The following is a 72,089-nucleotide window of genomic DNA, read 5'->3' on the forward strand; positions in this document are numbered from 1 at the left end:
AGTAGTATATAAATAATTAAATTTTGTTTATTCACATCGCTCCTCGGCCTTTTGGCTAAGATCAAGTGAAATTTTGTTTATTCTTTAAATGCTTCATATAATATTGATCAAATTATGACACTATGTGCGAGACTATCTGGGCACATGTCAGGGACAGGAAATAAATAGGGCTCATAAGACAGACGTAGGAGGAGCGAGCTTGTGACTCCATTGGGCCATCCACCGCAGGACACAGGAGTGAGACAGGTCCACACTTACTGGCTTTTGCAAGGCTTTAGGGTCCCCCCAATTACGCCCAAGGCCCAGTTTTCCCTAACAGCTGCACGCAGACCTGGCACCTACCATGGGCCCCTCCCAGAATGCTTCCAGACCACACTGGCTGCTGGATTGATTCGCGGTACACACGCTGTAGCTCACACTGTGATAATTTCTGTAGGCATCTGAAGGCAAACATACAGCAACTGTGCATTTTGTAAAGGAATCCACATAGATTCCCGCTCTGTAATCCCTTTGAAGATCAGAGAAATCTGAAGGAGAGATAAAGACACCGAAATTAGCAAACGCAGGAGATTTAGTTTAGTTCTGGGCCAAACCTTTTATGGCCAACTTCCTACTGAGCTACCTGGTGAAGCAAGCCTACCACTATTGTGAGTGAGTATAGTTTGAAAATCTTTCTAAAATATTTCCCGATTTTATAGCATCTGATAAAGTCAGGGAGTTTTTTGATGTCTTTTCTTTCAAATTGAATGGGTGCTGCCTTGGCAACTTTGATATTTCATTTGAAGGAAGTATAATAAACTGTTTTCTTTGTATTGATTGAAGAAATATAGTGCTTATTTTTTTTGCTTGGTTTTCTAGTAGTTATTCAATAGGTTAAAGGGCAACACCATCTGTTTCCTAACAGGACATTTGGTGTAAGATTTGCAAGTCCTACAGGCCCTTTAAGCAGGGATAAATATGCAGTCTTGGTTTCAGATGGGTAGTTTTTTACTACCAAAGGATGATTATGTTGTGTGCCTTGAGACATTGGCTATAATATATTTCCTGTCCCTTTATTGCATTTTGGAATCATAAACAATGACTGTTTGGCTCAAAGCCATTTATTCAGCCCAAAAAGACATTATTTGCACAACAAAAATCAATAAAAATGTTACTAGGTCTGGCTGGATACTTTGCTTAACTGTGATATTTGTCTATCACTGATGGCATGCCATCTCTCGAAGGAGACTCGGGCCAAAACACAGCTATTGATCCAGTCAGCGGTGATGGATGCTGGCATTTGGAGAGGGCTGCTGTAGAGAATCTCGATTAAAAAAATATTTCTAGGTTTTGCCCGCAGCAGAGTCGAGATCACCGAATGAGGAGTTTTCTCTGTTCTGCTGGGTTTCTCCCTTTTGTGGTGGCGAAGCACTCTGGACCAAAGTCATTATTGAAGGAATTAAGTCAATCTACGTTTAGCCAAAGGCGCTGGCATCACATCGAGCCCAGCTGATTTAGACACACTCCTCTGTCCTTTTCATCACCTGCGAGCCGGGGAAGCATTTTTTCCCCATGTCCAAAGTGCAGGGCAAACTGCTCCCTCCACTGATTCCTTACGCAGCATCACTGTGCTTCTGAAACCAGCGCTTCGGCTGAGGCTGAGGGCGCTAAAAGGGAGCCAGTGTGAGGGATGCAGAAAACACACCAGGTATACCGTGGACAATTTACTGCACCGAGCTGCAGGAACACCGTGATGTATTGTCCACCAAGCCCATACATTTGAAATATAAAATTGTTTTTCATTTTTCACTTGGTGTCTCCCTACCCACAGCATAAATCTGATCCATGGAGCTGTGGTGGAAGGTGACAGAAGATTGGAAATACTTTTATTTTACTTCATTTCATTTCACTTTATTTATTCATATATTTATGCCACACCTTTTCCGAAACGACGTGATGGAAAGAGGCATTCGAGCAGAGGCCCAGCGGTCACTCATGGGCGACAGGCGCCCGGGCTCTGGGAGCAGGCTGTGTGCAGGTTCTGGGGTGGCTGTGCACTGGCCCCCAAGTGTATCCGATTCTCCACCTGGCGGGGTGGAGGGGGTGCTGCTTTAAGTTGTCCCCCGCCCAGACCCTGCTGTACAAGCCTCTGTAGTGGGTCTCTGTGTCCGTCTCGGATTTACTGTTCACCGGGCTGCTATGCATTGGTTTTAAACCAAAGGCTAATCATAAAACAGTACAAGTTCCCATTACTGTATTTATGGCTACTTTCTATAGCCCTAAAGTGCTCTGCTTGGGGTGGAAAGGATTAGAATTAGCAATGCAAATTCCATTCATGTTGCCAGTCTTGGGTGTTTTCAGGTAAGAACTTGGTGTGGCAGCTCACACCTGTGCGCTGGGATGGGTGTGGCAGTGGATTGCACCTAGCTCTTCCTGTAAGCGATTCTGCAGCAAAGATCTTGTCTGATACATGTGAGATATACACTAATGATGAATGAATGGTTTTAGACTCTCACACCATGTGAGTTTGTAAACTTACAGCACAGCTGCATCTGTAAGATAAAAAGCATCATATCAAAATAGGGGCATGTTTCAGAGACTGAACAAGCCTTATGTGTTGTAATTAGATTTTCTGATTGCACAAGTATATATATTCTTATATGTATATAAAGATTTAAAGTATATACATGTGTATATACACACAAAGGCTGTGCATACACGTGGATGATGTGCTTGTGTGCACACACATGTGACTGTGAGTGTGTCACCTTTCCTGGGCCAGGAAATTGTCAATGCATCTACCACAGCATACAGAATTCTCGAAAGCACATTTCCCACTGTGCCAGTTCTGATCCCTGCAGAGTAGCCCCGTGGACAGAGCCGGCCTTCTGGACCATACTGCCCCGCTCTGAGCACCGGGAGAGAACCTGGGCTGGTGGCAGGTGGCAGCCCCTGGAGCTGTGTGCTCCCATTTAGCAGAAGGATAAGCGCAATAGAAGCTGGTTGTTTGTGCCGTGGCCCGTCAGCCCAGGCCCGCACAGACTTTGACTTCCCTGTTGGGCCTCTTGAAACTTTGACGGGGCTTTGTGAATGCCTTGCCGGCAAGGTGAATGATAGACTGGCTCGTATGTTTTCTTGGTCACTGTCACTTTGTCCGTGCAATGCCTTCACTGCGAAAATGCCTGACCACTCAACTTGGCCCGCTTCAAGTCGTGCTGCTAGCGTCTGGAAGATCTATTTCATTTCTGATCCGATCACTGGCCATCTCCTCTCAGTTACTCATCAGACAGGGTGGTGGAGGTTGGGGTCTCCAGGAATAATGGGCTGTTGATGTTTTTAATCACCTGGCAAAACGGCCTAATTAGAGAACCTTAACAAACATTTGCGGAATGGCTGCTGTAGGCCTTCAGTTTAAGTGTAATACTAATCTGGTTAGGTTAATTGCAGTTAAATTGTCTTTCAATGACTAATCCAGCGGACCGTGGATGTGGATGGTAAAGCATCTTCATTTGAATGATAAAAGACCACCCCACGGGGCTGGAATTATTCTGGGGAGCCCTGGGCCTAGGAGAAGTCTGTTTTGTGAGTCAGTCCCAGTCCATGGGGTGACAACTTTTGCTTCCTCACGGTACCATGTTTCACAGCCGAGACAATCTGTTCTGGGTCAGTATTAGGGAAACGTTACTCTTTGGTGTTGGAACCATGGGGGTGAACAATTCACTTAGCATGCAGTTCATTGGCAAGCACGGGACTGTCCCAGGGTACATACCCATGTGACGCCTGCAGAGTCAGTGTGACTGTCACGTGGTGTAGAGATCGGATAAATACTTTTCTCAAATCGATCCTATTGACTGTCATTAAAGCTAGGAGCTCAAAACAATGAAGTGGTTTCTAATGTCCAGGCTCCAGGTGGAGCCTGCTCTGTCTCTTCCTCTTTCCAGTTAAGAGCATCATTAAATGTATGAGCAAACAGCACATTGAGTGGCCAAGTGTTTTATTAATTCATCATCAGAATTATCTCAGTGCATTAATATTAATGGCTTCAAATTGGATTTCATGTACGAGGCAAAATAAATATGCAGATAGTAAAGAGCTGCAGAGCCAGAGCCTCCAGCTCTGCCCGAGAGGGCTGCAGGTGCTGCCTTGTCCACCTTTCTTTGCGGGCTGGAGCCCGAGACCAGCATGAGCGCAGGAGCTTGTGGCAGGTGGCCCCTGCTCGGAGACTCTGACTGCATACCTGAGAGAGGCAGGGAACACGAGGGGGAATGGCACAGGGTGTTCCCCGGTCAGCTTCCTTCCTGGACGCAGGTGTGAGGGGAAACCGGGCCACAGTGAGTCGTACCAAGGCAAGGAAGGGCGGGAGGCCATGATCTTTTTCTTCAGAAAGGTCTGATATAATCCAAGTTAGGTGAACCATGCCCCGAGTCGTGTTTCTGCTCTATATATGTATATATTTCTAGCCAGGCACAGCAGTCTGCTAGGGCTGCCGCCACGAAGCTCCCCACGGGGTGGTGTAAACCTCAGATACTCAGCCGCTCGTGTTTCTGGAGGCCAGAGTCTGAGACGGAGCTGAAAGGACCTGGCTTCCGCGGCGGTTGGGCTGGGATCTCACCGGCCTCTTCTGGCTTCCAGTCTCCGCCACCAGCCCAGCATCCCGTCACACGGCTCAGTCGTGTGGGCCCTCCTTGTGCGTCTGTCTTCTTCGGAGGACACTGGCCACCCTAGCGACCTGAGCTTACCCTGTCTGCAGCTGCAGAGGTCCTCTTCCCAAGCAAGGCGCCGAGGCCGAGGGCCTCCATGTGCCAGTGAGGGGACACACGCGCACTGATGAGAGCAGGGTCACCGAGAAAGGTGCGCTGAGTCCGCCCACCTGTAGGCTCCAGGGCCACGGGGGACAGCAGGGCACTGTGAGGGGCTGGGGCTCAGGGCCTCCAGGTGGCCTTCATGATGGGGCGGCCTGCATCTGCGCTCTCACCAGGAGGACAGGGAGCAAGGATTCCCCAGCCCTCAGCTGCCTCCTTCTAGCTCCGGATGTGACACTGCTGCCCTGAGCAGTCACTGAGCGAGGGTGCGTGGGCTGGGGAGGCCCCACCCAGGGCTCCTTCGAGGGGCGCCCAGTGGAAGGGTTCCCAGCAGGACACCTGGTGTCTGGAAGGATCTAGGCCTTGAGGGACAAAGTCCAGCGAGGCACTGCACAGGGTCAGCCACGAATCTCTCACAGTTCCGCCTGAGAAGGGTCCCAGCGAGCTGGTGCCGATGCCACCAGCATTGCTCCGAACCCTTGTCCTTCTGGGAGGACCTGGCCCTGCTCAGGTGTGGGGGCTCCTTGGTGGCCCACCCCAGGCCCACAGCTTTGAGGGACGATCTTCAGGATGCAAGGCTGACAGCTGACCTCCTACAAGCCACATGGACTCTGGGCAACACACCAGCCCTGAGGCCGCCCGGCCCCCTCCAGATCCCAGCACCAGCAAGGCCCCCTGACGCCGGAACCCAACCTGGCCAGGCCAGCGGCTCCTCTGCAGTACCCCAGCCCTGCGACCTCAGATCGCTGGAATAAGCTTCTGTCATTTAAATTCTTCTTTACCCCTCAGAACACTGAGAAACCTGCATTAAGAGATTATGTTACTACATTGCAATGTGCTCTCTTAGAACATTTTGGAATAGACACGCAGAATCCAACATGATGGATAATTTCTATTTCTTAAACTGTATTTCAGACCGGCAGTTAATGATTTCTGAGATTAGACAGGAAATGAACAAAATCTTGTAATTAATTTAACCACAAGAGAGAGTTGATTTTTAAGGGAGAATAGAGTCAATGAAAATCGGAATGTTTCTATGTAGAATTTCTTTCTCAGGAAATTCAAATTCACACTGTAGTGAGGGAAGACTACTTTTTTAGGAAGATCTTCTCTAATCAATTTTCCTATACAAATACTACTGGGACCTGAAATTTGGTAGCACTGCTATTTTGTTCAGGAAGTTTGATCTGAAGTTCTCCATGTCTGTGTTTTCAGCTGTTTAACTGTTGTCTGCAGACCCAGGCATGGTCAGTAAGACTCCATCAAACAAAGCAGAGTGTTCTATCAATCGCATTCCAGCAGGAAGGAAAGAGGCATTGGGGCCATGGACTAGCCGGGGTTTCTGGGGCCATGGTGGAGACCCGTGTCCTTCTGAGTCCCCAGGGAAGGCTTCTGAAGAGTCTGAGAGACCTGGGGCAGGGGTGGCCACTTGCCCAGGATGAGGGCCTGAGGCGAGCTCCGAGCCGGACTGCTGCTGGGTCCCGGGGCTCTGAGCACACCTGGAGGTGCTGTGGCACCCACCAACTACGGGTGAAGTGGCCGCGTCTGTCTAGGGCTCTGTCCTCCGAATGCAGACCGAGTGTGGAGACACTCCTTAGACCTCCGGCATCCTGCAGCTGCTGCCCTTGACCTGTCCCACACTTAGACATGCTATTCCAGTGTTAAAGTGCTTGAGAAATATCAGTGTATTCTAATTGTAGCCAAGCTGAAAATACACGAGTGGATGTGCATGTGTGGGAGAAAAACCACGGTTTGACAGGAGAGCACAGTCCTCTCCTGGGTCCACAAAACTGAGGGAGAAAAAGTGGCAGAGCCAGGAAGATGGAGGTAGGGTAGCTCCAAAGAGCAGGCGACGAAATGGGCTTGAGACCACTGGCCTGCTTTTCTTCCTTCCTTATCTTATTTACTTTTAGGATTGTCTCAAATTTCTTAGTAGATTGTTGTATTGTTTTTGAGATAAACATTTTAAGAGGAATCTCAGTCTTGCCAAAAAGGCCCTGTGTTAGGTGACGTCTTTCTTGAAACTCTGTGTACATATCCTTACGCATCCACACGCGAGTAGAATTTCACAGAAATTAAAGCAGATATACTGTCAAGCATTTTACTGTTGTAAAATAATTTAACAATGCAAGCTTTCATATCAGCACCTAAAACAGAACTGTGTAGTGCTTCATAGTGTAAATGTACCAGAGGTTTTTTCTTTTGGTAGAAGGAGATTTCTCATTTAATGAAAAATTCACATATTTCCTGGTTTTTCTAGTATAAATAATGTTGCAGTGAACATACCTGCACACAGTGGAAATCTGTTGCAAAGATTTACTTCAAAGTAAGGACCAAAATGTATAATAGATGATATGAATTGGGAAGAAACTGTCCAAAAGGAAAGGGAGACTGTGAAAGGGGTGGAAGGGAAAGAAAAAAATTGATGAAAGAAGGAAAAAATGGAAACAAAGCTTTCTAAATAAGAGGGGAGGGGAGGAGGGGTTGAAGGGAGAGAGCGGGATTGGGAGAAAAAGAGGAATCAAGCTATATCAGGTGCAAGTAAAACCCCCTTTGATGAAGGTGAGTGCTATGTGCATATTTATTTTGCACCAAAAAATTAACTAAAAAAAAAACCCAAAAAACCAAAAATAAAACTAGTAACAGTTTACACTTCTATAAATTATATACAAACTTTCCTCTAATATGGTGATCCCAAAACAGTTTCTCATTTTCATTTTCACTTTGTTAATTCTTTGTGCATTTGCACGCACTTTAAATTTCTGTAATTATAAGTATTACTCTCTGGTATATCGTATTAGGTTTTTTTTTTCCTTCTAAATACTTTGTAGATCCTCTTCGTGTGTCATGGATGTCAGATAGATTGTAAAGATATTTTTCAGTTTGCTAAATAGCGTTCACCTTTGTTCATGGCTATGCTGTCTTTTTTTAATGCATTCAGCACTACTAAGGTATATGTATGGGAGGCATGTAGGTTCAAAAAGCAAAACAACAAAACACTCGTCTCTCTCCAGATACGTGTGCATGTGTGTGTATATGTGCATCTATTTTAAACTTTTGGTTCCTCCTCATAAATGACTCGGTAAAGATGCACCCATCAGAGTTGGAGAGCCCGTTCCCACTGCTGTGACTGCTGTGTCTGTCTCTCTCAGCGAGGGTCCCAAGCCTCCCTCTGGCCGCGTCTGTGCTGACAGCTGAGCATGTGGATGCACGCAGCATCGAGTGACAAATCTGTTTTTCTTTTTTTCTTATTTTGTCATGGAGGTGGCATTGTTTTAATATAAATTAACAGATTTTTTATTTACATCTCCAAGTTTTGAGCTTCCCTTTAAGTGCAGGCTGATATTTCTTTAATTTTTCTTGAAGAATTTGACTTCCAGTGGCTGTAGCACCATCTGCATATTCTTAAAGGTAATTCAGATCACTCTTTGTAATTATTTCATGCACTTTCACACACACACACACACACACACACACACACACATTCAACCATGCCCAGGCTCCTGACTTCAAGCAGCTGGGAGGCAACAGTTGTGTGTTGTTTAAGCTGTGGAGCTCTGGAGTCTGGAAGCGGCATACAACTCACTTCCTCCTACACAGAATGTGGGTGGAGCAAATCAGGTTTAGCCTACTCACTCTTTTTTGTTCTTGGATATTTTTAGACTTCTTTTCATTGCCTTATTTTATGCTGACAATCCTCCTAAAGCTCTAACATGTTCAGTTAACTTAGGTAAACACATTTTAAATTGTTTCGTTGAAGCACACTTTTTCTCTGAATACCTACATTCAATAACTTTCCTCACAGATAACATACTTCTCTCATTTCTCCACACAAAGCATTCCTGTTAAAACCATCTGCAATCACATAATTACATGTTTCCAACAGCATTATCTTGGGACTCAAAGATGTTTATATTTAAGGTCAGTTTTACTGATTTCTTTGTTCTTCCCAGTGTGCTAAAGATCACATTTTTTTTTTTTTTTTTTTAGTTCTTGCTTAGTTTTGTCTTTCTACTAGTAATCTTTGCTATTGAATATGTTTGACAACTTTTGTTTTGTGTTCAAGCTTGTTTTGGCAAGTGGTTCTCAGTGTAAAGTAGTTTTCATTCTGAACTATTACTTTCTCTGGTGTCAGGCCCCCTGTTTGGGATTAAAGCTTCTCTTGCATTGTGTCTGTTTTCCTGAGTGTGTACTTTTGGAGCTGCTGGCTCCACTGCTTCTGTGCCACTCTCCTACAGCCTCCCTGCGCCCAACTCATTAGGGACCCTGCTTAAACCTCGGGGGAGCTTGGCTGTGAGTCCACACCTGGGGCAGGGGTGACAAGTCCTCGGCCACTGCTGGTGCTGTCTGGCGGCTCCTGCTCCCCTATCACCTGTGGCAGAGGCCCTGGTCCTGAGCTCTGTTAGCCCAGCTCCAGGCTCTGACCTCAGGTCTGTGCTGCCAGGGAGGGCAATATGCCCTGGTGGCCCCGAGCTCCAGAACATAGCTGACATCAGACGGGTCTTTCCCTGTGTATTTCTGCTCCGCCTCACTTCCAAGCGTTTCTGAAATCACTGTCATCCTTGTAGGAATTTGTCCATATTTGGGAGTATGATTTCTCAATCTGGTTTTCTGCCAAGTTGCCCGATCTAAGAATGTTTGATATTTTTCTTTTTTGGTGTGAGGGTGTTCTGCTGGCCCCTCTTTTTGTCCAATAACCTCCAGAATTTGTTCTTGCACAGTGGATCTCCCTGGCCATTTTTATGACGCGCAGAGCCAGGGCAGGGGATTCTCATCGCTGCAAGCCCTGCACGATCCCTTTCTTCTTTGGGAAGCAGCCCCACAGTTGTGATGTGATGTGTCAGGAGAAAGACTGTTACGTCACAGCCCATGGCTTTCCAGACGTGAAACCGAAGGAAATGTAATCACCCCAGCCTTTTGGTTAAGATAAAGTGTGAACAAAGTGCACCTGACCGAATCTCTCTGTTAGTCACCGTGGTAACCTTTCCAGCTCAGTTGAGAAAAATGGCTGCCACAAAGCCCATCTTCCAGTTTGCAAGACTTCGAATACTATTAGCAGTTTTAATTACACATATAAACAAATTAATTGGTTTTGTCTCCTATTTAGTATTTATAATTCATTAGGAAACATTTTCACCGATCTGTTCACTAGCAGTTATATAAAGATTAGTCTCTCTTGTGTGAAAAGAGGTGATCACAGTACTTCAGGAGAGCTTCGGCCCTGCCTCCTCTCCACTCCTGTGGGAACACACTTGGGCTGGCACACAGGCAAGGAGTGGGCCCACGATGGCTCAGGTGTCTTTCCTTTGTTTCCTGCCAAGCCAGCCATGGCACTGAAGGCAGCAGTGAGTGGGTGGACAGCCTTGATGCCCAGCCAGGTACTCAGGGAAGCTGAGGTCCTAAGGGTGGCTGCCACCTGGGAAGGGAGCAGAGCCCAGGCTTTTTGAGTCCATGTTGTCAGCCTGGGGAGAAAGCCCCACACGGGTCAGCTGCTTGCAGGATCCACAGGCTGAGCTCTCTGAGGTAGGCTGCATCCTGCGTGGCCTAGAGATGCTCGGCCACAGCCTGGGGTGGGGTGGAGGCTTTAGGCATTCCTCGTTAACTTCGCAGGACAGGGCCCTAGGGACACCTTGCTCCAGAAAATCAAATCTGCACTGACATTGTTGACATCAGTGATTGGCTTAGAAAGAATAGGACTGGATGTAATAAAAATGTTGCAAGAGTTCCTAATTCCAGTTCTCCAATAAGCTCCGCACCCACACGTACTCAGGGTTCAGAGTCCTCGCCAGAGTGGCCAAGGCAGCTGGGCACCCAGAAACCACAAGACTTCCAAACACTCATGGGAAAGAAGACTCCTGAAGGATGATGAAATAAAAGTGAGAATGTCTCACATATAAAACTGAATCAGAGAAATACCTAATTCAGGAAAAATTAAAAGTTGAGTTGAGTCTAACCATTGAAATGTTAAGTAACTAAAGTTGGGGCTGGGGATGTAGCTCAGTGGTAGAGCACTTTTCCAGCAGGCTCAAGGCCCGGAGTAACTAAGAAAACAAAACAAAACAAACAAAAACCATAAAATGAGTTATGGCTACTTGCAAAGCTGGAAAAAAACCTTAATTTGTACTTACAAAAAGGAAATAAAAGTATTAGATGATTTCCATCGGTGTCTGAATGTTTGCAAATATGGCCAATCCCTAAAAGCTATTATAAGTGCTAAGAAAACAGACCAGGAAAGTAAGTATCTTTGTCTTTTTTTTTTTTTTGGTACCGGGAATTGAACTCGGGTCCTTGCGCTTGCTCAGCAGGCAGCGAAACTACTGAGCTAAATCCCCGGCAAAATAAGTATCTTTGAAATATTTCAGTCAACATTGACATGTATGAATATAATGTGAATGTATGTACATACATGTATGGAACCTGTTATTTATTGTATGTGTATTGTAAAACAATCAATTTTAGCCATAGATTTTTCATTGAAAATTATAATTATGTATATTGAAATTTTTCAGAATGAAATTTCTTGGATGAAGTAGAATTGCAATTCTAATTTTATGTTTTCCAAAAAAAAAAAAAAAAATTCAAGGCCCACCATATTTCTGTGTGCTGGTTTCCCAATTTGGGGGAAGAATCATGAGTGCTGGCTGCTGGATTAGAAAGACTAACTCTCCGCCCAGAAAAAGTAACTAAAACATAAAAATAAACAAGCATGTGTACACATGGATGAAAGGATGGATGAATGGCTGAAAGGAAGCTTCCAAGCTCAGGACTGTAGATGTGTACACTGCAGGCCAGGACGCTTAGGAGAGGGTGGACGGCCCCCTCAGTTTGTCCTCATAAATCAGCACAAGTGCCTGCTCAAAGCCAGAGAACTGAAGATCTGAAGCTGGAAGTCAGGGATCGAGATACCGAGGCCAGCTTGGGAGGCTGTCAGAGTAGCACTCCTTGCCCGTCCAGCTTCAGTGGCTTCAGGGATGCACAGGTGTAGACACCTCACTCCAGCTCTCCCTGCATCTTGCATGGCCTTCTCCCTCTGCTAGTAGGGACATCACCAAGGGATCTGAGGTTACTCCAAATCCAGAGTGACCTCGTCTTGACCTGATTGCATCTGCAAAGAACTTATTTCCATACAAGGTGACATTCTGAGGTCTTACAAAAAATTACAAGGGAAGAAACAGAAGACAGGGATAGTGAGGATAAATGAAGGGGAGACAGGCCCAAAGGGAAAGGGACAACAGATGACTTTTTCATTTTAGATATAAAAATGTTTTATTCAGTTTGAGTCACTGTAAAACTGATGAAAAATACGTAACTTTTTGGATAAATATTAACAAGTGACTCCAAATATTTTCAAAAGTATGAATCATCAAAAAAGTTTATTATGAGTCTCAAAAGATAATCCATTTTGGAGTTGAGACTCTATAATCAGTTTTGGATAGTATGTAGTGTTTTATTCATTACATTTTCCTTACTTCTTTGTGCTTTTATTATATAACAACAAATTCTTAGTAAAGATACTACTTCTTTGATTTCTGCTACATATTATTTTTAGTATTCTTTCAAATTATTCTGTCCTATTAAATATTTTCATAGTCCAGAGATCTCAGACTCTTCTCAAAATGGTCCTCCAAATGCTGTGACTGTCACCCTGAATGGAATCTGTGTCTATCCCAGTTGACAAGTAACCTCTGTGGTGCTGAGTTAGAAGATCTGTGCGACTCAGAACAGCAGGGCAGGAACAACTAGTGTTTCTGGTTTTCAGTCAGTTGCCCTGATAACATTCCTGCCTCGTGAGCTCACTGGTTAGGCATCTGGTGCCATCATGGTTTAGATCTAAAATGTCCCCCAAAAGTCTCATGTGCTTGGAGGTGGGTCTGGTTGGAAGGAACAGGTCACAGGGGATGTGATCTGGAAGGGAGCATTCTTCCTGCCTCCTTCCTTCTCTCTCTGCTTCTTGGATGCCATGGGGTGAGCAGCTCTCCTCCACCAGGCCCTTCCACCATGCCATTTCTGCTTTGGAGCCAGTTGACCATGGACTGAAACCTCTGAAATCACAAGGCAAAATATCCTCTCCTTCTTTAAGTTGTGGGCGTCGGGTATTCTGACCCAGCAATAGGAAAGTGACTGATACACTCCTCTTCTGTAAAGTCAGGCTGATAAACTCACCTGCAGCAATGTTGTTGCTACTTTGAAGCAGAAAGGCTATGGAAACCTGGAGCTCTCCTGAGAGTGCAGTGTAGACACAGTTTCTGGGCTCCTTGTCAGGAGGGTTCTCCATAGTCCCCAGCAGAGCAGGCCCTACCCCGCCTCCTCCTCTGTGACTGTCCATGGCTGAGTGTGGTCTTCAGACCCTGTGTGTAAAGATTGCACATGTCTTTCCAGAGATGAGCAATAGTAACCATGCTCAGGCATTGTGAGTGCAGGGCTGCTTGGGTCCTGCACCCACTCAGGGAAAGGCTGCTCAGCGCTGGGCCTACTTGTGGGTGACCCTTTCACAGATGTGTATCTCTAAGAGGGGTAAGGCTTCAACCCTTCTGTGTGAGGTTTCTGCAGCTGAGGCCTTCGCTCTGCAGTCCAGGCTTTGCCTCGGTGAGAGGAGGGGTCTCTGAGTGCTCTGAACCATCTGAGCCACTGGTATTCTGCAGGGCATCAGAGAGCTCGAGGATGGCCACCCTCCCAGGCCTGTGTCCGATCACGCTGAGCACAGGCCCTTTGAGCTACATGGCAACAAACCCAGGATCCTTTCATCAGCCAATAAGAAGACCCAGATTAGCCAGGTAAGGTACACCTGCCTGTAATCCCAGCAGTCTGGGAGGCTGTGGCAGGAAAATGGCAAGTGCAAGCCCAGCCTGGGTCACTTAGAGAGTGAGGCTTAGAGAGACCTTGTCTCAAGAGTAAAAAAAAAAAAAAAAAGGACTAGGAGTGTTCCTCAGTGTGTAAACCCCTGGGTTCAATTTCTAGTACCACACACACACACACAAACCACAACCCCCCCAAAACAGATCTAGTCAACCAGCAAGGCTAACACATAAAAGCCAAATGTTACTCATTCCACTGAATTCAAAATGAAGTGCTCTCTCCATCGCAGTGCAAACACACAGCATTGTGTGATTGAAGTTATAGTGGCTTCCACATGGGACCCTGGGTTGCTTACTAAAACCCCAGAGGGGTTTTAACACTCCATACCATCAGTCCTCTTGGGGATTTTTTGGTTTTTTTGTTTTTGAACAGAACTAGACTCAGCAAGAGCCCAAATCACAAAGCGCCCAGAACTACAGCAAGGTCCACGAGCAGCCATGCACACTTCAGCACATGCCCACGTGAAGCATGCGCATCAGCATGCACAGATCAGAGCATGCGCAAGTCAGCACACGCCCACATCAGGCCGGCGCGTTAACATAGGACCACGTCGGGCATGCGCATACTGCACGCATGCATCAGAGCATGCGTACTTCCATCTGAGATTCTGCCAGGTTGAACAAGACTCGGCCTTTGTGAGGCGTGCTCAGGTACTGTTTACACGCGTGAAGACAGATGCTGCTCTAAGAAAACATTGTGTGCTCGATCATTTTGTTCAGCAGAGGATCATTTTAAAACATTAGCTTTCTGAGTGAGAGGGAAGAGCTTGAGCTCAGATCCTGAAGTTAGTCTAAACGGAAACCGAGGACAGAGGAGGAAATCTGCCTGGTGTCTCCTGCACCCAGAGGGGGACGGGTGCTGGCTCAGCGTCTCCAGGGTTGCCTGAGGTTTGTTTAGTTAAGGGCTCAGCTGAAGAGTCGAAAAGGAGGAGAATCCTGACCCCTCCCCTCAGGCCCCCATTCCTTCCTGGGTCATCTGTGCTCTATCAGGAGGAGGCGGCGAGGGCGCTGGGACGATGGGGAATTGCAGTTGAGTTATTTACTTTCCCAGTTGAGTTAATTAAAACTCTCAAGCCTGAACCTATTCAAGCTAAATAATGTAATTAAAAAGACAGTTCTTCACCTGTTCATTGTTGCTTTCACAGTAACAAATGTTCTCCCTAAAATTACAAAATGGTTTCCATTTTTAATCTCCTGGCTCATGATTTTCTGCTCCCAACTTTCTGATCAGCTCCTTTCTAGTTGAAGGTGAATTGAGCATACAGCTTCCTAAGAGGGAGGGGTTGTCCCATTTAATGTGGACTGCAGAACAAAATAGGTGATACCGGCAGAAAATCAGTGAGCTGAAGGTCTCCAGCCTGCTGGTTTCACTCCATTTCCTAGAAAACAGAACAGCTTTACAATTGGAACACCAACTATGGTTTGTTATCTCATTTTTAAAGTACATTGTTAAGATTAATGAGTTAATAAGTATTATGTGCACAGATTATGTATATGCATATAAAACCCTATGTAATAACTTGTAAATAATTCTTTGGTTCAAACTGTTGTCCACGCCAAGCACTTTTGAGTGTGAATGGTTAATTTCTTGTATGACCCACAGTTTGGTCCAGAGTGCAAATCTGTAACCATTCAACATCAGGGTTTGGATATTTCTCTATATTTTATATTTTAAAACAAGTTCACATGAAGTTCATAGAAAAGGTAAATTTGTCATTTCGAGCTGCAACCTTAAGTAGAAAGACAATGGGAAAAGAAATAGCTGTAAGGTTACTGTAATGTTTTAAAGGGACTGCAATAAATTGCCAGGACGTTTTTATGGAGTTTTTTAACCTCTGGCCTTTGGAGGGGGGGAAAATCAATAAGATATTAAGAAAATCATGAATTAATGTTTCATAGAGTGCAGGCATCAGTAAGAGTGCTGGGGTGTAGGTAGATGTTCAGACCAGCAGCCTGGTGCTGCTCACGTGGAGGTGGAACCTCAGTGACATTCTGTGAGGGGCCACTCAGTCATTCTGCTCATGTCAGTGGGAGACTTTATAGCATTACAGGGTGTGCAAAAAATTTAGGGTGTTATCTGGGATGTTAACAGATCCTCAGAGGAAGTGACAGACAGGCCTTTTACTTGAAGTGAAATCACTTTTGGGAGGTATTTCCTGAGGACGTCTCATTCACTCACGTGGTATCTGGCACCCTGGGCTGTGGGATTGCATGTGGAATAAATGAAGTCTTCGGACCTCGGGTAAGTTGAGCAGAAATGGCCTCTTTGTTGGTCCCCATCCCCTTTCTTGGTGACCTCCTCCCTTCTTTCCTTCACGGGGCTGCTCAGAGAAGTCAGATCAGAGCCTCTGTCTCTAATACTCCTCCACACTGCATTCCTTCCTCCTCTAGCCTGTACCTTTCACGCTTAGGACACTCCCCAGAGATCTGGTGGGCAGTGGAGCTCCAGGAGTGGGGGTGAGGACCCTGCCCTGTGGACCATCGTGTCTGCACCAGGAGAGGGGCCAGTGTCCTGCTCAGTAGGTAGAGCCGAGTGCTTCCCCACCAACTCTTCGTCCTCCAGTGGTCCCAGGAATGCACAAGCCATACTGATCCTCAGTTTGCAGCTGAGAAGATGAAGGTCCTAGTGTCCGGCCTAGAGGCAGAGCTGGATTTGACGCTGTGTACTTTGGCTCTCAGATCCCAATGGACAGGGTGGAGGTGTTGGTTCTCTGCGGAGGCAGGCTCCTAGAATGCGTTTTCTCCTCTCACAATCACCTTTTGGTGGCTGCCGTGATTCCTGGTGCAGAGTTGAGGCTTCCAGGCTCAGCCAGTCCCCGAGGGCTGCAGAGGCCACCTAGAGTCCAGGAGGGCAGAGATTGTTGCTCACTTCTATCCTCCCAGGAAGGATGGCCCATTAGGGTTCAGTCCCTCACGGAGGAGCTGGGAATCTCCAAACGCGGACTGGACCCGAATGTACTACTGTGGGCCACTGTCCTCACTCAAGTCTTGGTCTGGTTCGCAGCCCTAATTGAAGCTACCTGAGGACAGGGAGCTGTTCATCAGCAGGCAGCTGAGGTGGGCTTCTTCCTCATGAGTTGAAGGGGAAGGGTGGTCAGGGGCCATTTGATCTCCCAGCCCTTGAGCACAGAAAGAACCACCTAGTTCTTAGTGTCACAGCATTGCGGGCCCCAGGGATGTGAAGGGTCAGCGCAAGCTTAGACCCTGAGAGCCTGTGTGGCCATCCCTTGGCTGGCCCTGGTGGGGAAGGGGTCAGGTGGAGATGAGCACCTGGTGAGGGAGCATGGTTCTCAAACAACCAGCACCTCTCAGGCCCTTTGTGTCCTTGGTCTCCTGCACGTCACCCACCCAGAACATAGCTTTTGCTTAATCTGAAACATTCAGTGCAGGAAGAGCCATCAGTCTGCTAGGAGTGGGACCCAGCTGATGTCACTGCTCAGCTGGCAGCAGAAAGGGGAGAGGAGAGAAACTCAGCTCAGGAGAGGATGAAACGCTGCCCTGTGAGAGGCAGGGCTGGGGAGGTCCAGCCCAACTGGACACAGCCAGAGTCACAGAAGCAGAGTCGCTACAGAGAGAGCCTGGTGGCAGGAGAAAGTGCCCAGGTCCTGTGTGCCTGGGTAGCGCCGCCTGCTCAGGAATCCATGCTGCAAAGGGCCGGTTGTCCTGGATAGATCCATCCAGCGGAGGCGGGCAGAGGTCACAGGGCCTTTCTGCCTGCACAGTGGCCGGTTGTTCAGTACAACTGCCATCAATTCAGGGTGAACCATTTTAGGGAAAAAGGGCTTTGTGAGACCAAGTGATGAGAAGGATGTGGGAACTAAGAAGCCGTAAGAGCCACAGCTGGGGACATTTGGTGGTGCCACTTCTTTATTGCAGAGGAGGTGGCACCAGTGTCTGTGAAGGGGAACCGGTGTGAGCAGCACTCACAGTACGAGCGGTGCTGTAAGGCCAACCGACGAGTTTTCACCCAACAGTGCCCTTGGCTCCAGTAACCTCTGGGCACCCAGGCGATGCTGAGACACTGGGGTCCTGGTGGCTGGGGAGGAATCTCAGCTGTGGCCCCAGTTGTCTGTCCACAAACAACATGCAGTTAGGTCCAGACAGCACAGCGGAGGGTCCCTTTGGTCCCTGTCTGTCTTGGCACTGTTTGCTGCAGGAGGCCCGTAGCCTTCCCCTCTCCTAATGTCACTTGGCCTCAGGTATAGTGAAAAGGCACACACTGCACACAACTCTGCTGTGAAGTACATCACAGCCGTGAGGGGCACAGCTTTCCCTGGAGTCCTGGCCTGATGTGAGCGTGGGGCTGATGTCATATCAGAGCTGACATTGGTGAGCGCTCACACCAAGCTGATGTGGGCACTGGAGTTGTGCACGGACAGCCTCACTTAATACCAGCAGCCACATGTAGAGGAGGGCACCATGGTGACCACCATCATGAGAAAATGTGGAGAATTAGAGGAGATAGAGAAGCAGACAGGAGGAGGAGGACCGGATCAGAAGGTGGTCATACAAAGCCCAGAGACCTGCAGACAGACCCACAGGCCCGGTCACAGATGTCCAGCCTCCTGCTGCTTCCACCTGCTCTGTGTCTCAATGCAGAGAGGAGGGAGCGACGCGTGGGGGACCGACAGCATAGCCATGACAGTGATTGAGCTGTGGTGATCCTATCAGCAGAAAGCCATCCTCAGGGCTGGAGGCTGGGGCAGGGCTCAGATCCTGGCACCATTCTGCACCACTTGACACCAGACAGGCAGCATCCTTTCGTGCGCTGAGAAGGGCCAGTGAGCCACATGAGAGACGCAGGCAGCCACTGAGCAGCTCTGCTGTGAACCACAGCCTCTGTGGATCCTCCCTTCAGCAGGTTCCATGGCAGGGGGAGGACTGAGGTGATCAGCCCACGGTGACAGGAACCATCCCTGGCCTCCAAATGCTCCACGGCCTTCTCTGCCTACTACTGGGCTCCTGTATGGGTGTGGGCTCGGGCAGGCCAGGGCACCGGTGCTCTGCTTGTGTGAAAGATCCTCATGGGCAGCCACGTTACAGCTTATGCACAAAATGGACAGTTGTCCAAAATGTCAGATGTTTTAACAAGATGGCCAGAAAGAATGCGTTCCCAGGGGGTCCGGCCAGGCCTTCTGTGGTGGCTGCACTTGGACTTGTGGAACACAGAGTGCACAGGGCAGTCTCAGGGGCGTCTCGCATTGCCCCCGCCTTTACAGAAAGAGGCAGAGCTGCTTTGAGCCTCCAACTTGAGGGGCCGCACTGGGAGTGAGCCGCCTGAGGCTCTGGGGGAGAGCGAGCACGCAGTGTTAAAAATTCATAACAAGCGCTGCTTTCGATTTCAAGAGCTACGGGAGCAAAAGGCTTTTCTGCAGGGCCCAGGGAGACAGAGTTCAAATATCGTGAGTTGCAGGAACAGATCAGAGCCTGCTCTTCCCAGTCAAAGCCTACAAGGCAATTCTTTACAGTGTCTCAGCCCAGACAGCCGGAGGATGACTGAGCCTAAGACGCCAATTTGCAGAGTTTTGTTCAGCCTGTAAAATGAATTGTTTGGCTGTGGAGTCAGAGGCAGGTGGAAGGCAGAAAACAATAAGGACCCCACAGCTCTCCAAAACGTCTCCCATGTTCCTGCCCACGTGGCTCCCCCTGGCCCGTTCTCCAGGGGCTCCTCGTACAGTGAACAGCAGCAGCCCACCTGCATTAAGCGGGGAGGTGGAGAGAGCACGCCCCCGGGATTCCTTGGGCTGGAAGTGGTCTTCCCAGAGAACCCGGACCCCTTCGGCTGGCTGAGGAGGGACAGAGCCCCCGCTGTTACCAGCAGAACGTGATAGACACAGCTGGACAGCTGCGGTGAGCAAACCAGGCTCAGGGGGTCCTTGGCGTCTCTGCAGGGCACACGGTTGCAGGCTGGAAACACCCAGAGATGTCGGCAGCGTCAGTTTGGGTACTCTTGCAGAAAAGCAACCTGATTCAAAGTGGAAGAAATGAAGGTCTTATCCCATTCTCCATTGCAGATGCTGGGGTTTTTGATTGCAGAATCCTGGTATGTGGGAGTCTGAGTGACAAGAATACACCACAGCATTGTTAAGGGGAAAAGAGGAAAGCAAGCCATGAGGGCCCGGACGGCTGTGTCTAGGGAGGCTCGTGTGGGAGTCCGGAGGAAGCTGAGGCTGACCCCAGCATGACTGCCCTGTGACGTCCTCCTCTCCTTCCTTCCCCAGCTAGTGTGTTTCATGACTGTGTGGAGGTAGAAGGCCTCGGGGGTGGTGCCCTTCTCAGAAGTCAGTTCCGAGGTGTGCGTACTCAGAGCCTGTGAGTCGGATGCACAGTCTTGATTTGCGTGCACAACACAACGAGAGTGTGCAGTACAGACTTCCACATCACAAGAAGTGAACGCAAGGACGTCCTGAGCCATGCCACCCATGGGAATGAGCTCTCTTGCCCAGGCCAGAAGGAGAAACGCAGTGGTTCCCTACGGGTGCCTAATTGGGTCTTGAAGGGAAAAGGGGTGTTTCATACATATGGCGGCCTTCTGTTCTGCTTTGGATTTTAAATGTCTCCTGTGTGTTAAAGGCCTAGTCAGCGGCCCCAGTGCCTATGGGCGAGGCGGAAGCTGTAGGAGGGTCCCAGTGGGAGGAAGTTAAGTCGTGGGAGGCATGTCCCTGAAGGGGAGATTGGGACCTGCCCCTTCCTGTCTTGCTTCCCATCCTTCATGAGCTGAGCAGTTTTCTTCCACCCTGCACTCCTGCCGTGATGTACTGTACACCGCAGGCCCGAAGCGGCAGGACCCAGTGACCATGCATGAAAGCCTCTGGAACTGTGAGTCACTGTAAATCTTTCCTCCATGGAGTTTTTCAAGTGTTTTGTTATAGTGAAGGAAAGCTAGCGAACATACCTCCCTGGATATTTCAGGGAGTAAAGCAAGAGCCCCGTTTTGGTGGAGGTGAGTGGAGTTGCAAGGGGCCCACTGCATGTGTCAGGTTCCACCAAAGCTCAGGTGCACAGTTGGCACAGGAGGAGAAATGTCTGCTTGGACTTGGAGTCCTGCCTGGCAGAGTGTCTGCACCACTGTGTTTTCTTCCCTACCCCTTCTCCCTTCTCAGTGGTTTTCAGGGGCCATGTATGTAAGTAGGGGGTCTGATTGTCACTGTTGCCAGAAGGTATTGCTCACCCGTGAGAATCAGAGGCTGACACAGGAAGAGGCTAGGATGCGGAGGATCAGAGGTGACTCCATGTGAATCTGAGCACCCTGCCCGCTCTGGGGTTGCCTGCCTTTTTCCGAGTCTGCAGTGTGCCAGTGAGAGTCCCCACCCCCAATCCACGGTGGGCCTGCAGGTTTCTCGGGGCTGTGTCAGCCAGGGAGGGAAATGCACCAAACTTCTTTAGTCTGCGTTCAGGACCTTGAGCTCCCAGGTCACAGGCCTGTGCTGTGCTGAGGTCAAAGGTCCCGGCCCAAGAGACTCACTGTTGGGTTGGTTTGTGATGGGGAGACATTGTATTCTACAGCATGACAAAAGAGAGGGAACTCACTGGCCCGAGGACCCTGGTGACAGGATGACTAAGGGATCCACAGCCCAGGGGAGAGGCAGAGAGGGTACAGCCAGAGAGGTGCTGAGGGCTGGACTTGTCCCTGTGTGCAGCCACACTGCCCTGCCTCCTGCATCCCCGTGGGAGGTAACAGCGTGGGACCCACAGGCCTGCTCAGATGGGCCAGCATGAGGAAAGGGAAGTGACCTCATCTGGGGGATGCCTGGGGCAGTGTTGCAGGTGCCCACGACTGTCTCAGCTCTGCTGTTGGTGAGACCAGAGAAAGGTTAGGACGGCCTTTGTTTGCACATGATTTAATCACCTCAGAAACCAAATGCAATTATTAGACAAACTATTAGAACCAGTTAGAGACCAGAAAGGTAGTGAGATACAGAGATCAACAGCACCTCTTTGAACCAGCCGTGGGTGTCCAGAAAATACAGGAGATTCCTAATACTGCAAAGACTCCAAAATATCTGGTGGATTAGTTGTACCAGAATCACACAACACCTTACGGGTAAGCAGTTAAGTTCTAACACAGAGCATAGAAATGGATGGGACTCTGTGCTCCTCGTCAGGACAGCTTAACACCTAACGATGTCCGTTTCTCCTGAGTGTGTAAAGTCAGTGAGCCCTAGTCAACATTCCCGATGAATGTAAACTGAACGGGGGGCGTTACCAGTTCCCACCTCCAGGGAGCCCTGAGTCAGGCATGCAGAGCCCAGGTCAGCCGGGCCCAAGTGACGATGGTGAGAACACCTTGAGAAGAGCCCGTGCGCGGCACACATGTATTAGAGAGAGTGATTGGGCAGCGTGGCCACGCCAGCTCTGCGTTCTCATTCACCTGGATGATGCTGAGTAATTGTCAAGAATCACAGCTGACGGAGATTCAATTACTGTTGAGCACATAGACTTCAGGGTGCTGAAATAGTGGGTTCCCTTTTATTCGTGGGGGTCTATATTTTATTTTCTTAGAAAATCATTAGAAAGAGGCAATTGAGTAAAAATTAAGTTTTCTTTTAAAGGGCTAAGTAAACATACACTCCGAGGTTTGATTTCAGGTTTCCTTGTATTCTGAACAGTGGCCGAAGTAATAATCCCAGTGCTGGTGCCAGCGGCCACTTGTCCCCAGCCCTGGGGGTTTTCCTTCCCTGTGCCAGGACTTCAGAAAGCTCCTCAGACCTCTCCAGCTTATGGGAGTCACACAGAGTATATTTCATAGGGATTGAGCTCCTCTGAGGGTGGAGCAAGTAGTGACATCTAAGAAACAAATGCAAAAGTTGAAGGCTAGACAAGAAAATGACATACAAGAGGCAGCTGACAGGAAAACCTCCTGTTCCTCCAGCAGCATCCAGGACATGGAACGCTTCCACGCTGGCCTCTCCAGGCCTCCATCTTGGCCGCGGGCAGTGTGTGTGGGGGGTGCTGGTGGTGCTGAGTATTATGGTTATATTGCTGTGAGGCTGTCGGCTCACATAAAGGCAAGCCGGTTATGGTCAACTACAGAGACAAGGATAACATAGACGAAACCAGGCGGGACAGCGGTCGGGAAAGGGGACAGGCTTGGAGAGCTGTGTTCAGCAGACATAGCTTCATGGAGCTCAGAGTGAGGGCTGCTTGATGTGTGAGGAGGGAGAGCAGTGCGGCCCATAAGAGCCTCTTGCCACGTATCTTTTCTGTGGCAGCCCTGTATTAACATTTCCGCCGTGAAGGTGTGATGATCACATTTATAGTTTCGCATCTCTCAGAGAGCAGTGGGTGTCTGTGAACTGTGCATGACTACTTCCTGTTGAAGGGTAAGAGAGGTGTTGAAAGCAGTGTCTTCGAGCGTGGAAGCAAAAATGAAAGTGTCAGCTTCTTGAATAATACTTCTTCCTCCATCAGAATTCATAAGAAGCAAAACAAGGGGGAAAATTTAGCAAGAGAAATGTCATCCTCGATAAAATAGAGCTATTTCTACAGTGACCTATAGGCCAGGAAGAAAATATGTCAAATCTCTAAGAAGGTGTTACATGCCCCAAAATTACACAGATCTGACAGAGCCGAAGCTGCTTCTTGATTGCAGTGAGATCTAGGGTTGTCAGTGGACCAAAGAAGAACAGAGCCAGTTCATCACCAAGTGATACCACGAGAGAGCAAGCCACAGAGACAGGAGCTCTGCACAGGGCTGTCCTGCAGCCAGGCTCCTCACGAAGGTGCTGTGAGGCTGGAAGAGGACAGTGTGGAGGGCGCATGACTCCCAGACCCTGCAGGGAACCTCTGGAAGTTGAAGGGAATGATGTTCTGCAGATCAAATAATTGTCAGATTTGGCAAGATCTGTTGAAACCTTACATCCCGTTAGAAGCTGAATGTTCTTGCGCATAAATTCCCTTGTCTCTTTACCCTCTTCTTGGCCAAGAGCCAGTATCATAAAAATGAGCAAAAGAAACAAAAAAAGGAACCGAACTTAAAGATGAAGGAAATGAGAGAAAGACGTTAACATAAGCCAAAAAGTAAATGAATAGCGTACACAAGAGAGTCAGAATAGTTAATTCACCACAATCTCAAAAGAAGACATCAGCTACTCCCAGATGAACTCTGATAATAAGTACAAATGTTCAAAGGGAGGACTCCATAATTACAGAAATAGTAAGTGAATGATTTGGCAGCGTTTTGAGAAAGATATTTATAGAAATTAAGGACATGAATCAAGGTGAAAAAACTAGAACAAATCTAAGTCAAAACTTAAGGACATGGTAAATAGGCTCTAGGAGAACAGATCATTTTAAGTGTGTGGTGCAGATGTGTTGGAAGTTTTGCTGCCCGACACACAGACCTCTTTCTGTGTCTGGAAAACACTTCATTTTATGCTAGAATGCTCACCCAAATTCAGGAGCAAGACAGTGGTTTTTTTTCTTCCAATCAGCACCTACAGAAGATTGAATGTAAAAGAAATTTTTTAGAAAAGTCAAAGGCAGGTCTGTGGAGAGAGTCCAGACTGAAAGGGATGGAGGAGTGAGGAGGAAGAGGGAGAGGAAGAGGAGAAAATGAAATCCAGAATACATATACGGACCATAGTCCAGTAATCTCACAAAAGTACAGTTGGTGTCCAGAAGAGGAAAGAATGAGCAGAAGGAATATTTGAAGAGATGAGTAAACAGTTTCCCAAACTAATATAACAAGATATAACCCACTGATTCTAGAAGCTTAGTGAACTCAGCAGCAAACAAAACACAATCCAACAAATGCAAACACACCCCTACATGCATCACAGTCAGATTCCTAAAAAGGCAGTGTATCCTGAAGGATGCTAAAGAAAACAGAAGTATTGTCTACAAAGAAGCAAAAATTAGACTTAATTTGACATGTGAACAGAAGTTCTGAAAGACAGAAGACAGTATATATTAAAGAGTGGAGGGAAGGAAGCGGGACACTTCTGACAGGAAATTCTCCAGCTGTGCAGCAAGGACACTGCATAGCATTGTTACATGTGCTGAGCAAGTATGAGAATAAACACAGTGACATCAGTGTACAAAGCCAAGACAAATTCCCAACCTGTGTAGCACAAAAACAGGAGGTGGTAGAGGACTTACATCATCCTAAGATAAAGCTCAGAAAATATTAGTAATCGTAGTCATTTAAAGTAAACTGTAGTAAACAATGTTCAAAACCAACTAAAGTGTTAAATATATAAAATCAGTAAAAATAGGGCAGTATCTTAGCTTCACTCTTCTTGTTGCTGAGACAAAATACTTGACCTAAAGTTAAAGGAGAAAGGTTTATTTTGGCACAGTGTTTGTAGAGGTTCCAGTCCAAAATCCACTGGCTCCAAGGCAGCATGGCATGAGAGAGGGGTATAACAGGAGAAGCAGTTCATGGCATGCAGAAGGCAGCAAAGCAGTGAAGTCGTGAAGCAGTAGCAAGTTATGGTAGCAGCCCTCTTTCTGTCCCTTATATTCTATCCAAGCTACACACTCTCAGGGTGGGTAGCAGTCACACCTAGGGTGGGCCTTCCCATTATACACACCCAGGCCCGTGCCAAACCAATCAGTGGACTAAGTAATCACACACCCCTAATTATACCATCACTCACCTCTGAAAAGGCCCACCTATGACCACATGAGGCCTTGGGGGGTGGGCATCTAGACACAAGCCTAACTGGCAGACAAAGAATTAAAGAGTGAATTAACGAGTAAATAACAAACTAAAACCAAATATCTAGACCATCGATTTAGTTTAAATATATATATGATTATGCTAAATGGGTCCATTTACATTGCAAAGACTGTCATGCTGAATAAAAATATAAGATACAACTATAAGCTATGAGAGGTATATTTTCAATATCATGACAACATTACAGATGCTAAAAATATTAGATAAAGGTATAAAAGGTTTAAAAAAAACTTTAGATCAATATGTTTGAAATTTACATTCACTGAAATTGATAAAGCCATAAAATACATATCAAAACTGGCACATGCTTACAGGCAACTTCTGATAAATCCTCTGTCTGTTTAGAGTACTGAATACATAATGAAGAACATGTCCACCAAAAACACTGGCCTCCAAAAATTGAGAAAATAGAAGTAGTTTGCATTTTATGAGGCTAGCAAAAACCTGAAATAAAAATAGGGACATTATAGACAAAGAACATTATAGACCAGCACTTTTATAAACAAGGAACAAATACCCTGAATAAAATACTAGTATTCATAATCAGTGATATACAAAATGGGTACTGCATCTTGGCCAACATTGCAAGAACATATGTTTACTACGTATTTGAAAAACTGGCCAGCGTGTTTCATCATATTAATAAAGGAGAAAAATATATGTAGTTATTAGTTGTATACAAAGCAAGCACCTGATGAATTCATTGTCTACCCATAAGAAAAGCTTGCACTATCTTATTTTGATAAGGATTAAAAAACAATCTGTAGGTGACATTGAGCTCAAGGGTGACATGTGGGATACTTCCTAACACTGAGAATCAATCATCGAAAAGTTGGCTCTCACCACTGCTGTCCGACCAAGTCCTACAGACAGAGCAAATCTAATAAGGCAAGAAAAAAGTTGTAAAAACTGGAAAGAGAAATACTGTTTTTATTCAACAACTTTGTGTTTGTAGAAAATCCAACATAATATGCAAATTACCAACATTAATAAGTGAATTTAATAAAGTCACAGTTCATAGTTTATATAAAAAACAATTGTTATATATTCAAGTAACATTTGGAAAATACAGTTTTTGTGAAATATCAGAAAGCTGTAACCTTTTATTTTTGTAAAGGTCTAGAATAAATGGTTTATACTTTGCAGGTCACATATAGTGTGTGCTACATAGTCTTCATTTTCTGTTTTGCTTAACAAACTTAAAAATGTAAAAGTAACCCTTAACTCACTAGCCACACAGGCCTCTGGCTCAGTTTAGCCTATAGGTCTTAGTTTGTTGTCTTTTGATCATAGTGTTAAAGAATATTAACTATCCAGGAATTAACATGAGAAGTTACATATAACTTCTACACTGAAAACTAAAAAACATAATTGAGGGAAAGAATACAAATAACTGAAGGGAATACTATGATTCAACAGGAGAGTCTTTTCAAATAATTACCCTTTGAGAAGTTGGTATCTATGAAAAAAGCTAAGGACTTAACATTTATCAACAGATATCACTGAAAAAGTGAGGGAAATGACCCACTGAGGGGAAGGAGTTATTTGCAGTGCAGATACTCAACAAAAGACTGTTACCCAGGATACATGAGGACTCCTACAAATCAGTGAAAGGTACACATCATGCTAAAAATGTTTAAGAGTCCACTTAAGTGGACTCTGTATTTTAAAAAGGTTATCAGAAGGGCCCAAGATATATAAAAATGAGCCCAGCATCACTAATCACCAAGGATATGCAAATTAAAATCAGCATAAGATGTCACTGTCAACACACCTTGATAAATAACATGAGAAACAATCCAAGTGCTTTCCTGGATAAATAGAAAACAGTGTCAGTTTGTACTACCATTTTGAGCTTTGGCAGAACCTGATAAAATATTTCTACCCTAGAACCAGCAACAGTGTCCTACAGCAAGGGCATCAGTTCTCAGGGAAATCAACATACTGTGTATGTCTGAGAAAAATATAAAAATGCTTATAGAAACTTCATTCTTGAGTTGGGTGTGTGGGCACATGCCTGTAATCCCAGCACGGGGGCTGGGGATGGAGGATTCCAAGCTCATGCGAAGTTTAGCAACTTAGGGAGATGCTGTCTCAAAAAAAATCAAGAGGCTGGGAACATAGTTCGGTGTAGAGGGCATGGGTTCGATCCCCAGCACCACCCACATGCATGCATGCACACGCAGGCAGGAAGGGAGGGAAAGAGGGATGGAAATTGTCACATCATGTAATGCTGCACGTGGAAATGAGTAGAGTACCATTGGACAGTTTCATGTCATACTCACCAGTCTTAGGCTGCACAGTAACATCCAGATGCAACAAAGCACAGGCTGAGTGAGTCTATATAAGGGTTCTATATAAATAGCAAGCGTCTGTGGAGATAAAAATCAAAACAGCGGATACCTTTGGTTTTCACTCTTCTGGATCTAGGCGGGGTTACGTAGGCAAGGCATAGATGAAAATCCATCCGTGTGCTCAGGGCACACTTGATCTCGGCATGCTGCACGTCAGTGTGTATTCATGCTGTGTTCCGGATTCAGAAATGAAAAAGAGGATCCACGGAGGCTGATTAGAGGAGGAGTCAGCTCAAAGACACTGGGAGACGATTCACTGAAATACCAGTATGCTGCAGTGGCAGCACTATACCCTGAAACACCAAATTAACCTGAAAGGTGACCACACCAAGTTTCTGGATCATTGAAAAGGGGACGTGTGATGGTTGATGGGTTGTGTCATCTTGAGTAAGAGAAGTGCAACTAAATTGGCTCAGCAGTTCCACACTCTAGGGTGCGAAAGAGCCACCCTAGGGCAGCTTTGTCACTGGATGGTGTGAAGGGGAAGTGAGGGAGGACCGACCTGCTTCTGTTCTTCTGTTTCTTCAGAGGAGCTCCACATTGACCTCACCTTGGCTTCCGGGGCAGAGTCTTCAGCTTCTGGTGTAGACTCTGCAGCCTTCATTGCCGACCCATCGGCCTCCTGATGTGAACTCCCCTGGGACACTGCAGTCAGCTCCAGACCTTCGACTGGATCCTTCAGTCTCAGTGTGCAGATGGACCCCCTGGACTCTTCACACCTGACTCTGGGCAGCTATTGTAAGCCAGTCTTGTAAATCCTTTTATATTTGTATAGCTTGTGTTTTATCTGTTTCTCTAGTAAACACTGACTGATACAGGATGCAATGCCAGCATGGCTGGTGCACGCCACCCCTGCCCCTGCTCCTCTGGGGAGCAACCATCATAAGAGCATCCCAGATAGCTTGGGACTGATCTAGTGGTGCACAGGTTCAATTCCCGGGACCAGCTGTATACTTTGGCCCTTGTCACCATCACCCACCAGCACTGGGGGGGTGCTGCATCCCTGTGGCAGGGGAAACCCTCCCTACCCCAGGCAGCAAGAGGATAAACATGGCGAAGGGCACCTCCTGAGTCTGGTAGTAGGGATCCACTGCTGATCACATCCCTGGAGATGAGAGTCAGTGAGACTGATCAGTAGGTCCATAGTGAGCTTTTTCCTGTAATTTCCACAAAGACTGGAAAAATCTGAGCAAGAAATCCTGAACAATGACCATGAGGGGAAAGAGTCCATAAAGCATGCCTGAGGACCATCTCAGGTTCTGCTTGCTCGCTGGAAAGGGCAATTCTGGAGAGAAAGTCAGTTCCGGATTTGAGTGCAAAGGAAAAGACAGATCAGACTGAAGCAGAAAACTACTGGTGACAAATCACAAGTGTGCCCAGTACAAACGAAAGCAGGAAGCATAGGGCATTGGTGCTTACTGCCAGGAAAGGTATTTCACATCCTCCTCACAAGTTACTTGAGGTGTTCACTTTGCAGGACAGAGACAGAAGATGGCAATCAGCCATGCCCAAAGGGCAGCCTGCATTCGGGAGGCTGGCTCAAAGAAAGTGACACCCTTCCCACAGAGAGAAGGGAATTGGTGTGGTTTCCTGCAAACATACTGCAACGAAGGCAAGAAGAAACTATGTGGACACTCAGGCTTTATTGCATAGTGCTCACATGGGAATTGCATATACATTCTCTTGTTGGTGTGTTTGACCTGGGATCCAGCCAGATTTTCTGTGTGTGTTACTTTTCTTTCTTTTTGCATTTATGAAGGTTACTTATCTACTCCCTATTCCTTTTCCTCAATTGCAGTTGCTATATATTCTTATTTTTATGTGAATCTCCAACTTTTAAAATTCTTCTTTTCAAGGTTTTTTAAAATATAGTTTTCTCTTTCAGAGTCTTTTCTATCATCTCTTGTATTAACCTTCTGTCCTCTCTATTCTTTTTGCTTTTATTCTACTTAGTCTCTTGTTTTCCTCCGTTTCTTCTCAACTTTACTGGTGCACAAATACATCAACAGGTTCTGACAACCTTGAAGTTTTCCTTAGTCTCTATTTACACCTCCCTCCTTCGGTATCCCATTTCTGCCTCCACATATGTTCTTAAAACCCTCAAAATGAACTTGTTAAAGACTCCAACAGAGTAAAGACTCCAGCAGAGTCTGACCCCCCATCTAATGGTTTTTACTTGTTATTTTTCCTATAAACCTCTCCTCCTGCTGACCTATCATCCTGCATCTCTTCCCTTCCCTTCTTTGTCTACATCAGAGACTAACTACTAAAAATAATATAGTATAGGTTGTAAATGGTAGTGATAAAGGATGAAAGTGTAATTGTAAGGTTTAACACGTGTAAGTGACACATGATGAGATCTGTTGATGCTATTATGACCAGTGGTAATTCTCTCCTCACGACACAGTGACGGGGTCCAAAGCATTTAAATTAAATAGCTGTAAGAGCGAACGCTGTCTCTGGACAAATAAAGCCAGGAACACCGCACTATAAGGCAGAATATACCTAAAAAGATCTTCATATCAACTCTAGTCTCTCCTCACACTATTTGGCTGCAAGCCCCAGCACCAGTCACTCACACACACACACACACACACACACACACACACACACACACACACAGAGGAAAAAAAGGTACCAGGGGCTCAAAGTCTCCCAACATTCCCAAGACAGAAACGGGGGGCACTGGTGGGGAGAAAAGCAAGTAGTGGTGGGTGGTGGAGCTTTATAAATTGATATTTACCTCTAATGAGGTAAAGAAACTTGGTGCATTCTAAGAGGACATGAGCCAAAGGTTCATGGAACTGTCATGCAGACTGACCAGTGTGGATATAGAAGAAACAAATAAAACATTGGAAGAGCTGACTAATATTGTTTAAAAGATGAATGACAGATTTATCAAAGATATTCTCCACAAAAAAGATGTCAAACAGAAATACCAGAATAAAAAATTGTGTAGAATTCATAATTTACAGGAATGACCAATGTAAAGACACAGTTTCTGAAATAAAGGACAAAATGGTAAATTGAGACAGATTGCTCAGGGAAGCTTTAAAAATGAGAAGAGGACAAGAAAGAGCCATCCAACAGCTACTAGATGGTACCGAGACCAATTTTATCATAAGTGGAGTTAGAAACTAGAAGACAGCATACATAGAGTAAAAGATCTGTTCACAGAAAAGAAATTCTAATAGAAAACTTTCTAGGTATGAGGAAAGATTTCAACATATAGGCAAGCAAGTCTTACAGAATACCAACTATGATTAAAAAAGTAGCTCGCCATGACACATCTTGTTCAAAATACCACAGGCCCAACAAGAAGACAAATCTTAAAAGCTGCGAGAGAAAAGCAAGAAGTCACGTATAAAGGTAAACCTGTCGTGAGGAGCAGACTTATCAACATGAACATTAAAGATTAGAATAGCCTAGGGTGAAGTGTTTTAAGCCTCCAAAGCAAATAACTTCCAACTCGGATTAATGTACCCTGCAAAACTTTCTTTAAAATAAATGGAGAAATAAGGACACACCATGAAAAAGAAAAACTTAAATGATACATGAAAGCCCAATCAGCCCTACAAAAAATACTCAAGAATATCCTAGACACAGTCAACAAAGCCAACAAAGCCAAAAATTCAGCTGGAATGAATACATTAAGCAAGGGAAATAGATAAAATAAGTCATCTACAGAAAATTCAATGACAAGAATAAATCAATATCTTTCAGTAATATCTATCAATGTTAATGGCCTCAACTCCCCATTTAAAGATACAGATTAGTAGATGGGGTCAAAAAAGAGAATCTGAAAATCTGTTTCATTCAAGAAACTCATCTAATCAAAAAATATTAACAGATTAAAAACAAAAGGATGAAAAACAGTATTTCATGTACCGGGTCCCTGAAAGCAAATAGGGATAGAAATTTTACTCTCAAAGTAAATGTCAAGTTAAACTGATCAGAAGAGGCTAAGAAGGTCACTACATAGTACTACCTAAGTGAACAATCCAACAGGAAGAGGTAACACTTGTAAATACATATGCACCAAATGGGGAACACCTAAAACAATCCATCATAAAACAAATACTGCTGGACATGAAAGATCAAATAAATACCAAGACAATTACAGTGGGTGATGTTAATAGCCTACTTACACAAGAGATAGATCAACTAAAAAATCAACAAAGAGATATCAGAGGTGACCTGTACCTTTGAACAAATGAATTTAATAAATATCTACAGAATGTTCTACCCCCACTACAAGTGAATATATATTCTTCTCAGCAGCACATGGACCTTTCTCCAAAATAAACCACAAACTAGTCCACAAAGCCTGCTTAAATAAATACAAAAGAATTGAAATCACACCATGTTTACTATCAAACCATTGTACATTGAAATGAGAAATCAATCACAAAGAAGCCATGGAAAAATTTTAAAAACCTGGAAACTTAATAGCACACTCCTGAACACCCAGTGGGTCACAGAAGAAATCAAGAAAGCAATTGAACAACTTCTGGAATCAAATGACAGTGCCAGTACAACACTCCAGCATCTATGGGACATAATGAAAGCAGTCTTTAGAGGGAAGCTTATTGCAGGCAGTACTCACATTAGAAAAACAGAGCAACTCGGTCTAATGATGAACCTCAATATACTAAAAAAAAAATTAAATCCAAACCTGGTTTAAGGAGGGAAATCATATGGATCAGGGTGGATATTAAAGAAATTGAGACTAAAAACACCCAAAGACTCAATGCATTGAAGAGCTTGTTCTTTGAAAAAGTAAATAGGTAATGCTTATCCAAACTTAATGAAAGAGAGAAAGATCAAGGGTTCAGATCAGTGCGATTATAAATGAAAAAGGCAACACTGCAAAGGACACCATTAAACTTCAGAAGTTAGCAACTACTGGGGAAAATTGTACTCCAACAAATTAGAACGTTATGAAGAAATGAAAACTTGTTATATGAATTGAAGACATAAAAATTCTGAGCAATTCAATAATAAGCAATAAAATTGAGACAGTAATTAAAAACAAAAAGAAACACTTGTCAACTAAAAAAAGCCCAGGACCTGATGGAATTCACTGCTGAATTCTGCAAAACCTTTAAGTAGGTTATAACTCTATTGATTCTCAAATTCTTCAATAAAATTGAAAGTGGCATGTTTCCAGACTCTTTCCTGGAAGCTAGCATCACTGTGATCTCCAAGCCAAACAATGACCCAATTAAAAATAAAAACTACAGGCCAATCTCCTCATTGAACATGGATGCAAAAATCCTCAATATGATATTGGCAAATAGAGTGCAATAAATCATCCAAAGAGATCTACACCCTGATCAAGTAGGTTTCATCATGGGGTTGCAAGAATGCTTCAACATATGCAAATCAATAAAGGTAATACATCACATAAACAGAAACTGGGACAACGCCCATACGATCATATCAATTGATGCAGAAAAAGCATTTAACAAAATCCAACCATTCATGATGAAAACCTCTGAAGAAAATAGGTATAGAAGGGCCTTATCTCACTCTGATAAAAGCCATCTATGACACACCAGTGGCCAACATCATAATACATTGGGATGAACTGAAAATTTTCCCTCTAGTGTCAGGAATAAGACCAAGATGGTCACCATCACTATTCTTGTTCAACACAGTGCTTGAGACATTAGCCAAAACAATCAGGCGAGAGAAAGAAGTAAAAGGAATATGAATAAGAGTCTCAAGCGGACATGTAGGCCACTCTGGAGGCCAAAAGGCCCTCTGAGTTAGGCCACCCTGGGGCTGAGAGGCATCTGCCAAACAAAGATCTGAAGAGTCGAGCAGTCTCCCCAGTGCAAGAGTTTATTGAACATTTACTACATTCATGGCAAGACAGAAGGAAGCTCACCCACAGCATAAGCTGGAGGCTGGAGGCGGCGCCAACAGCGCAGAACTTTCCACACAGCCAACACGTGGGGGAGGCAGATGGTGGGCAGCACTGGGACTTGCAGTGATCCAGGTCTGGAGACTGGGCACTGGGTCTCATGGCAGTCCGGAGACAGGGACAGCCAGGGAGCCGGCGGGGCACTGGGACCGACAGTGATAGGCACAGACAGCTGTGTGTACCCGGGCAGAGCCCAGAGTGTGTAGCCAGAACCAGCAGAAGAGCAGCCGGAGGCTTTGTGTTTTATGCCATGGAGTCTGACACAAGCACGTGCTAATCTTACAGTGCTGTATAAATTCTATGGTGGTAAAAATACAGTTTTCTTTATGGTAAAAATGTATTCTTTGGAAAACTTTCTTGTAAGTTCCTTGAAAGGATTCACTAGATAAGTTTTGGCACGCAGGAGCATGGTTATCACACTACATGGTTACCACACAGGTCATCACATGGCACACACATGACTAGGTTACCACACTAGTCACTATTATTGTTCGTCTGGTTGTCACAAGCTGTTTAGGCTCAGGAAGCAAATTTAGGACCAGACAGAAGCATAAGACGGCTTCTGTCCTGCTCATGTCAATAGGAAGAAATCAAATTATCATTATTTGAAGATGAGACACTCCTCTACATAGAAAATCCATGCCAAGTGTGGTGGTGCACGCCTGTGATCCCAGCATTTCAGAGGCTGAGGCAGGAGGATCCCTGAAAGTTTGAGGCCAACCTGGGCTACACAGTGAGTTCAAGGCCAGCCTGAACCACATAGTGAGACCCTGTCTCAGAAAAAGAAATCCAAAAATTTCCACCAAAAGGCCCCTAGAATTAATAACAATACAAGATCAGCACTCAGAAAATCAATAGCTTTTGTACACCAATAATGAACTCGCTAACAAAAAGTTAGGGAAAAATATCAATCACAATACATGAAGAAAAATTAAATACCTAAGAATTAACACATTACTCTTGGCTTGACCTGCTGGTGGTACATACCTAACTCTCCCATAAGGAGCCATGTACCAGTGGTACATGTACACCTGTCGCATCCAGGGGCTTTTACCACTGGTGGCACAAAAGGATCTGGTCACTATTATTGGTCTTTTTACTGCTAATAAAAAGTCTATAAATGGACTGCATTTAGTTAGCTACTGCAATCTGAATAACTACTGCCCAAATATAAACACTTCATATTAATTAAAAATTATAATAAAAAAATTTATTAAGTTCATTTAAAAATTCATTAAAACATTTTATACATAAAAGGAGCTTATTTGTGCAGAGTGTACAAAACATAATGCATTTGGCTTTTTTTGCAGCCATGGTGGCAGCCATTGTTTGATACTTGTGCATGTAGCACTGGTGACTCAAGCCAGTGGGACAATCGAATTCAAATCAGAGCCACCCAGCAGTGAGACATAGGAGTCACAGCCCCATCATGAATGTGTTAACCTAACCAAGAAGTGGAAGACCTCAGCAACCAAAACTGCAGTACTCTGAAAAAGGAGATTCAAGAGGACATTAGAAAGTTGAAAGATAGTCCTTGTATCTGGAGAGGCAGAATCAATATTGTCAAAATAATCATACTGCCAAAATTGATACAGAGATTTGATGCAGTCCCCAAATACCTGCTCCATCCCTCGCAGAACTAGAGAAGACAGTCCTCTGATGGAAGCAGAAGAGACTCAGAGCAGCAAAAGCAATGTGAGCAACAAGAGCAAAGCTGGAGGCATCACGATGCCCGACGTCACGTCCTATTGCAAGGCTACAGTGATACAAAGAGCGTGGTGTTGGCGCAAAACAGACATGTGGACCAGTGAACAGAGCAGCGGATGCAGAAACAACCCCACGCACATTCAGCTGTTTGATCGTTGACATAGGGGCCAAACGCATTTGCTAGAGGAAAGACAGCCTCTGTAGCAAGTGGTGCTGGAAAAAACAGATATCCATATGCTGAAGATGGAAGCTGTACCCATGTGTCTCATAATGTACCAAGCTTACATCAAAACGGATTAAAGATCTAAATGTTAAAACAGAGACACTTAATCTGCTGGAAGATAAAATAGGTAAAACTTTTGAAGTTATGGGCACAGGCATGGACTTTCTGAACAGAACTCCAACTGTGTAAGAAATAACAGCAAGAATCAACAAATGGTATTATATCAAATTAAAAATCTTCTCTCAGCAAAGGAAACAACAGAATGAAAAATTTTTATCAGCCAAACCTCAGACAGAGGACTACAATCTAGAACATGTAAATAATTAAAAAGAATTAGATGCCCCAAATAAAAGTCCTAAGCAAAAAATGGGCACCTGAAATGAATAGACACTTCTCAGAAGAAGCAATATAAATGGCCAGTAAATACATGAAAAAATGTTCAATTTGACTGGCTACTAGAGAAATGCAAATTAAAAGGACACTATTTCATCACACCTCAGAAAGAATGGCAGTCATCAAGAAATCAAGTGATAACAAATGCTGGCCAGTCTCCAGTGAAAAAGGAAGCTTCTCCATTGTTGATGGAAATGTAAAGTAGTGCAAGGAATCAGTACGGAGATTTCTCAAAAAACTAAAAGCAGAAATTCTGCTTAACCTATTCCCCTTCTGGGTATCTTCCTAAAAGAGCTAAAGATACCATATTAGAGTGATACATGAATACCAATATTCATAGCAACATAATTCATAATAGCTAATTTTTGGAAGCAGCCTATATGTTCATTAATAGATGAATGGATAAAGAAAATGTGATATCTTTACATAATGGAATACTACTTAGGTATTAAGAATGATAAATATGAGACATTTGTAGGAAAATGAATGCACCTTGAAAATATAATGTTGAGTGAAATAAATCAGACACACAAGCTTAAATACTGTATGGTTTCTCTTATTTGACTAATCCAAAGGATGAAATAAAAGACTGATTAAAAAATAAAAAAGAATAAAAGATTGATAAAATAAAAGATTGATAAAAAGAAAACAGGGAACTAGATCTCATGCCTATCAGAAAGCAACCAAGAGCTCAGATGGCCGGGGGACCACGTAAAAAGATTTAAGATGTGTCATGTACGTGTACCAACTCCTCCCCGTGAGTGCAGTTGTTATATGCCACAGAAGTGAACTTAAGGAAATTGGGGAAGGGGACCCAGAGACAAAAGGAGAAGTGTGGGGAGGGGAAGGGATATGTTAAGGAAATGCACCTAGTCCCTCAGCTGAGTGTAGACATCATGTGCAGCAAACTTTTACTAACAGAAAAAGAAAGAAAAAGAGATGAGAAAATGGAAACGAGAGGACACTATCTGAGCTCTAAGAAATTAGCTCTAAGAGCATTGAGGCTGAAGAAAACATATTTGGTTTTGTTATCACTGCTTTTAAGATGAAACACCTGAGTGGCTTTGTAGGTTGAGGTGATGGGGTAGAGAACAGCGCCTGCACGCACACCCCAGCAGAGGCACACCGGGAAACCAGGGGGTGGTGCCACGAAGTTGTAGCGGGGTAGAGAGCCTGGAAGAGACCACCCAGGGCCCAGAGCCAGCAGTGGGGCTTTCAGTGCCAACAGAGGGAGGAGAGAGTGCACAGGCCGGAAGGGGCCCGGAATGAATGTGCCTCCTTGTCAAGAGGAGGGGCCAGGGAGCAAGGCTGCAAAGGGGACTGCAGAGGCTCCTTGCTTGGGGAGGGAGGAGAGTACAGGAAGTTGAGGGGACCGGGAGGGGCCGATAGAAGTGATGTCACTGAATGGATGGTATCCAGGAAGCAAGGACAGAAGACACGTGCAGAATAAATGCAGGTGTAGCTCGCATCGACGTGAGGATGTGGGCTCAAGAGGTGGCCCCTGAAGCTGGAGCCTGCCAAGTGAGGGTCTGTGCGCAGGGCATGGATCAGGAAGACACTGCTGTGGCAGGACATGGGGCAGGGGTGAGGCTGTGCAGTAGGTGCCAGAGTCCTCAGCTGGGAGCCTGCAAAGGAAAGATGACCTCACCGAGAGACGTGACCCGGAAGCTGTCTGTTCATTTTGAGCAGAGCAAAATGCAAATGGGGGTCAAAGTAGATTGTGTTTATTATTGTTTGTTTGTGGCCTTGGGGACTAAACCAGGACCTTGATGCAAGAGAGGCAAGCGGTGTCCTTGCACATTGTTGTGCTGAGACTACCAGTGGTTTCTGCTCTCTGAACGCATGAGCTCAGATGTACCCTCCCCCAGTGACCCTGGTGAGCTCTCGCTTTGACCAGTAGCAACTGAAGGAAAGCTTCAAGCTCTCTTGCAGTTTCTAGGACCTCTACCTAGTAAGTGTAGGACAGTTTGTTGGAGGAGGAATTCTGTGAAACAGAGCAGGGCACTGCAGCCTTGGCTGTCTGGACCAGCCATATGGACAAGTTCAGTCATACCTAGAGCACCCTTCGTGGCCCGCTGGCCAGAGAGACCAGCCAAGCCAGCAGAAAGAAGGCCTGCCCAGATTCCCCAAAGAGAAATGACATCTTGTTATTATTGTCTGTCTGCTCTTAGCCACTACCTTTCTTGTAGTCCTTTGTTACACAGTAACAATTAACTTACACAGTTGACAAAGAATAAGAATGGGCATTGTCTTAGTTACTTTCTCATGGCTGGGACAAAGTTAGAGGAGGAGAGGTTGTTTGGCTTACATTTTATAGAGGTTTCAGTCCATGGTTAGCTGACTCCAAGGCAGGGCACATGACAGGTGTGGCAGAGGAGAAAGCTCATGGCATGGTGGCCCAAGGCAGAGCGAACCCAAGGGAGGAGGGAGGGAGACAGACCCTTCCAGGCCATGCTCCCAATGACCCTCCTCCCCCCACAGGCTTCCCCTCCCAAACCGCGTTTAGCTGTAAACTCATTAGTGGATGCATCCAGTACCACACCTTCGTGAGCCAGTCTGCTCAGAGCCCCACCTGTGAGCACATGCTGCCTTGGGAGCACCTAGATACAAACATAAGCAACAACAGCCATCTTCTTGGAACACTGGGAAGCGTTCTCCACAGAAATGCTGCTTGTTGCTTTTCCTGTAGGCACAGACTGTGGAAGTAGTTGTCTGCTGGACTAGGGAACAACAGGGCTCAGGACGTGAAGCCTCCAAATAAGCCACTCTGGCTGGAGGATTATTTTGAATTGATGACTATCAAGGATCTGTAGATACAGGAAGAGTTCTCTGCTGGACCTTTTCTGCCTAGAGCTGGGAAGGAATCCCTCTGTGAAGGTACCCTCCCTTCCAGGCCACGGCCACGCTGGGGAGAAGGCCCCCATGTGGAGATGCGTTTGCGTAGACGAACCCCACTGGAACGACCAGGTTTCCCTCACCTCTTTCTGAGGCGCTACTCTCGGTCATCCCTTGAAGCTCCTGTTAGAATCACAGACAAGCCTTGGCGTCTAATTGCTTCTCTGAGGTTCATGTTCTGTGAACTCTTTTGGATGCAAAATATTTTAAAAATTGTTTTGATTTTCTTCTGTTAACCTGTGTTCAGTGGGTTAAATTCATAGCCCCCTAGTCACTGAACCTAAGAGGGTGAAGTTTTCTCTGTCTGACAGCCTAACAGATATCTTTGGCTTTCTTTCTATACATTGCAGGATTGTGTGAGATTTTACAGTAGACCTCCATTATTTTTACCATTAGAAGAAAGCATGTTAAAAATTTAAGTCGCCCTATCCAGCAGACACACAATATCTCATTACACCTGGGTATTTAATAGTTCCTTTATTCCCTTCCCAATAACTCATTCCCAATTATTATTTACCTATATCCGGATGACAGAAAATGGTAATAGAAAGATGAATTGATAAATGGGTTTCTGCAAAGACAATCAGATCGGCTTCATGGAATAGAAGGTGATAGACCAATTTGGCAAACAGAATGTGCATTCTGAACAAGCTGCCCCATTTTCATTAGAACAAGCAATGATTGCAGACTGCCTTTGAAGGTTTTTCTCCTTTAAAATCTGCCTCACTGCCATACAGAAAATAAGATAAAATGCCTTCTTTCCTTCTGATCATGGATGTCTCTGCTGTGTTTCAAATCTGAAGTATGTTTTTAACTTTACAATGAGAATCAAAAAATCATTAAATGATGTTAGAGACAGCAGGAAGTATTAAGAATCATAGAACATCTTGCTGCAGTTTATATTATTTCATTATCTACATCAGTGGGCAATGATTTCTTCTATATCAAAGCTGATAATTATTTTTCAGGGATACGAACCATGGAGGGGAAAGTGGGAGTTTGAGAATGATGTCAATAAAAAGCCAGGGTTTCTGCAAAAAAGTGGAGGAATTTGCCCAAAGAACAATTACGTAAATAAAATGTGCCCTGGGCTAGAATAATTTGACTGTCACCCACTGACAGGAATGGCCTGGGGCCGCACAGAAGTAGTCACTGGGGGAGGCTGCAGTGGGGCCAGGGAGAGAGCGGCATTTCATTTCTTTTGCTCCTGATTATGCAGCATGGAAGGTGGGTCTTTCTCCTCCCTGCTGACGTGGGAGAAGGAGAGAAGCTCTTCCTCAGTTCTTACCCTTCGCCTCTCTGCTCCCCACCAGCAAGCTCTTCTCAAGGCACCAGGCCCAACAGCCTGCACGGGCACTGAGCGGCACCCTGGACCTTCTTGTTTTGCTGTGTGTGTTTTGCAGTACCCGGCTTGGCAAGGAGCAGTCCTTGGCTTTCAGGTACATGACGGGATGCAGAGTGGTCTGTGTCTGGATGCTGTTGGCAGTGCTTTATTTCACCAAGCAAAGACATCATTGAAACATTTACAGAGGGCAGTTTTTCAGAAAGAAAGAACACATTCACTAGCTCCAAAAACCATAAAGACTTGGTCTTTGACAGCGCTCAGCTTTCTGGAAACTTCATGAAGACGCTTTTCTGGAGGTTCTGCCTGTTTCCCGGACAGTGGAGGGAGTGCCCTGTCCTCTTCCTCCTGCCAGCGCCCTGGCCCTGCTGTGGGTCCAGTGAGTCCTCCCCCCTCCAGCCTGGCCCCCTCATGGCCTCCTCTCCGATGGAGAGCTTGTCTTGGCATCCTGCACCTGTAGTTAGCTCTCACTCTTACTTCAGGGCTGCCCTGACCCCAGCCTCGGTGTCTCCCCATGCCCAGCCTGATCCCCTAGAAGCTGTGAAGCTGTGTGTTCATAATGTGGCACCGAGTCTGCCACTGGACACGTCTAATCTACCCTGGGCTTTCCTGGCTCCTTAAATGGGTCCCTGCTTTCTGACGAGAGGTACAGGGGCAGAGAGGTTTAAAGGAACATTGCTTTCCATGCACGCAGGCACACATCCATTGTCATCTCGCCAGTGGTTTCCCTAGAGACGTCATCTTTCTGGCATGGTAGACTCTGTTTGAAAGCCAACCAATTTTGCTTTATCTGTTCATTTATTTTTTGTGGTACTGGGGACTGAACCCAGGGCGTTGCACATGCTAGGCCAAGTGCTCTACCCTGGAGCTACATCACTACCTGCCCAGTTTTGCTTGTGAACCACCTTTTCAAATGTAGCTGTACAGGCCTCACCTGACCCTCTCCTAGTCAAGCTTTGCAGGTGCCCCTTGGGTCCTCTCCCAACACCACCACCAAGGCCTTGGGGTCAGTCTCCTTGCCCTTCCTAGCCCTGACATCCAGCTTCTCTTCTGTGGTATTTGAGCTTGTCCAGTTGCCCTCTCACATTCTCTTTCTCTCCGTCACGGCCACCCCTGTTAAGAGTCCGCGAGAGTGTCTGTGTCTCTGACTGTAAGGTGAGTCACCTGGCTGTGGGCGCCTTGCTCAAGCCTTGGAGTATAGAACTGGGTGTGGGCTCACTTTGGGGAAACTACCAACCATCCTGGAGGGAAGGTCTGATGGCTGATGGGCCCACAGGCAGAAAGGAGCCTGCTATGGTCTGAATCTAGAATGTCCCCCCAAACTCTCATGGATGTGAGAAAGTGATTGAATCACAGGAGTATCATAGCTGACTTCCTGTTGGAAGCTGGAGCCTGCTTAGAAGCTGGTCACTGGAAAGTATGACCCCGAAGGCCGTATCTCCCTCTCGGGTCGTTTCTCTCTCTCTCTGCTTCCTGGCTGCCATGACACGAGCAGCTTTTCATCTCTCATACCCCTTTGCTATGTTATTTCTGCCTTGGAACCATCCAAGCATGGACTGAGACCATGATCAAAATAAACCTCTTCTCCTTTAAATTGTGTGTGTCCTGTATTTTGTCCCAGTGACAGGAAAATGACAAGACAGATTTCAGTACAAGGGACAGGGTCACTACTGTGACTGTACCTGATCATATAGCTCAGAAGTCTTTGGAACTATTCACCAAAGCAATTTGGAAAGGTTTAGAGATGCCAGCTAGAAAGGCCCTACAATGCTATAAACCAAGCTTGATGAGAGATTCAGAGTTCAGAAGATCAGAATGATGACAGAAATATAGGCAGTAAAGGCCAGGCTCAGGAGATCTTTAGCTGGGAGCAAGGACTTCTTCATTGACAGCTGGACTCAAGACTATGTGTTATGCTTTGGCAGAAAATTTGTCTACATTTTCTCCATGTCCTGAAACTTTGTAGGAGACTGAGATTAAGATCAGCTGACTAATTAATCTGGGGAAGGAAATTTCAACTTTCAGGCTATGGCATGGGCACTTCTGGCTGCCTTCAACCGGATTTATGATGGGAATCAGGAACAAATAGAAGGGCTAAATAATTTTAAAGTTTGCAGTTTTACCAGAAAGCAAGCACCTACCATGATGAGGCAAAAGAAAACATGGTTGCTGAAAGATTAGCATTAAAAAGAAACTAAGTACTTTGCATCAGGACACTAGGAAAAATCGTTTGAAAGCATCTCAAGAATCAGCAAGACCTAACCTTCACACACTCAAAGATGCAAAGATGTAAAGCTTTCATTTACAGAGAGAGCCTCCGGGCATGCTGCTCATTCAGAACCACAGAGAAAAATACTTCCTGAGTTTAGCCATTCAGGTGTTCAGAAGCCCACTTCAGCTATGTTCCAGGGGCACCTGGCTGCTGCTTGAGCTGGTGGCAGACCTTGACATTATCCACATGGTGCTGATTTTACAGACATGTAGAATACAAGGGTTATGGGGTCAGAGAGGCTTCTACTCTAATTTCAGTGGAAGACCTGAGAGGCCAGGCAGTGTATCCCTGAGAGGGCAGTGTGTGAAGCTGTGAGAGTGAAGCCAAATGTGCGGTGGAGACCCCAGGAAGTTGGAGATCCAGAATGTGGAGCATCTGCTTAGGAAAGCTGCACGCAGTGGAAAGAGTCAGCCCAAGACAAAGGCCTGCAGTGCCATAGCGTGGGGCTGCCCAAGCCTTTTGGAGCTCACATCTACCCTCAGCCTCCCCAGGTGCTGGACACGGAACTACAAGATATAATATTTGCCTTGCTGGATTTTGGTCTTGCTTTGGTCTGATGTCTTTCTATTCCCAATTTTTCACCTTTGGATTGGGAATATTCACCCTGTGTGGTTGTGTATGGGAAATATTTGACTTTCTTTTCAACGTTTACAGATGCTCACAGCTAAGAAAATGAAGCACGGAAGAGATTTTGGACTTGTAATTTTCAACAATACTAAAACTGTTGAAACTTTGATGACTTTGAGATGGGGTAAATGGATTTTGCATAGAAATGAACTCGAGTTTTTTGGGGGACAGAAGCAGAATGCTATGATTTGGATCAGATGTACCCCCAAATTCTCATGCATGTGGGAAGAAATAGATTCTGGGGCCACTGCATGATCCAAGCACAGCTGGACGTGCTGTTAAGCGGTGTGGGCAGCCATGGGAGGTGTGGCCTGCGAGGTCTGTCCCCTGTCCACCTACTTCCTTCTCTTTCCCACCATGACATGAGCAGTTTTTCTCCCCTCATGGCCTCTGCCATGCCATTTTCGCCTTTGGCCCACCAACCACAGACTGAGACCATAACCAAAATTAACCTCTCCTCCAAATTGTCGGCTATTTTGCCCCAGTGATGAAATAGGACCCCAAGTGCTCCCCAGGAAGCTCAGGTTCCTCAGGTGACCTTTTCCTTGCAAGGACCTGAGGTTTCCTGGGTGAGGCTGGGTCCTGCCTGGCACACAGTGGTGCAGGGTGAGGCACCCCAGGTCTCCAGCCCCTAATAGCTACAAGAATTTGGGGCCTGACTTAGTCCGTTCAGGCTGGTCTAACGAATACCATGACTGGGTTGCAAATGTAGACTTCCTTCTCACAGACCTAGAGGCTGGAAGTCCAGGGTCACGGCGCTGGTGGATTTAGTGTCTACTGATGGCCCTTTCCTGATTGTCAGAAGGCACCCGTTTGCTCTGTCTTCACGTGTTAGGAAGGGCAAAACTCTGCAGCTCCTTTGTGGGGCCCCAGTGTCACTAAGGGCACCACCTTTATGTGAGTCTCCCACATCGGCCCCTCCTTTTGATACCATTGCTTTGGGACTTAGGATTCAACCTACAAATTCTGGGGTCACAGACATGCAGACCATGGCTACCCCACCTGAGCACTAAGTGGCCTGTGAACCGGAAGAGTTTCCTGCAGGACAGCTGGGTCAGCCATGGACATCAGACCCCTGTGGAAGGTCCGGGGATCAGACTCTCCCCATCCTGGTGTCTGGAAGCACAGGTGAGCCAGGAGACCCATTGATCCCCTAGAGCCCCAGCTCGGTCCAGAGACAGAGAAGGCCGTGAGCCATACCAGGGGTGCTGCTGGTCCTGCCTCGGGGGAAACTGGAAAATCCAGACACACGGTGTGCTGCCTAGCAAAGCCTGCAAATGGTGACACCAGGAGCCGGGGCTTCCTAACCTCCCTGTGTCCCTGTGGCCCACTGAGCGCGTCTCCAGCATGTTGTGTCACCCTCACGATCCTCCCAGAGGCCGTCAGTGTCCTGCCTTACAGATGAGGAAACTGAGGCAACAAGAGGTGGAGCAGCTGGCTGAGGTGTGGGGTGCTGGTGCTGGTGACCACTGTGCTGCCTGCGCAGTTGTCCCGGGCTGGGCCACCTGTTCCCACTTGCTGGAGTCTCAGGGCTACCCGTGCTGTCTTGAGTGCAGAAGGGTGAGGCCCCTCCTGTCGTCCCCCTTTGGCTGCATGCACTGGAAAAACAGTTCAGGATTCACACTGACGGGGCAGGGCAGTCGGTGGGCCCAATGCTTATCTGGCAGCACTCACGTCCAGCTGTGACATCAACCATCTGAAACCCAACCTGGAGCCTTCAGCGCAGGTGAGAGTCTCCCAGCTGAGCCCGTGGCTGGCCCTTCTTGATCCTGCTGCTTCCCCCAGCTGGAAGGACACCCCCAACCCAGTGGCTCTGCCCACTGAACTTCCCCTGGACACAGGTGGGCATGGCCATCCCTGCTCTTGGACTCCTGGAGGCCACTCTCAGCCCTTCCAAGGCCTCAGGGGATGAGGTCCAGCAGCCCTGGGTAGAGGCTCTTGAGGTCCCCGGAGACAGACCGGTGATCAAGTTTACAGCTGGAGCCAGGGTGCACCCCGGCCTTCCATGCACAGTGTCCTCGGCTGTGTTAGGGACACGGGACCCCCCTCACATAGCCATACCTCCCTGCTTCCTCTGGACCCTGGAGTAGAGGAGATACAAGCCCTGGGGTCCTGCTTTCTGCACATTTCCTGTCTGAAGAGCATGGAAATCCCTGGGCAAGGCTGCAGCAGTTCCCTCTCAGGCCTGGGCTGGGGGTGCCTTGAGGCTGGTGGCCCTGGGTCCCGAGGGTGGAGTGGAAGATAGCAGAGACCTGGAGAGTGGGATGTGGCTGTGGAGAAGGAAGAGCCAACCTCACATGTGTGTCCTCCACCCATTCAAGGGCAGAGACCTGGAGAGAGAGCACGGGAGCAGGTTCCTAACTAACAACACGGCAGGATGGAGATGACCAGTGACAGCCGCTAATTAGGGAAGCTGTTTCCAGACATTGAAACTTCTGTATTTCTGAGCACACAGAAGGAAGGGAGCTGATCTTGCTCCCTGGGTCCCCACAGAGCTCCCCCGGGCTGGTGAGGAGGAGTGCAGAGTCACACATAGGAGCAGCCCTGATTTCCCTCTGAGTGACACATGAAAGGGCCAGGGCATCTGTGCACTTGTGCAGCTGCAGCTGTGCTCCCAGGACTCCACTGGACGAAGCTGTCCCTTCCCTCTAGGGGAAGATGAGCTGCAGGCTGGGCCCTGTGGGCAGATGACTGGGCATCTAATCCCCATGGGTGGCATCTGTGTAGCTCTGCACCAACCTGGGACACGGTGTGTGTGTCCTGAACTATCCTTGGCCTCACTGCAGGAATGTTAGAGAAAACAAACACTGGACAGGGCTCAGAGCAGACTTGGAACCAGGAGCAGCAAGAGGGGTAATCAAAGCATACCTGTGATTATTTCAGCTAAGGGTACCGAGTGCCATTTGGGGAAGAAGATGATGGTTAGGTGGTGAAGGGCATGAGCTCCAGGGTGTGGGGCCACCCCAGGCCTTGAAGCTCTGACTCACTGTGGCTCAGTTTCCCCTTCTGTGAAGGCTGTACCAGGAACTCCTGAGCACCGGGTCCTCCCTCATGTCTGGCCTGGTATTCTCTCTCCTTCAGTGGCACACCAGGGACCGACCCGGGGCCTCTCCTCCGCCCCTCGCTCCTCAGCCCCACTGGGCTGTGAGGTCTTTGTGTCCCTGCCCAGCCACCATGGGCTGCTTCTCATCAGTGGAGGCTGAGGGTGGTGAACTGCCTACTGAGAAACACCAGGACAATCAGCTCCATTCTTATCACAGTTCCTGCTTCCTCTGTACGATTTCCTTCACACCTGCTGAGTGTGTCTTGGGCTTGAGCACATGATTCAGACTAATTCCTCAATTTATCCTAAACATTAACGTGTGGTCATGTCACCCTTTTTTCCCCCTGTAACAAGGATCGAACTCAGGACCTTGTGCTTGCCAGGCAGGCGTGGCACCACTTCTTTCTTTTTCGTCTGGAGAAGCTTAGAGCCTTGTATTTTATCATCCCCAACTCCCCAACCTCCTCCGAGGGCAGGGCAGCTGTGCTCTGAAGAAATCGCCTTCCTCTGCCCCGAAGTCAGCGTTTCTGGCCCAGGGAGGCCGTCTGAGCACAGGACCCCTATGGCGCTGTGCTGTGGGTGAGCTCAGGCTGCCCTCAGATGCAGTTAACCGCTGTCGCCTGTCACATCTGGGTGGGAAGGGCGCCCTCCCCCGACAGTGCCACCTCAGAAAGTGGGGAGAGAGGCTCGAACCCAGGAGCCTGGCATGGAGGAGGCCTCCCCAGAGCGAGGGGCTCCCATCACACCCGTCCCAAGCCAGAGCAGGGTGGGGCCGAGTGCCCTCCTCAGGCGCACATCCTGCCACTGTGCTCAGTATTTATTTCGTCCCGGTGTGGGCGGCTGTGGGCCGACCCTGCAGATCAGAAGGTATCGAAATGGAAATACCTACTAAAGCAGTTGCAGCTAATGCAGACACACAGCCACGTGTTACAAACATTCAGTGTGGAATTCTTTTGCAGGTTGCAGCTTCCTGAAGCTTTGGTGATTTTCAAATCTTGCTACTTGATCCACATGTGGACAGTCTCACCCGACTTCTCTTCTGCAGCGTGCACAAGCAGCAAGGCCGTGGAAATTGCCAGATGTGACTGAGCTGTGCCGTGCCTTTCCCACACCCACTGGCTTCGCTCCATCACTGACTAGCACGTGGCTCCATCTGCCCAGATGAAACTGTGATGAGAGCACACACACATGTGAGTGCACAAACACAAGATTTGTGAACTTAGTTCCTGGCGGCTAAGCCTGGGCTCCAGACCAGGTGGGCCCATTCCCAAGGGCCAGGAGTCTCAGTGCTCCAGAGTGGGCACAGCGCCTTGCCCTGGACAGCGCAGTCCCTGCTTGCCCTCTGGACCAGTGGTCTCAAATCCCTGTGTGGGGAGGCCCAGTTCTCTAGAGAGAATAACCCCAGTCATCTAGAGCAGGCATTTCTAATTCTTTTCTTTGGAATCATTTTTTAATTAGTTCCCGTTACTAATGCAGGGTGCTGGAGTTTGCTTCGGGAAGGTGGTCCGCGCCTTTAACACACCTCCACCATTGCAGTCCCATTTTCCCCACTTCTCCCCTCCCGCTGATCCCCTTCCTCAGCACCAACAGTTTACTTCCTAGTTCTCTGTCATCTCTTCTTTGTTTTACTTATAGTTTATGTGTGCTTTAGGTTTCCCATATAAAAGAAAACATGCAGTATTTAAGATTCAAATGCAAGAAAATGAATGGAACTAGAAAGCACTGTGAGCTTAGAGCAAGTGTCCGGCTCCCTGGACCCAGTGGCCCGGTGCTCCAGACCGGGTAGTCGTGGTTCTCCCGTTGGTTCACTGTTGCCCATCCTCTGCTTTGTGCTTGAAATCCTCTAGGACTTCAGGCCCGCTGAGGTCCTCAGGCACAAGGCCAACCCTAACCTTCGCCTCCGTCTCACCAGTCAGTGTCCTAGGCCGGAATGGCGCGACCCTCACAGGCAGAGCCCCGGCCAGGCCCTCGCCCTGCCGGCGCGGCCAGTCTCCTGGTGGCCTGACCTCGTTGCGGCTGGGATGTGCCTGAAGTCAGGAAGCCAGGCCGAGTTGACTGCCCGTGGAAGTGCCCTCTTCCTGACTGCCCACGAGTACTACTTGGCGTCTAAGATGTCCGATTATTTCACGCCTCGGAGCCAGTCAGGGAGGAATGCTGGCCATGTGGGCTCTGCAGGACGGCTAGGTGGGCTCATGTGTCTAACGGGGGTGGCCCTGCGCAAGGGTCACACTCGATCCCACACTGAGAACAAGCTGAGAATCAAGGCTCAGTGCCTGACTCCCGGGCAAGTCTGTGCCTCTCTCCTCTTCCTGCTGCTGGATTAGAGCCAGGGAGGGGCGGCTCCCTTCCTCTCCACTGGTGGCGCAGGGCCCGGGAAGGGGCCAGCTCTCTCCACCCTGCTGGACCTCTGGTTCTGTGTCCAGGGCGAGGCCAGCGGGGTCCTCTGTGCCTCTCCTGCCTCCTGGACATGTAGCCAGGCCGTGGCCTGCGATGAGTGGTGGATGCCTAAGGCCGGGCCCACCTCACACATCCCCAGGCTGGTGGCCTGGGCAGTGTCCAGTCTGTCTCCCTCTCAGGTGGGTCCCTTTGGCCCTGGGGACCAGCGAGGCAGGGTGACTCGGAGGCCCTGGATGGTTGTCTGGATTAGGAAGGAGCTCATGAGAAGAGCTCTGACTCACAGCCTGGACCAAGAGTGCCACCCTTCAGTGTCCTGGGTTTGGGCCAGGACCGAGGACCTGGAGGCCAGGAGCCGCAAGCCTTCCTGCACGAGAGCCTGCTGTCCACAGAGTGCACCTTAGGGTCCACCCGGTCCACATGCTGGGGGGTGGGAGTTTTATTACTGTCTCTCGAATGGGGGAGCGGAGGGAGCACAGGGTCCCCCTTCATTGTGCAGAGGTATGTGCTGTTCTGCACACGCTGGGGCTCGGCGGCAGAAGCCAATCTGGGAGACGTAACACGGTGTGGTCGGCTCTCCCGTGTGCTTGCAGCCTTCCCTCTGTGAGTCTGACTCCCCTGTCTGTTGGATAAAGTCATTTTAACAGCCTCAGGTCACTCAGTGACCCTGCTAGAGGCCCCGTCTCCAAATTACGGGGCGTCCTGTGGTCCTGCAGGTCCACAGCCATTGTGTGGGTTCACAGGGGCTCGGTGCAGCCCAGGACGGGCCTCCTGCACCCCACATCTCGTTCTCCTGGCTTTTGCTCGGTACCAAGTGCCGGTGTCTGACAGGCACCCAGCAAGTGATCGGATGAATCTATGAAGATGTGGTCGCAGCTGTCACGGTAGTGTCTGACCAGCTTCTAGTGTGATTTGTTTGCTCGAGTTTCTAAACATCTTTTTTAAATGCTATGTTCACAGTAGTTTAATCTTCCACCTGGCCCTTATCTCTCACTTTCAGACTTTTTTTCCTGTAGAACCCTAGGAACAGAAGTTGGATATAGCACCTCTGTGTTGGCCCCACTGGGTTTCTGACCCTCTGACCGAGGACTGCACCGGCGGCGAGGCTCTCTCGGTGAATGGAGCTGGGTGTCTGTGCCGACCCTTCCACTGCCTGTTAACTTCTCTGACTATTTCTGCCTCCGTTCTCCGTGCGGTGGCACTAACTCATAAAATTAATTCCCATTTCGTGGGATTGTCAGAAATGAGGATTGTTCTGACCCCTGTTTGAACTCATCAGCCGAAATGAAGTTGCTCACTGAGCTGGGGAAGACAAAGCTCGGTTCCAAGAAATTAATCAACTCCACCGGCGCTGGGAGAGGCCCGGAGTCGGCCGCGCCACGCTGACCCCAAACAGCTCCGATCCCGCGCTCAAATGAAAGCCATCACTCCTGGCGAGGAAGATACTAAATTATCAGCTTTTAAATTTAATTTTCAGTTTACTTGTGTTTTCGATTAGCGTGCCATGTCTCATCAGGACGGGCTGCCTTTCAGGGCAAGCACTGGCTGTGTGGGTGGGGCACCCTTGTCCTCAGAAGGCAAACTGGAGCCACGATCTGTTAGCACCCAAAACTTGGTGGGGGATTGTTTCTTCCTGTGACACCTTAAGCAACACTAGCAAATTATTTTCTTCATACCAAAATCAATAACAGGCTGGGAAATGAGAAGTCGCCCTGGGCCTGGGGCCAAAGAATTTCCTGATAGGCTCCTAAAACTGTCTTTGCTCGCTGGAGGCCTATGGAGGGCTGCCTGCTTCTCTGCCATGATTCAGGCTGGATGTCTCCTTGGGCAGCTAACACTCAAGGGCTGACAGATGGACAGCCGGGGACCTGCGTCCTCAGTCCACCTGCTCCCCACTGGCTGGCGCTCTGCAGGCACAACAGAAACTTCCTTCTTATCCAGTGCAGAAACTGGAACCGCTGCTTCTGGGAGGATTCCCATTCCGAGGGTGGTGACAGCCCTGGCGCTCCCGCTGCCCATGGCTCCTGGTGTAGGTTATACTGAACCCACATGAAAGGCTCAAGGAGAAAACGTCCAAGGAAGTGCTAGCAGTATGGGCATCCTGGCAGAGACATCAGGCCTCAGACATGCCGCAGAGCTGGGACCACCTCATTTCTGGGTTCTCTGGGTCACACAACCATGGAGGATGTAGGAGCAGCACACAGGGCACTGGTGTCCCTGTGTGGGTGACATGGGGTGGCCTCGCTACCCTGCTCGCCCTGGCTCTTCTATCCATGATTTCAGGGCACGAGTCTGTGACAGCTGCACTGGTGTCCATCCCACGCAGCCACCGCCAGCGCTCTGGTTGCCCTGTCCCGCCTGCTTGCTTCTTGTGGGCACATGGTCACCACTCTGGAAATGGGCATGGCCACTTCCAGGCCCCACCGGACACCAGGAGGCTCAGGTGACCCGACAAGCACTTGCGTGGGTGTTAATTCCAAGCTGCCCGCATATCCACCGTGCGTGCGTGCTTTCAGAAGTTACCTGCCAGGGACGGCTGCCCGGGCAGCCCGGGTGTCTGATTCTGCTCACTGCTCACACGCAGCAGGGGTCGGTGCACAGGTCTGAGTCTCGTCCTCATCTTTGGATGGCATCTGCTGGGCCTGTGTGCGAGCAGCCCAGTGGAGAAATTCCTCCTAAAGTTACTCCTGCCCAGGCCTCTTCGCTCCCTGGGTGTGGACCGGCAGCCTCCAGTGAGTTCAGCTCTGTCCTGCACGTGACTCTGCATGTTGCCGGGCAGGGGTGGGTACAAGGTGCCGTGGACACGTCCTGTCCCCTGAGAAATGGGAGCCCTCAAGGCCTGTGTGCTTCACTGACACATCTGGGCCACAGAGAACCCTCCCGGGGCACATGCTCAGTCCACATTCTGTGGGAGGATGCGTGGGTAGCAGCTCTGGGCTCCAGGGGGAGGACGTCTGTGGGTAGGAGTCTGCACGGCGAAGACATCGTCCCTGGTCCCTGTTTCCTGGGGACCTGCATGTGTAGTGAGTCCCCGAGACACGCAGGGTTCCTGACTGGTGTGCTCGGCTGAGGCCAGGTGGTCCCAGTTCACACAGCCGCAGTGCCAGCTCTCCTGCCCCACCATCGGGCTGAGGGCCTGACTTTTCTGGAACCTTTCTTCCCCAACCTCACTGTCCCTCTCCCAGTCTCCAAGGCTCCGTGATTCACTCTGCTGCCCTTGGCCGGGTCCCGCCCACTTCCAGCGCAGGATGGGCACCATCACCCCTCCATCTGTCCAACTTCCCATCGCAGTCCCAGCTGGGCTCTCGGCCTTCCACCCCACCACCTGCCACCCAACACAGGGCCCAGGCAAGCCCTGCCCTTGCCTGCCAGGGCTCTGTTGCTTGCTGTTTTTCCCTGGGATTAGTGCCTGGGGCCACTTTGACAGAGGCCCAGGAATCTGTGAAGGAGACCTGGGGGAGAAGCTGCCCCAGCCTCTCCTGGCTTGCAGCTTTGGCCTGGCTCGACCTGCAGACAAGAGCGACGTCCCTCTCATGGCTGCCTCCCGGGATGCCACTGGCATCCCATGGAGGATGATTTCGAATGTTGGGTTGTCCAGCAGCACTGCCCTGGCCTGCCTACTGGCCAGCTGGTGTGTGCCCTGCCATGTTCTGCATGAGGCCCTGTCCTGTGGAAGGCAGTTGCAGCTCAGGTGCCCTGGATGGGCACTTGTCTCCCACCCGCTGGCTCAGCACTGCACCGTCCAGGCCCTGTGTTTCAGTCAGCTCTTCATCACCGTGAGTACCTGCGACAGGTACTTGGGAAGAAGAGAGGTTCGTTAGCCCTCAGTTTGGGGGTTCTGTGCTCAAGATTGAGCAGCCCCATTGGCTCGACCCCTGGCGAAGATGGTGGATGGCATCACACTGTGGTGGGAGCAGGCACGGTTCCAAAGTGAGAAGGAGCGGGCCCAGAGACCCTTTTATAACCACCTCCCACCAAGATCCTCCCATTAAAGCTTCCTCCTCCCTTCATACCTCTCCTGAGGCTCTAGCTTTGACACAGGGACACTTGGGGACATGCAAACCATGCTTTAGCATGGCTGTCAGCTGTGTTGGACGGGAGCCTGGGTGACCGCGATCCTTTATTCTTTGCTCTGTTATTCAGCTTTCCATCCCTGTGACAAAATGCCTGAGGAAGTCAGTTAAAGGGGGTAGGCTGATTTTGGTTTTCAGAGGCTTTGGTCCATGGGAACTGGGTTCTGGACCCAGTTTCTGGACCTGTGGGGAGGCAGAAGAACATGGCAGATGGGCTGTGGTGGAGCAAAGCTCCTCTCCTCATGGTGCCTGGGAAGAAAAAAGTGTGTGGGGATAGACCAGGACAAAATACGCCCTTTGAGGACACAACACCGAGCTGCTTCCTCCAGCCAAACCTCCACTCCTAGAGCGCCGCCAGCTGCCAAGGCTCATCAAGCTATGAATCCAACAGTGGCCAATCCATCAATGAGCTCTGAGCCCTTTTGTTCTAGTTATCTCCCAGACGCCCTGTTTCTGAGCACTGCTGCCCTGGGACCAAGCTTTCACCCCACGAGCTACTTGTGGACATTTCAGGGCCAAACCTGAACAATCCCAACCAATCCAGGCTCCAGAAGAACCAGGGCCATTCCTGTTTCCACAAAGCAAAGGCAATTTGTCCAGACAGACTGTGTTTACTCTCTGCACGTGGGCATCAGGCCAGTTGGGTAGGAGACAACTGTACACACACACACACACACACACACACACACACACACACACACACGTATAGTTAGAGATGTTCTAGAATTAATTTAGGTGAGTCTTTTAGCCTTTCTGATGCTCTGTGAGGCACAACTGGGAAAACCCCTGAAGCCTCCGTGACGCCTGCTCCATCGCACACGGGCACACACCCAGGGCCCACATTCGAAGACCTCGCGCTCCCAGGTCCGCAGCCTGGCCAGGGCCCTCCTCGCCCTCCATGGGTCCCGCCCATCTGGCAGGCTGCAGCATCTCCCGACAGGAGGTCCTGGTCCTCAGGTCCCTGGCAGATTGCTGAGCCTGTGGCTCCTGGTGAGGGGAAGCCGGGTCCTCAGCAGTGCTGCGCATCTACCTGAGATCGCCCCTCAGAGTGGTGCACTGCCTGGTCTCCGAGGCCAGGCAGGGGCAGTGGGTCCTGGGTTTCCGTAGCCAGCATCCCTTGGCATGTACCCTCCCCGTTCACCTCAGAGCCTCGCTGTCCAGGGTCCTCCTCCCTCACTGTGTGTCCTTCAGTGTTTAGCTGAGCCCCAAAGTCAATCATGTTTGTCTGTGGATGACATGATTTCACATGAACATGTTTACTGGTATCAAGCCGAGCACCTCTGGGGTGCGGCCCCTCCTGCTAAGGAACGCCTGGCTCTGTGCTCAGCAGGGACTCGAGTGAGGGGAGTGGCGGTGCTCGTGTATGGGTGGTGGGGTGACTTTCCAGCTCATGGTGAGCCTCGGTTCTTGCTTTTCAGTGACAACTTGGGCGTAAGCACATGGACCGAGTAACAGTCTTCTGTCTGCGCTCCTGGTCACAATACAGTGACACAGTGCAACCTGAGGCCAGGAGTTCCTCGTAGCAGAGCCTGAGGAGGTTGGATTGGGAAAAGCAAATGGTGGCTCGGGTGAGCAAGCAGCCAACACCTCTCTGCCCAGAGCGTGGACCTGAGCAGGGCTGGCAGCAGAGCCTGCCGGCCTCAGCCTCTGCCTGGCCCCTGCAGACTAAGTGTCCTGGCCTCTCCCGGACACACTGTGTGTCCTGGGGCCTTCTCTTCAAAAGCTGGAGGACGCAATCCTGCCGTTTAGGGTTTTACTCCTACTCTTCCTACTCGTGGCCAAGGCCTTCTCTGCTCGTATTTAGGGTTAGACTTGGTCACGCCTGGGCCACCCGTGGAACGGCAGGCGGAGTCCTTAGAGCTGGTGACACTGGTGGCCTGGGCAGAGAAGGACTGAACTGCACACGGGGAGAGTGGGACCTCAGGACCGAGTGGGGCTGAGAGGCAGAGAGCATTTCCCGTTCAGGTTGATGGCCCGTGCCTTAGACCGAGCAGCGCACGTGTAGCTGGAGCAAGTGTGAGTGTGCGCACAGACCGGGGCACAGAGTAGCCCCCTGTTGCTGCAAAGGCAGCCACCTCAGAACTTGGGACACCACACTTCCGTTACGCCAGCAGCCTTTGGTCAAGGGTGTGGAGGAAGCAGGAGGCAGCTCTTGTCTGTCCCATGATGCTTATTCCCCGGTGCCACTCAAAGGCAAGGGTGGAAACGCCTTTGCTCTGAGCTCTGGAGTCCGGAGCACACAAACCCAGGGACCAGCTCCTGCTCCCCTGGGGCACCCCAAGGGTGGGCCGCAGATGCAAGCAATGTGGCACGTCTGCAGGGGGTTTAAAGGGACAACCCGGCCCATATGAAACTCGAAGTTCCCTTTGTTATCACCACTTAGCGATGCTGGCAGTGGCAGGAACAAAACCCACACACAGCATCTTTGAAGAGTTCTGCGTGGCTCTGGAGGTTGCTGCAGGGCTCGGTGGTGTGGAGCATTAGGTGTTCTCAAAGAGGGTGCCTGAGCTGCCTCGAGGGACCCAGCCAGGTAAACAACTTCCACAGGGACAAGCAGAGATGCCAACTTTCAACAACAGCCTGTAATGCTTTTCCACCTTTGATGATCTGCACGTTCACTGAGACAAAGGAAAAGATCTTTCCAAGGTTTAAAATTTTTATTTCAGAGCCAGTAAGGGTGGCTGCCTATCTGGCTCCGGGAAGTCGCCTTTGCATGGTTGGATAGGGGGCCGCCAAATGTTTACGGTAGGAAGAACCCCGTCAGCCCTGGCCGCAGAAGCCAGTGCAGAGGCAGCGGCACCCTGAGAAGCCAGCTGGATGTGCATATTGATGATCTCCTTTCTAGTCTCTCCGGGCTGGGGTGCGAGGTGTTGATCATTGCTTCTCGCTGATAAGCAAAATATTTCCAGAGCATGAAGCCTTGCGCCGGCTGCATGCGAAGAGGATATAACTATAATCTGCATCCACAGTGCCGCTCCCTGCCAGGTGCATTGCTGAGCAGCCACTCTGCTAAGCTCTCTATTAGAGCCGCAAAGGTCTCCTCATTTGAATAAGGCCTCTTAGCCTGTGAAGAAGTGCACGTGTAATTAGGGTGGCATTTGGAAGCACAGGCCTTAAATGTTCACTTTTTGTGATGCTAAATTGCTGAGTATTTTCAAATGCATTGTCATCTTCGTTTTTATTAAACGTTTTTATTCTTTTTTATTTTTAAAGAGCGGAATGGCAAGCCGACCAGGAGTGCATGGGAGTCGACGACTGTGGCTCTCCGCATTACGGGCAATTTAAATCAGGCTGTTTGATGCAATGTAGCATTATGTTTAAATATAGGATTAGACTTACAATGTAGAAAGCAGTCAGAGATCAAAGGAGCGGCTCAAAAGTCAGGCAGCAAAGAGTGAGTGCTACGGGGCTTCCACCGCTGGATGATTAAAGAAAAGGAGGTTTTAGTGCCTTCTGCCGCCTGTCGGGCTTGAAGATAAAAGTGCAGGGCCCCCGAGCACAGGATGAGGTGGTCGGTGAGAGTAGGACATGGACGCTGTCCTGAAAGCGGGTCCCTGAGCAGGACCCCTGCTTCCTGGGGCTCTGGGGACCCGGCAGCTGAGGGCATCTCTGTAGATGTGGGTCCTCAATGCTCCACTTCACCCCTCTCTGGTTTTGTGTTGTTGTTTTATTTTGAGCAATGACAAGTTGAACTTGCTGCATTTCACCGACCTTGGGAAGGGCAGATCCGAATGCTCGGTGCGCAGCACAACAAAATCAGGAGAAGGGGACCTGCTGGGTAAGCCAGGCCCTGGACGCCCTGCCTGTGACAGCGGGCCTCCCACTTGCCGAGGGCCTGGGCCTCTCCTTCCCGCCGGCTCTTACTCAGTCCCTCAGAGTGTTTGCAGCCTGGCTGTGTGCAGTGTGCGTGGTGCCAGGTGTCCCAACAGAGGCACTAAAGCCAGGATTCGAAGTGAGGCAGGAATAAGGAACATCTCACTTTCTTCCTAGCTAATCTGACAGTGGGATGTCTTATTTGTTATGGACAGACCTTTCTATCTTCCTATCCCTGCCTCTTTCTCTTTCATTTAACATTTTATTCAAATGAAAACTCTGAGTTTGGTTTTTTCCTTTTTACAGATGCAGCCGTTTCTCACTGTTTCGTGGCAGTTTTAGAGCTCTCTTCCATGCATGTGAGTTTATCCATACCTTCCATGGGCATAAGGCGCCTTGGCTCTCATGGACTCCCTAGCATCTGACCCTTGAGCAGCTGCTGCAGTCTGTCTCCCTGTGCCCTACCACGTTTACTGGCACTGACATGCCCGTGAGTCTGTGTCTTTGCTTTCCTTTTAGAGATTCCAGACTGTCTTCTGGAAATGTGAAGTATGCAGTAAGTAGTTGGTCAGTTGCAACAGCAACAAGAAGTAGCCATTCTAGGCCCAGACCCTGCAGGAGGGAGGAGTCTTGGCCTGGCTCTGCCCAGGCCATGATCACCTGAGGATGGAAGGGCACCCTGGCCCCTCACTGTAGACCTGGGGTGTGCTTCCCTGTGAGCCTTGATTTCTTCATCTGTCAAGTGGGGTGACACGGACATAACCTCGTGGGCAAGCCAGGGGCCCCGTGGCTCCTGCAGCACCTGTCCCTGACACCCAGCTGATCACGTCCCAGTGGGGACAGCAGACAGTGGGCTCCTGAGCCCCACTGGTCACCCCTGAGGTTTTCCTGTGTGTCTCACAGCTCGGAGGGATGTGGATGCACTGGAAGCACTTGAACTCTCTCAGTGCCTTGTGGGTGTGAGCAGCAAGGGCTGAGCCCTGTGGCTCCTCCCTGTACTTGAGGTGGGCAGGGTGGGGCGGTGGTCACAGCTCCCTGCTGGCCAGGGTCTGCTTCCCTGCCGCTTCCTGGAGCGGGGCCGGGATCGCACTCCCTGCTGCCTGGTGTCCCAGGGCCGAGTGCTGGAGCTGGCTGGCTGGGTGCCATGATGGTGACACCCCCGAAACAGTCCTCGTTACTGACAGAAGGGCCGAGCTGACTCCAGGTGGTGGAACTTGCAGTGGGCCAAGACACACACGGGAGAGCACAGGGACAGGCTTGCTCCCTGTCCTTTCTCTTGTCCTAGCAATTCCCACGGGCTCCAGGTAGTGCTCTCTGGGGAGGCATCACACCCATTTCTTACCCGGCCAGCTGCAGGCACCACTGGTGTCTGTCCTGCTGGGGCTGTCAGTGACTGTCTAAGCTGGGATCCATGGCCCCTGAGCTGGAGGGCAGAGGGCAGCCTGGCCAGAAAGTGCAGAGCAGGCTGTGCATTTAAAACAGATGATGTCCTGATCATATCCCTTGCACAGATGAGAATGTAGCAGACTCCAAGGCCCGTGCAGAGCCATGCAGGAGGCCTGGATGTCGGGCCTTCTGTGCGAGGCTTTTGCCTGGCTGGCAGCCCAGGACTGTAGTCTCCTGCTTTCAATCCTGGCCCAGAGCCCTCATGGCCCCTGGACTGCCCTCCCAGGGAAAGGTGCAGATGTGCCAATGGGAGCCACTCTGGAGGTGCTCGTGCTTGCCCAGGCAAACAAGGCGTGGTTTGGTCCGGCCTCCTCCCTTCCTTGTGGCTGTGTAGGGCATCTGCGTGTCTTGTCTGGCCAGCTCACATTGTCAGTGGTCACTGGCGAGACAGAGATCTGTCCCTGATCTGCAGCTTCCTGAGTCTCACAGGGCTGCATGGTTAACATTCCCCTCATGGCCTGACTGCTGCTGGCACTGATGCCTGTCCCCTGCAGTCAGCCAAGGGTCTCCAGGAGATGCCAGTCACATTCTGGGAGAAGCAGCCCCAAAGCTAGTGGGGACCTGGGGACACTGAGTTCCTGAACCTGGCACAAACCCTGGGCACAGGAGTCTCTCAGCTTCTTACTGCACAAACTGTTGGGTGCTTGCTGGCCCCTCGGGTCCTCACACTGTCACCTCATCCTCAGGGAGAGAACACCCACCTGCCCCTCAAGGACAGCAGACCTCCACCTGAGAAGGAGAGTGCACAGGAAAAGTACGAGAGAAGGCAAAAGAAAACAATGTCAGAAAAACAAGGAAGCAAGAGCTAATTTTCCCAATTAGAAGCATGAAAGAAGCCTGTGGCTAAAGGCACCTGCTGCCCTGGCCCACGAGGATCAGGGAGGCCCAAGAGGTCCCACCCAGGGAACCCAGAGCTCTGGCCAGTATCAGAGACCTCTGCAGTATGTTCTAATTTCCTGCTTAATGCTACAGCAGAAGGCTGAGGGGAAAAAAACAAAACACTGAAAGACAGAACTACAGAGACAGAGAAACTGGGAACCCAGGCCAGCTGTTGCTGCTCATCCAGCAAAGGGCCTGGCCAGTCCATGACACTGATTTTTACTGGTAATCAATTAGGGTAAAGGCAAGCTACATGGAAGGTTGGGACTATGTGTGAGGACATACAGTTGTGCAGTTTCTATGGAAACCAATGCAAGCAAGGCTTGCAAGGAAAAAGATAAAGCACTCTAGAATTATGAACAAAATAGACAAAATATATAGTTATAATTAGACCCTTGTCCTTCTAGTCAAGAAAGTTTTCATCATGAGAATGGAATTTGGGTGCAAGGTACTGCAACTTTGGGTACTACATTATCTCAGACTGAGCCCCATAGCTTCATAGGTCATTTCTCTGGATTTGGCTATGGGCATTAGCTGGAAGGTCATGTTAAACTTCATGCTACCACAGTGCTCATGTGGTGCTTCCATGAGTCATGTAGCTTCAGTCAGACTTACTTCTTAAAATAAGCCAAATAAAAGATTTAACTCTTTACAGCCTGCACTGCTTACAGCATGCTTAGGGCATAATCAAGATTGCAGCCTCCTGAAGGCCAGTTTTGGGTTCTTCTGCAAAGTGATTGAATTAAGGCAGCTCCAGCTTCTCAACTCTCTAAAGTGAATGTGTGTGTAACCAAAATCATAAAACAAATTAAGTTCATAAGCTGAGGTACCACTGTATGCAGATAATATATATTTACAGTCACACACCACTCTCTATGCATGCATGACACAGATGCACAAGATGACACATTTATTTATATTCACACATAGGACAACCAGATATATTTTCTCCATATAAGACATATACAAACACATGGAGATTGAACAATTCACTTTTGAATGATTAGTGGGTCACTGAAGAAGCCAAAGAGGAGAGTAAAAGATTCCTAGAATCAAGTAAAAATGGAAATTCAATATACCAGAATCTTTGATATGCAGCAAAGGCAGTTATAAGAAAGAAGTTTATAGCTATGAGTATCTACATCAAAAAATCAGAGAGATCTCAAATAAATAACCTAGTGATGTATCTCAAGGTTCTGGTAAAACAAGGACAAACTGAAACCAAACCCAACAAAAGGGAAGAAATAATGAAGATTGGTGCTGAGTTTAATGAGACTGACACTAAAAGAACAACACATAGGATCGATGGAACAAAGAGTTGGTTCTTGGGAAAGATAAATATGATTGATAAATCCTCAGCCAAACTAACCAAAAGAAATAGAAAGAAGACTGAAACCAATGCAATTAGAGATGAAAAGGGGGATGTTACAGTAGATACCACTGAAAGCTGATGATTACTGGGGACTACTTTGAAACATATGTTCTAATAAATTGGAGATGGTGGAAGAAATAGATAAATTGCTAGACACATATGACCTAAAACTGAACCCAAAGGATAAAAATCCTGACCAGATCAATATCAAGCAATGACATTGAAGCTGTAATAAAAAGTCTCCCAGAAATAAAAGCCCCAGACCAGTTGGATTCACTGCTGAATTTTATCAGACCTTTAAATGAGAACTAACACCAATGTTTCTCAAACTTCTCCATGCAACAGAAAGGAAAGGAATGTTTCCAAACTCATTCTATGAGGACAATATCAGACAAGGACACAATAAAAGAAAATATAGACCAATGTCCTTGATGAACATAGAGGAAAAATCCTTCATAAAATACTTGCAAAATGAATTCAGCAGTACCTTAAAGAGATCATACACCATGACCAAATGGGCATTATTCCAGGAATGCAAGGATGGTTCAATATATGCAAACCAATAAATGTAATACACTACATAAATAGAATCAAGGATAAAAATCATAAGATCATTTTAATGGATGCAGAAAAAGCCTTTGACAAAATACAACATCCCTTTGTGATAAAAAATTGTGAAGAAAGTAGGTATCAAATACTTATTCCTCAGTGTGGTAGAGGCCATGTATGACAAAACCACAGTCAACATCATTGGGAATGGGAAGAAATGGAAGGCATTTTCTCTAAAATCAAGAAGCAGGAAAGCATGCCCACTCACACCACTCTTGTTCAATAGAGTTCTTGGAATTTTAACTTTAGCGATTAGGTAAGCAAAAGCAACAAAGAGGGTACAAATAAGAAAGGAAGAAGTCAAATCAGGTGCTGGGCTGTTTATTCCTTACCACGATCAGTGCAGTTGGTTCTGTCCCCCTGCCCCATGTTGCAGGTGGAGGGCAGAAAACTCACGAGCTTCTTACCAAGGGCCCAAGCTGGGAGGGGCCAGGCCAAGTGGGTGCCAGGCCCTTGCTGCAATGATGCATCTGGGAACATTACTGCAGGGTGCCAGATTCTCCCCCGGGATGCTCAGTGGATGAGGCCCCTGCCATCACCTCTGCTGTGGAGGGGCCCAGGCCTAGAAGCTTTGCATACCATCAGGGAGCAGCACATAGAAGTGCTGTCCCACACAATTGGACAGGACAACAGGGCCACCAGGGCCCTCTGGTAAATTGTCACTTTGGGGGATTAGAAGTTCCATAAATTTTAATGAAGATATAATGCCAGCTGGGGAAATTCAAGGGAATTAACTTAAACATTCACAAACAGCTTGAGAATTCAATAAGCACTGTGGTCATAGAGTATTTAAGAAGTAATCAATCAGTAATAAATGAGTGAGGATGTAATGGAAGAATTTTATATCCAGGCATGGTGGTAGGTGCCCATTGTCCCAGCCTTCTGGGAGGCTGAGGCAGGGGGATGGCATGTTTGAGCCCAATCACAATGGTTCAGCAAGACCCTGTTTCAAAATTTAAAAAATCTTTACAATTCTAGCAATAAATAGAATAATTTGTTTATCCTGGTGTGAAAATCCAGCTGGAAAATATAGCAACTGTATACAAAGCTAAAATCCTCTGGGAAACTTAAAAAATCTTGAACCTTGTGATTCTGGACAGAAGAAATCATCAAGTCACACCACATTTAACATAACCTCAAGCAAACTATCAAAAGCCTTTCAACTTCACAGAAGGATTCTGAAGTTCACTGCAGGTACAAAGTTGAGAATAACTAGGGTATTTTTTGCAAAGAAGACTAATGAGGGAGAATTGCAGACCAAAAACATATAAAATAAAATTAAAATAGTTAAAACAGTGCATATTTGCACTAGAATTGGCAAGAATGTCAATAATATAGAACAAAAATTCAGAAGCTGTAGAGAATTTGGGATGTGATAAGTTCAAACTATAAATTGAAGAGATTGTTGACAGGATTGTATTTATAGGATTAGCTAATTGTTTGAAAAAAAGATGAATATGTATTGCTGCTGCACTATTGATTTAAAAATAGCCTTATAAATTAAAATTTTAAATGCAAAAAGCCAATAATTTCCTGAAATGATATATAAATAAATATTTCATCTTTGGATAAGTATACTATTATTAAGCATGACAGCAAAAGCAGAATTAAGTTTAATGTATTTTACTACACAAAAATTATTGAAAGTTCATAGAAGAATAATGCCTTAATCCATGTTAAAAGATATGTAGTAATTTGTCAAAGTAACAAACATGACAGAGAAGAGTTAATGCTTTAATCTACAAAGTGTTAATATAGATAAATAGACCATCATAATTTAAAAGAAAGGGGACAGGCTATGAACCAATAATGTGCAAAAGGGAAAATATAAATAGGAATCGAGCGAGAACACTGAGCTCACTAGCAATGAAAGGAACTATGCCGTAATAAACTACCACAGAGTTAGTGGCTCCAGAGCACACACGTGTGTTACCTGCCATCCTGCTGGCTGGAACCAGACCAGTTCTCCCTGGGCCCAAATCAAGACCTGGGCCCAGCTGCACGCTTCTCGTGGGGTGCGGAGGGAAAGCTGAAGGGCCCTGGGCTCTGGGGCCTGCCGGTCCTGTCCCTCCAGCCCTGCCTCCTCCTTGAAGCCAGTGGTGCTCAGTCCAGCCTGCTTACACTGCCACTCCCGGTCCTGGCCATTCCCATCAGGGTCGCTTCTCACTCTCATCTCCTGACCACAGCAAGGAAAGGTTCTCCACTTCCCAGAGCTCGCACGATTGGAATGCCTCTCCTTGGTTACCCAGGGAGCTTGGCCTGGAAGCCCTGACACAGTGGCCTGGAAGCACAGTGGCTTTCTCCATGAAAGGTGACATTCAGTTTGCAGGGATCTGGGTCCTGATATCATTGTTGGGACCATCCTTCTAACCACCATGTGCACATATGAAAGGCTTTAAATCTTAATCACATGTGGAGCTGTAATTTTCTATATAATGTGCACTTTTTAAATATAAAGAGTATATGTATTATACATAAACACAACAGATTTAATAAAAAGTCACTGAATTTCTTCATTCATTCTTTAATATCTGTTGAGATATGATTTTTCATACATTATTAATTGGTGAATTCTCACTAATTTTTCTCGTGTTAAACATTTTATCCTGGATGAACATCTTGGCATGATGTACTGTGATATTCATGTTTTCTGTCTTCAGCTTGATGGCATTTTATGATTGCTGGATCCATGTACATGAGAGAGATGAACCTACAGTTCCTTCTCTCGTACCATTCCTGTTAGGTCAACGTTAGGGTTACACTCGCCCCAAAATGAGTGGAGGGGGCTGACTTTGCCTCAGCAGCCCCTCCCCTTCCTCCTCCTCTTCCTCCTCCTCCTCCTTCCTCTGAGAGATTCTGTGCAAAATGGAAACAATATTTTCTTGGCCATTTCCCAGAACTAGCTGTTTAAACCATTGTGCTGGGAATTTTGTTTGTGATAATATATTTATTTACTAATTTCAGTTCTTTTGTGGGGTTATGACTAATCGGGCAGTTTATTTTTGACATTTTGAGAAGTTATGTAGCTTTTCAAAAATTTTCTAAGACTCAGTATTCCTGAGATTTTTAATTATAATACACTTGTTTATACATTTCTTATTATCTCTCCTAATGACTGTATTCTTGATTTCTGAAAAATAATTTAACCACTCTATTTCAGTAGAGTTGGTAATAGTACCTACCTCATCGAATTGTCATAAAAAGTAATTTAATATGTATTTGCAAGTTGGCTTATACACTGCTGGACAAGTGGTTGTTATTCATAGCATTATAATTTTAATGTTTTCTAAATTCTATACCAATTCCTCTGACTCATGAGTTATGTAGAACTTTAGCCTTAATTTCCAAATACATGAATCTTCCCCTTATATACTTTCAATACATATTTATATATTCACTATTGATTTTTAACTTGACTTCATGGTGGTCAGAAAAATGCTTGCTAGGTAATATAATGCTTAAACTGTGTGGAGGTTGATAGGATGGGCAGCAAGTGGTCAGCTGCCTTGGTGCTGAGCTCTGAGGAACACGTGCTCTTGTTGCTGCCTGTGCACTTAAGAATAATTTGTGTTCTATGATTGCAGGAGGCGATATTTTACCAATGTCCCATAGGTCAGTCTTAATTATGCTGTTTGAATATTCTAATTTTTAAAATACACCTTTGTATCAGTCTCTGTACAATCTGTGCTAAAATCTATCATGACTGTGGATTTGTGTACTTGGATTTATAGTTAAATCAATTTTTGGATTATGTGTTTTAGGCCTGTGTTATTAAGGTCATACAAGTTTAAATTTGTTACATCATCTTTCCCAAGTGACTTTTACCACTTGTGTAGCAACTCCCTGCATGTGTGCATGATTTTTACTTACTGTAATTGAATTTTGTGATTTTATTTTTTAAGGTTAACAAGAAAAGCTTCTTAAATTTTATTTTATGAAAAAAACCAAAATTTCATAACAAAATAATAAGAGAACAACAATAGTTGATACATTTGTATAGCCTTATCTTCAAAGTAGTTGCTCAGAGACAAAAAGGATCATTACTTTGATAAATCTTTTTTATTCTTTTATTTTTTATTTTTGTGTATATATTTTTATTATCTCTTACAAAAGCACGTAGATTTTGTTTTTCTTTAATCAAGTTTAACAATCTTAGATTTTAACTAAAGCATTTATTCTATTTGCTGTTATTTTAATGATTTATTTAGATCTATTCTTAGTGTCTTATTTTTGATAGTGTTCTTTTTATTTATGAGGTGTGATCAAAATATATGGTGAAATTTTAAATTTAAAAAAAATTAAAATATCACAGTAAAAGGCAGATTGACATTAATCCTCCTCACTTAATACAGGAATAGAAGGAGCACATCTGTGAGGAGCCCTGCATATAATTCAGGGTCAGATGTTCCTTGTTGGAGGCAAGATCAGTGCCTCATCAGCGACCTCTAGTCTGACATCGGGAGCCCTTCAAGTGTGTGTAAAGAGTAGCCAGAGAGGAGGTGGCCAGCAGATCCAGACCCCGGGATGTCTTGGGAGCACTACATCTGCACAGCCTGCTATGAGTCAGGAAGGTGCAGACAGCCAGCTGTGTCACTTAACTGGCTGTGTACATTCACAGTGTCATTTCTTAACTCATTACTTCACGTTGGTTGGGCAGTGTCAGAGACTCAAAATGAGGGTTTTTTTATTTCCAGAAAATGAAGCTAATTCTAGAACTGTCATAGAAAAAAAGAACCCTGTTCACTGATGTTTCAAGTTGGAATTCATTAGCAGAATGGAGTGCATGAGAGTACAGTGGCTGGAATGTTTGCTTTCAGATCCTCACAGCCAGGTGTCAAGAGGACACCTAGTAGCTCAAGATGGAGACAGGGACAAAATGGGTGACCTCACTGATCATTGGCTGGTGAGTTACCCAGGGAGGGAAGGGTTGGTTTTCCCGTGGGCTCTGTCAGTCATCTCTCTTCAGGTAATAGATCACTTCCACCCCATGCCAATGGAAGGAGAAGGCATTATTTTCTCTGCCCCTTTAGCTCTGTCCATAGAATTCAAGTGACTTTATCACCTTTGGTTCTGTTTTGATGACCAAAGTTGTCAAATCATCCATTCTTTCTCCTTTGTATCTCATAGGTTTAATCAGACCCAGAGTTAACTGGACATTTGGACATTAGAATAAATATTATGGTCTCACCCTCTGTTCATTGGTGGAATTATCATTAGGCAGAGCAGACATCTTAAAAACTCCATTTTACACACAGTGGTGTTTATGGAGGAAGCATGGTCAATGCCAGCACAGCACCTTCATGATTTGCCTCTGAGATGTCCCCAGAGGTCCCTGTGTTGCCTGCTTGGTCCTGGCCTGGAATACTACTGAGGGGGACTGGAGCCTTTAAGAGGTAGGGGCTGGTGGGTGGAAGTGAGGTCAGTAGGGGGTGTGCCCATGAAGGGTTGCCAGGACTCTGGGCCTTCCCATCTGCCTTTGCTTCCAGGCGGCACCAGGTGAACAGATCTCCTCTTCCATATGCACCTGCCGTGGTGTATGGTGTTGTCACAAGCCCAGATGTATGGGCCCAGTCACCATGGCTGAAGCCTCTGGAGCCAAGAGCCAAAACAAACCTGCCCCCTTACACTGGATAGCTCAGGGATTTTGTCATAGTGAGCGAAAGCTGACTAACTCTAGCACCATGCAAATAATCTGTCATCTTTGTCTCCCTTGTTTTTTTTTTTTTTTTGAGGTGCAAAACAGCATCAATTTCTTGAGTGAAAGTAAATAAACAGGAAAAGCATTTTGCAATTTCTCAAAAATCTGCCACCAGCACTGTCTGTATCTTTGGATATGTGTACGTGTTATGGTTTATATCTAAAGGTCCCCTGAAAGCTGCATGTGCTCATAGTGGGGGTTTGGGAGGTGATTGGATCACAGGGTGTGATGCTTATGAGTGGATTACCACACTGATGAGTTTATAGCTGAATGTGGTGTTGGGAGGTGGAGCCTGGTTGGTGGAGGTAGTCACTGGGGCATGGTCTGCAAGGGTCTGTCTCCCTCCCTGGCTCCTCTCTTCTTTCTCTTTCCTGTCCACCATGCCATCCTAGGGATCTCTGTGGACATAAACCCCTCCGCTACCATCTCTGTGGTCTCAGCCATACTCTTCCTTAAAGTTGGAACAACAGACTTTGAACCTCTGTCCTATCCATCTCACAGATTCTGGCTGGAACAGCTCTCCCACATGCAGTGCTGACCACTGGCCCTCCCCATCTCCTTTTCCTTCCACATCAGTGTGGACACCATGTGCACAGTCACACACACAGAGATGCATTTGTGTGGGCATGCTCTCCTTGGAGTGAAGCCGGATGTCTCCTGGTCATGTGCCCCTGTGAGTGGGTCAGTAGCTGGTAGCTGTCTCCCTCTGGCCCCTACCCACCTTTTTGTTTGGCCCATTAGGACCTCCATGTGGTCCCTCTGGCTCATGGGGGTCTTGCTCCTGTTCTTTCACCCTGTGAGTCCTTCCTTTTCAACTTTTCCTTTCTATGTCTATCAGAGTGCCAAGTCCTCTAAGAAGCCGTGACTCTTTTGGTCATAAGAACATGCAAGGAATGGTCCGACAGGAAGTGTCCCTAGCCCTACATTGGAAGTGACTCTGAAGACCTCTAGGCATAGAGGAAGGGCACACAGGAAGGGAGTGAGCTCAGGGTTTAGACTGAGCATGGGAAACACAAGGTTGTATGGAGGAGAGCAGCTTGCCACCTGTTTTTTGAGGAAAGATTGTCTCTGGTGGCATGCATGGAATGGAAAAATTGTTCCAGAGTCACCAGGCTCTCAAATTCTAAGTGGAGTAGCACATTTTACCACTTTTGTGTCCATAGAGATGTATAACAGCTGCATACCTACAGGACAGCTGAGAGAAGTGGCAGGTCTCCTTGCCTTTGTTCTTTATGTTTCCCTGTTCGAAGACTTACTGGTGGGTCAGCAAGGGCTTCCTGACCTCAACTCTCCCTGAGGCATCTGCCCCAGGAAGCATTGGTTTCTGGGTTGTTTTGTTTTTGTTTTTGTTTTTTTGAGACAGGGTCTCACTATGTAGTTCAGGATGGCCTTGAACACAAAGTGTAGCCCAGGTTGGCTTTAAACTGCCAGTGATCCTCCTGCCTCAGCCTTCTAAGTGCTGGGATTACAGCCACCATGCCCAGCTGGCTTCTGAGTTTTTTTCCAGGAAGACTATGGTGGGTGTGGATAAGCTGGTTGGTGTGTCAGAAAAGCTTTGCTGCCTGGTGCATAAACTAAGTCCAATTTGAAACATCTTTAGGTAAAGACAAATACATACAGAGACAGCATTCATGAAGAAATTAAATTTTCAATAAAAGCAGGACAAAAAAGGCCACAAACAATGGAGGCAGAGACAAAAATTTTCACAACATATCAAAATTTTATAGTAGTTTCCTGCTCTCCCCAAACTAGAAACCTATAATATTTTAGTGTTAAAACAGTTATGATACACTCAGAAAGCTAAACTTAGGAAAGTTTAAAAATATACATGAGAATCCTGACACCTTCCAGACTTCTGTCACAGGATGATAACAGCCTAGTTCTTTTGGGCTTGCTGGTTATGTGGCCAGGGAGGCTGAGTGAGGCTGAGTATACCTTAACTAGCAGCTGCATTGCTCTGCCATGTCTCCTGGGAAAAGACCAAGTCAGGAGCATCACTCCCTTCCTTCACAGAATTTTACCCTAAGGCTCTTTCTTTTCCCTCAAAACCACAAGAATAATTAAAAGCCACAACCACAGTGATAGAGGGTAGCAGGCAAATGATGACAACTGGACCCTCAGCAGAGAGATGTGTGACAGAAATTGGGAGGTCTGAGTGACTGTCTGACACCACAGGTGAAATGTGTTTTTACATGAGTCCCAGGACTGGCTCTGCTTCAGGAACAGTCAGAACTTTTTCTCCGGCTATTTAGACCATGACGGTCTGACCTGTGCATTTATTACCTTAGGGCTGCATGTTCACATGGGATTCATAAGTACTAGGCCCGGTGAATATTGGAATTATGGAACTTAACATGGACCCTAATATTGATGAGGAATTTGATTAGATAAAATATTACCATCATGAGAGGTTAATCTGGTATAACATTTTCAGAAAACTAGAATTTTGACTAAAGGTGAATTTAAAACTCAGAAATTCCATTGCTGGTCAAATAAAGTGTGGAAATATGTAAAAGAAATAACCAGAAAGCAATATAAGAAAAATAGCATATCATATACAGGGTATAAACATTATGACTAGTAGCTGATTTTTCACTGGGGACAAAGAGAACCAGAAAGCAATAGAATTATATGTTCAATGTGCTGAAGAAAAGAAAAATGCAAACTATCAAGGAAGAATTAATTACTCAGTAAGACTATCCTTCAGAAATGAAGGCAAATGAAGATGTTACCAGACAAACAAGATGTTACATCTTGTTGCTGTCAGACTGACCTCACAAGAAATACTAAAGGAAATTTTGGACTTCTCTCTTTTATGTGTATATATATATATATATATATATATAGCAATAATTACAGCACTGTACTAATGAATTTATTTAAAATTCATGTACAGTATGGTTGCATCTATCTTATGACAATAGTAATACAAATAAGGAGAAAATAAATGTAGATATATTAGTGCAAAGTTTCCAAATTTTGCCAAAATTAACTTGGTATTGATCTAAGGCAAATATAATGAATTAAGATACCTGTTATAGTCTGTATAGCAAATACCAAATTTTAAAAACATTTAAAAAATCAACACTTAAAATAATACCCAAATTGTTTATTTTTCACAAACAGTATAAAATAAATGGAATCTAGAAAACATAAAATATTTAGAAATGATATAGCAAAATAGAAGACATAACTATAACATTAAATGTGAATGGAATAAATTTAGATTGTCAGATTGGATAAAAGAACCAGCTATGTGCTGTCTCCTAGAGATACTCCTTTGATTTAAAAACATCTATCTATCTATCTATCTATCTATCTATCTATCTATCTATCTATATCACACAATAGTAATCATAAAACACCCAGAGTAGCTCTAGTGATATCAATATACTATCTAAATCATGATTATTAACAAATATTTACTACAAATTGGGGCATTTTGTAATGAAAAATAATTAAGAAGGTATGATGAATAAAATAAATGTGTATGCAACAAGGGAACCCCTAAATAATGAAACAAAACTGATAGAATATAGGAAGAAAAGGATAATTCAATAAAAATACCTGCAAATTTCAAAATCATAGTCTCAGTAATGGCTAGAGCAAATAAACTGAATAAAAATTTTAAAACATAAATCAAATAATTGAACAATGTAAATAATGAACCTGACCTATGTTTCATAACACAAGTATAAATCATGCACATGTATGTATAACATGTGTGATACGTATAAAAGCATTTCATTCAACTATAGGACACATAATCCTTTAAAACACACCCAAAACATTCTCCAGGATGGACCATAGAATGAACTATGAAACAAATCTCAATATATATTATAGGATTTTTATCATACAAAGCATATTCACTGTTTGGGGTAGAATTACAATGCAAATATAAGAATACTTTCAACTTTTAAAGGGAGACAAAGTATGTGAAAAAGAAGATTTATAAATTAACAATGAGCACATGAAAAGATGCAGTCCACATTAGCGATTAGAAAGACCCAAACAAAAATCACAAGGAGAAACAACTATGCTTCCCCTGGAAGAGGTATAGTCGAAGAGACTGACTGTGTAAAAGGCTTGCAAAGATGTAGACAAACTAAAACCTTTATGCATTCCTGCTGAGAATGCAAAACAAAACAACCACATTAGGAAGGTTTTCAGGTTCTTCAAAAGTCAACATAAACTTTACTTATAACCCAGCAATATGAGCTTCCTGATTTAGATTTTTATATCATTAATTTTTAATTATTCTCCTTTCTTACATGTGCACTCTTAAGAATCTGAATTTCTCTCTAATTCCAGCACTGGCTACATCTTCTAAGCTTATGTTTATATACAATGATTTAGTAAAAACTATTTTCCATTAATTCCTTTTGTGACTCATGAAATATTTAGAAATGTGTTCTTTAATTTCCAAACATTTGGATATTTTCTGTTACCTTCTCAAACTCATTTATAGTTTAACTCCACCATGATCAGCATGTCAGAACACTTGATTTTAGTTCTACAAAATGGGAAATGCTCAACATCAGTGGAAGCTGAGGCAGGAGAATCACAGTTTGAATACTACCTTGGCAACACAGAGAATGTCTCCCTCCCATCCTCCCTCCCTCCTTCCTTCCCTCCCTCCATCCCTCCCTCCCTCTTTCTTTCTCCTTCTTCCTTTCACTTGTTAAAAAAATTGTCCTGCCTTTCTACTAACCATTGACAGGAGGGTTAGATAAGTATAAGCTACTCCGTAACAGCTAAGTGTATCAGAGAGTCAACAGAAAAGCTATCATACTAATGAAACAAATTTTGTAATGTTGCTGGATATAAGGCTAATATACAAAATTAATTTTTAAAAATAAAGAATATATATATTTATATCAGTAAGAAATACAATATAAATGATCAAATACACAATTAATCCAACAAATTGTGTTCACTGGAACATTAGTAAAGATTTAAATAATGAAAGAATATGCTATGCTCATAGTTGGAAGATTCAATCTTAAGAAATTTATGTATGGATTTAAAAGGCTAAAAATAGACACATTGCTCTCAAAGAGAAAGAAAGAGGAAGAAATAATTTAATCTGATAGGAAAATTTACTTTTGCTTTTGTTTTTGATTTGGTTCCAGGGATCGAACTCGGGACCTTGAGCTTGTGAGGCAGATGGCAGCACCACAGAGCTAAATCCCTGACCCCTAAATTTACTTTTAAGTGACAATAGCTAAGACTGTAGGTATTATCATAATATGGGTGAGTGAAAGGGAAGGAGATGCGGACTTGGGCTGAGCCTCTAGTCCTGGTGCAGAAGTACCAAAGATCACTAAGCGGGGAGGTTGTCCTTCCATAAATGGTGCCAGGACTAAAAGTGAAATTTGATATTCATCTCACAGTAAGCAAAAACCTGCTTTAGGTAGGTGTTGGTTAATTTAAACAGAAGAAGTAGAACAGTTAACCTTCTAAAAGAAATTGTAAGAATAGATTCATGACTCTAGGACAAGAAAAAAAACTTCAGTAATTTGGAAAATGCGGAAGTAAAAAGGAAATAGATCAATTTGCTTCACTAGACTCAAGAATTTCTTACATCAAGATCACTGTTAAGTAATTGGGAAAGGAAGCCACAGAGTGGGGGCTGATACTTCTTGGATATGTAGTGGACAAAGGGGAGAATGTAGGCGGAGGGTTTTCTTTGAAGGAG

General features: G+C 46.6%; 1 long non-coding RNA gene across 2 annotated transcripts; it reads left to right on the forward strand.

Annotated features, from left to right (window-relative positions):
- The first annotated feature begins 14,159 nt into the window (after nt 1-14,159).
- Nucleotides 14,160-50,112, forward strand: LOC110349269 (uncharacterized). Of its 2 annotated transcripts, XR_002395103.2 has the most exons (4): nt 14,160-14,287; nt 28,202-28,411; nt 47,064-47,294; nt 49,515-50,112. It is a non-coding gene; the product is annotated as an uncharacterized LOC110349269 (long non-coding RNA). The 2 variants fall into 2 exon arrangements; XR_015442164.1 differs by lacking the exons at nt 47,064-47,294; nt 49,515-50,112 and adding an exon at nt 34,913-36,454.
- The last annotated feature ends 21,977 nt before the right edge of the window (nt 50,113-72,089 follow it).

Source organism: Heterocephalus glaber, unplaced genomic scaffold (assembly GCF_053883595.1).
Source record: "Heterocephalus glaber isolate CG9 unplaced genomic scaffold, H.glaber_assembly_v1.0 deba00001537, whole genome shotgun sequence".
Classification (NCBI taxonomy): Eukaryota; Metazoa; Chordata; class Mammalia; order Rodentia; family Bathyergidae; genus Heterocephalus; species Heterocephalus glaber.